Source organism: Poeciliopsis prolifica, unplaced genomic scaffold (genome assembly GCF_027474105.1).
Source record: "Poeciliopsis prolifica strain line A6 unplaced genomic scaffold, Auburn_PproV2 SCAFFOLD065, whole genome shotgun sequence".
NCBI classification, from domain to species: Eukaryota; Metazoa; Chordata; class Actinopteri; order Cyprinodontiformes; family Poeciliidae; genus Poeciliopsis; species Poeciliopsis prolifica.
The window spans coordinates 554,849-623,827 of NW_026562440.1; the positions used below are offsets into that span (position 1 = coordinate 554,849).

Sequence of the window (68,979 nt, forward strand, 5' to 3'; positions counted from 1 at the left end):
TTGTTAGTATAGAAAGTGTTCTATTTATTTTGTTCAATAAAAAGATATTAAAAATAAGCACCTTTTTATTACACATTTGCATAAAAGTAGGCCTCCATGCTAAAACTGTAGGCTATATGCAGATAAGTCGCCCCATTGACGGTGTGACTCATTTGCCCGCCTAAAGACAGACAGAAGGGACATGGACATGTGAGGGGTCTCCTTTGTTCCGCGTTTAGTCTCCTCCGTGGCCCCTGGAAAACCATTAAACGAGTAGGACTTCTCCCAGGAGCCCGGCATTCCTCGGATTCCTCGTGTCTGATGTCACAGCAGAGAGGACGGGGCTCCAGTGGCGTCTGGAGTCACGGATGCGTTCACGGACAGCGAATAGGACACGAGACCTGAGCTTCCCATGTGGGATTTTTCAGACACATTGTATGGTGATTTAAAAAGAATACGTAAAAGTTACAGTAAATTCATTAATAATTTCTTTGTTACGTTTTAATCCATCCATCCATCCATCCATCCATCCATCCATCCATCCATCCATCCATCCATCCATCCATCCATCATCCATCCATCCATCCATCCATCCATCCATCCATCCATCCATCCATCCATCCATCCATCCATCCATCCATCCATCCATCCATCCATCCATCAGAGTAGTATCATCAAATACGTTGGCACTGATTTTCACGTCTATAGCGTGTAAGTATTATAATTCCGATTTTGTTTTCAGCCGCTGAACGCAACGCGTGCTCTCTCTCCGCCCGTCTGAGCGCCTCCATTGGGACAGAGGGGCCAGTACTACAAACATACCGAGAATCCCACCGAGAGGCTACGTGAGACCACGTCGTTTTTACGCAAGTGGGAGAAGTTTTGCAGATGATTTCAAACTTTTCCGTCGTTCTCACCAACAAACGGGTCGCAGCAGTTTCGGGACTCCCTGTTGCTTCTCCGACGCGCTTTTTGTTCCCAATGTTGCTTTCTCCGTATGAAACGATGAAAAGACTTTCAGGTTTTCGGGACTGAAGTCGCCCAGTTGGGTGTATGCTGGACTATCTGCAGCGAAGAGACATTTCTTCCACTGGAAGTAAAAAAAAAAACAGGATGTAGCGCAGGATAAAAGGTGAGTTTTTTTTATTTTTACTTTGGAAAACTGCTTCTCTGCTCTTAAAAAGTTGAAGCAATAGTTTGGGTAAACTCGGACTTTCCTGCATCACGTAGGCCAAATAAATGGCTTTGGCTCGGAGCAAATCTGAAATATTTTTATGCTAGAAAAAGACAAAAAAATAACAACAAAACAACTCTCCACCCCTTTTCGCATCAGATAACACTGCATTAAAACTGAACTTTCAAAGTGAATTAAGTTTATGTTTAATTTGCCTGTAGAAATCAGATGTTTTTGTCATCAGGAGTGAAAGATGTGATCACTGCGCTCTCGGGAGAACTTGACTTTGTCAACTGGAGATGCTGTTGAATTTTGTCAGGACTTGTAGTGTGGATCCTGACAAAACGTCTTGACAAATGGATTCATTCTTTCAGTCCACGCATGTGATCAACAGTGCGTGGAACCGTTCACGTGAGCTTGCCTGGGGGGTTTACAATATCTGATGCAAAACACCCTCACACCGTGCAAGAGGAGTTTTGAGTGGAGAAGGATGTGTTTGGACACGCAACATTGTGGACTGCAAGCAGCAGAGAGCTCTGCAACCGAGAACATAGTTGCTGCAGGCGTCGGCTCCACACACACACACACACACACACACACATCTGGGTATCTTTAAAAGCTCAGAGGCCTGCTGTGTAAATTACATGGTGCAAGTGACTTGGGAGTACACCCTGGTGGGGAATTTAAAGCACCAGGACTTATTAGAGCTGTAGCCTTCACCCATGCTTCCTGTTTTAGAGGTATTTTTTGTCAGGTTGTAAGAAAGGAAAGTTCCAGATATTTGTGGAGTCCCAGAGGCATGTTTTTGTTGAAGGTCAGCCTGGTGAGACTATAATAGGTGTTTACCACATAATGTGTGCTTGCATTCAGAGAGAAAAGTGGCTATTGTTTGCACTGCCAGTGGTCATTTGAGCCTAAAGGCCATTTGATTGCTATATGGGGGAAAACACACCTGTAATTTTGGTCAAGTGCTGCTTGCTGTAGCCCACCACAGGAAAAGAGAGCGGGAAAAATGAAAATAGGCTGCTCTGGTCATTGTTGTTATTTTTACACTTTTCAAATGTGAGCCAAATATAAAAAATACATGTAACATCTGATTTTTTATGAAGAATCATTTAGATATATGTTTACTGTCCAAATAAAAATACAAAGACATTCTGATGTCCTTCAGCAAGTCAATGCAGTCAATCAAATTGAAAAACATGAAAAATTCAGCATAACACTACCACCACGCATCACGGTTAGTCCAGTCTTTCTCACAAATATTTCTCTCGGCATCGCAGCTTGTCTGACTATAGAGCCGTTCTCTGCAAAGGATTTGGCTCTTCTTGGTCAACAGAGCTGTGACTCACTTTGATGCTGAATCATTTCCATCAGGACAGTGGCGATGGCGTCCCACCACCTTCCAGGTGTAGATGGGCTTGGTGGCTCCTTGGTTGTTCTAAAACATGTTGACCTATTTTGTTTTACTTGCGATGACATGTTGGGTTGGATTTTAAATTTGGACACAGTTGAGCGTAGCAGTGGGACGGCAATCCCAAACACACATCAGAACTGATTTTTTTTTTTTTTTTTTTGGTATTACTTGTTTTGTATTACAGCATTACTTTTTTGTAAGTAATGCTGACTAACATCAAGCTTATTGGAATAGCTTCAACTTCAGCCTTGGGTGAAGCTGGGTGGTGCCTCTCCTGCATCAAAAAATTATGCCTCAGGCATATAAGGACTGCAGTTTCTTGTTCATTTTCATTATCTTTTGAGGATGTCTAATTACTAATGTCAACTTAAAAAAATATTGTTTTTGCATAATTTTAAAGCCCCAAATGACCAATGCCATGTGTGTAAACCTCTGACTTGCCTTCTGTGTAATAAAGGTGGCACAATGCAGGCTGATTTTAATTAGATGCTTGGAGTGGGGTGTTACACAGGGATGCTTTTGTTGCCGCTCTGTAAGTTGTGTGCCGTCGTGCAGCCTGGTGAACAACAACATGGCTGAGAGCGTGCAGCGACCTGCCCAAATCTCCCACACTCCACCAGGTGTTTCGTGCGAGTTGTCAGTCACAGCTGCTGGGCCTGACTCCCTCCGCAGATCAGACCTCCACTCACTATCAGGATGGGGCCAACATGTGGTATTTTATGGGAGTTCGCGCATCAAGAAAGAAATATCTTTCCATTTGATCCCCTGTTTAGGAAAGAGTGTGACTTTTTCTGGTCTTTGTAGTGCAGCCGGATGTAGACGGCAGCAGAACTGCTGCCTTCACAGACCTTTAAAATCAGAGCTGGTGCTTGAGGACTCTGCTGTAAGAACTTACTGTGTGTAGGGAGTAAAGTCGGGCGAGTGCAGTTCCAAAGAGGGGGGGCGGAGTAGTGGGGATGGAAAATGTGAAGAGCAATGTGGTTTGGCAGCGGAGAGCCTGATGACTGCCATGCTGATGGTCCGAGGTTTCTGCTCCTATCTGTGTGACGCTCCGTGTTTACTCTCCGCTCTCCTCACCAACTGCACCAACACGATAAGGGCACTGTTACATCCTTTCTGCTTCCAGCTTATCGAAATGCTTTTTCTTTTCTCACCAAGGTGCTGGGAATCACTGATGCTTTACATTTACACGCCACCCACTCTTGTTGTATCTCTTGCCCTTATCGTAATTGTACAATCCTAATTTGGAAAATCAGTTTCTGGCATTTATTCTACTCTCCCTTTGCCTGTCGAAAGCTCTTACCATTACCATTCGGTTCCCGCCATGCTTCTTCTGGTTGGAATATGAATTCAGTACGTCACTTATAGAGTTTGATTATGTACTTGTATGACTCAATTTGAATTTCTGTTGACTTTAAATTGCAAGTATTTTTTTCTGAGTGTAGCATATATTATGACTTTGTAGTAGTCCAAACAGAGTTCGAACTTGAGTGAGATGGAGCGTCTAGGGAGGAGTCTAAACAAAATATCACACGTTTAGTGTTATTGCATTATTCCTTTATGCAATACACAATTCCTTAGACCGCAATATGTATGAGCTCAGTCTTTAATTACCATGCATTCAGATGACACTTGTTTAGTTCAGACTCAAAGGTTTTAGAAGGTAAATAGATGATAAAGTGGTTTAGTCATTAGGGCAACACAACTAATGAGTTTATTTGCAACAAAGTAGCAGATTGTTGGAGTGTGAGAAAGACAAAGATAACAAAATTAATTCATTTTAATTGTGTGTTTAATTATACAGTAATTTGTTTATCCTGACAATCTCTCATATTGCATGATACCTTTCAAAATAAAATCACCAAATGCTAGCGGAAGCATTCAAATAGCTGGTCAGAATTCATAAGAACAGTTTTATTGCTGTAATGCCAATAATTTTTTTTCCCCAAATTATTTAAAAGAGCCAAAGTAATTTTTATGAAAACATTATTTTTTGAAAATGTAAATGAAAACAGGTATTTCTTTTAATTTATTATTCTTTGCACTGTTTTATTTTCTTTTTAGAGATGCCTTTCTCTGTTCCTATCAGAAACAATCTTCTTGGTTGTTGACAGGAATTTTGAATTTAAATCTTCAAGGCGTATGAATAACTTTGGGCTTATTGATTAATAGCTGGTGCAATGTTTCCAAAAGAAAAAAAAAAAAAAAAAAAAAAAAAAACGCTTCCCAGTTTCTTTTTTCGCAGTGTAAGCTTGTTTGCTCTTATTCCGTTCAAGAGTTATTTGTACCTTTTGTGCAAAGGAGCAATTTGTCATGTTTGTTGTGTTAATATACAGAGATACAGAGGAAAATATTGTTTTGCCTCCATTAATAACTCCTAACATGCTACACAAGGTATTTTGTTCAACATAGCCTTTCAGGAAGTAGTTAATTAGAAAAACATTTTGGAAAAGCAAAAGTAAGGGAGTTGAGCGTTTTTTTTTGTTTTGTTTTTTTTTTCCGATGAGAATAAATTAGCAACAGTCATTAATATTGCTGGACGTGCAGTTTTCAGCTGGACCTGCTATGAACTAGTCTACAACAGCCAGCTTGTAGTAGTTAAAATCCAAGATGGGCCTACAAGCAAACATGTGGTATGTCTCCTTTTTTCAGTCATGATGTAAGTTTTAGATGTAACCTCATCATATATTTCTACCACCTCATTTTGCGCTATGTATTCAGAATTTCCAAGTCAGCAAACTTACCCAGCAAGTTTAATTCAAACATGGAAGGTTGATGGTTCCTCCACACAACCCTCTGTTCAACATCCGCTATGGCTGCCATGTGCACAAAACTTAGGCGAAAACACTGTTTATTTGCTCTTCTTATGGTTTGACAAACCTTTGTCACATATAGTATTGTTCAATCTTTATTCATGAGCATTCCTTAAGTCTATAAATATAATGGAGAAAAGGATGATTTATGGGCTTGTATTGCTGGTAGTCGTTTGCAACAAAGCAATTAGCAAATTCCCTGATTTCAGGTGTGATGACATCCTTATTGCAGAGACTCTTCAGACAACTGGAATGCAGCAATGGTTCGCTTTGCAAACCCAAAAATGCAAGAGGCCCGCTAAACGCTCAACGTAAAAAAAAAACAAACATGTCGTCTATTTGTGAGAAACTGCAAGTGCTGCTGAACCAGAAACATTAACTTATTGTGATTGTTGTTGATTTCCCTTGAAGAAATTAGGAAAAAAAAATTCTTCTTTTTTGTTCCAGGAAAAAAAAAAAATCAGAACGTCTTTAAGTTCTTCTTGATGGACTATTCAGTTAGAGGGGCTGTGGATAGCTTGCTTAGTGAGAATGCTGAACTATGCTTTGTATTTGCACAGTAAACATAAATGTAAATGATTTGAAATAGAAACTTTTATTTCCAATACATATATTCACTGAGTTCAAGTCTCTCAGATGAGATTTCAGGACACTTAGCATGAATTTGTGGACGGTACAGAGTATCATCTTACAGTGAACCTCAGTAAAAGCAGTTTCAAAACAGGATTCGATTGAAGTTGTGTGTGGTGGAGGTTCTTTTTTCTCTGAACAAACTTATATTTTAAGGATAAGTCTGTGAAATGAACTCGTATCGGTGGGAATCTGGTCTGCGAGTGCATTTTGCATAAAGCTGCCGACATGGCCCTCCCCAACTGTCTGGACATCACTTCTGTGTGAACGCTGTGCGTTCGTCACTGTCCCTGCATTCTCACGTAGCAGAGAGAATGTTCTGTGTGTGTGTGTGTCTTTGTCCCAGAGTCGGAGCTGCAGAGGGGGGGAGAAAAAGGGCCGCAAAGTGAGAAAGCAGATGCGCTTGTTAGAAGCACACTGTCTGGTCGCCTGGCTCCACCATCTGTTTGCAGCTGCTCATGCTTGCGTGTGCCAGACAGTAGGGATATATGTGTCTGTGTACAACACGTGGTAGAGTGCATATCTGTCTTTATAACTGTGTTCACACACTCAAATGCATCTCCAAAGCTTTCACACTAACACTTGCTGCTACTGATTTTGGTTTATTCAAGTTTTTTCTTTAAGGACCACAATAAAATAAGATCAAATAATATCATTAAACATGTTTTTTTTTGTCTTGTTGCTGTAAGCAGCCGTAAATCATTTTTTTTTATTGGGTGAAGATTAAATTAAACAGTGTGATGTAGGAGCAATTGCCGTAAAACGGGTTTTTACTGTACTGTAACAAGGAGAAAATGATTATTTAGCTAATGTGTTATATTAGGAAATCCAAGGTTATTAAAAAGCTCCAAGCATTTCCAAATCTGACAGGTTCCACGACTTGCAGAGGTTGAATGCTGGAAAAGATAAGAGCTCCTGAGCTGTACTCTGTTTATCCTTCCTGTTATCTGCTAACTGCCTTGATCTCGCCAGTATTTTGAAGCCTGAATGAACCAAAATCTTATTTGATATTTTGTAGAAAATACAGCTTCCTTCCAAATGGCTCTTTATGCCTTTTGTGCCTCCTCTGATTTAATCTCCATCATCAGCACTGCACTGATGCTGACAAAAAGGTCTTCTACACTAGATAACAGCAACCGCACTGACGAATTGTTTTGGCAGATCACACTATTATAATGCAGTCTTAAAATTACATAACCTATGTTTTAACAATGTTTTTACAACGGTTCGAGAACATCAAATAAAAATCTGCCTGCAAAGGTTAGTGCTAATTCTATTGTTTCACCTTCGTTTGGAGGGACGTCTTGTTCCACAAAAAACTGGTGATTAAGTTTAAATCTGAGATAAATTTAAAGTCTAATTAGCTGAGAAGTCAGGAAATCAGAGCTGCTTTGGGCTCCCATTTCTTAAGTGTTAGATTTTTGAGGAAAAAAACTCAATTTGCATAACCGACCCGAACCTTCTTCAGCCGCATCCTCTAAATGCTGCCTGATATGCAGACCTGACATTCGATCCAGGTCTAGTTTGGGTTCAAACTGTAAAAAGAGTGCGCCAAAGGAAGCACAGTTATGAGCTGTGAAGCATTCTGGCCATTCGTTTTGCTACATTGCTCATGTATGACCGAGGGTGAAGGGGAGAGCGGAGGGCGGGATGAGACGGTGTTGGTATTTGAGACATAGCAGCGCAACAGAGATCAGATTGATTGAGTTACGCACGCTACACTTGCCTCCTCTGCTCTCTGTGGCCTTCCTCTAATGGATTTGGCGGTAGGTGACAAAGTGCGGTTTTGTTCCCACTATTGTGTGGGACTGAATGGGGCTGCCCTGCACCAGCAGCAGAGACAAATCAGCAGCCCTGGTTCTGAGCAGATGCTGGAGTGAGTAATAAATTGCTTTGTTTTTGTTTTTTTTTTTGTTTTGTTTTCAATCAAATGCTTTTTGGTAATAGCTGCTGAGAACTTTTCCAATCAATCATATTTAAGGTTAGTAATTTAATATTACTTACAAGTACGCTATCACACTTTATGCACAATTTGTTTTGGTTGCATAATACCACCTGGTTGGTTGTAGTGCTTATCTTTGCAAGTTTGAGTTTGTGATATCATCAGGTGGCTCTTGGGGAGGGGAACACCGGATTTCGTACAAAGGTTGTTAGCGGAAAAAGTATTTTCCTTGAGGGGAGAAACCTGTATCAACATTGTTTATTAGCTCATTTTATAACTTTGTTTGTCAGCTACTGACACATTAATTCTAATCCCCCTTTTACATAGTTGATGCTGGACACCTGCCAGACTGTCTCTTCCAGAATATGGTGCATTACCAATAGGAAATCAGTTAATCAATCAATCAATCAAATTTTATTTGTACAGCACATTTCAGCAACAAGGCATTTCAAAGTGCTTTACCTCATAAAAACACAAAAATACAATATCAATCAGTTGCAAGGTTGACAGAAAATACGACACAATTTCTATGTTGCTTTGGGAACAATGATCCAGCTTCAGTTTTAATTAATTCAGTGAAAATATAAAACGTTCCATGGAAAACTGACTTTCATTGACCACTTTGAATTATCCGTAATGATGAAGGTCAAAACTTTCCCACAATGCATCTGTAAACTGTTATGAAAGAAAGATCCTGTATAATTGTGGATGGTCTTAGCGGTTTAAGCACACAGAGAGAAAAGAAGTGGTTTGCCCTTTGTCGTATCACTTTGGAGAGGACAAAGAGAAGAAAAAAAAAACTGGTTTCACGTATATTTAGACAAAGCTCACTCCCCCTTAAAAATACAAGCAAACTCTGTTCACTCAGTTTTCTCCCTCGGTTTTGCCACGCCACAAAATTACAACGTGCAAATTTCTAAGCGTATGGGGCCGTTTTTGGAAATAAACACGATGGCAGGGATTTTGCAGCAACATTCTTTCTCTTTATTTATTTATTTCTTCGCATCAAGGAGTTGGTTTGATCCCAACCTATTGTCCGTCGCTCTGTCTGCATTACCCCACCACACACACCCAAACCGCTCCACTGATTACTGGCTTAGGGTAGCACCAAGCGCTGTCTAGTCTTTGGGCTAACCTCCGAGGAACTTGGTGTGTGTGTGTGTGTGTGTTTGTGTGAGAGATCATTTGTATGTGTTTGTGGTGTGCCCTGTTCATGCATGTCTTCGTTTGTACACTGCAGTGAAAGTATGTCTGTATGTTTATCTAGGTCTGTGTAATTGCTGACAGTGATTTTGCAGATTTGTGTTCTTGGGAACCTTTTTTGAGACGATGTGGGAAGGTTTTACTGTAATGATGTCACTTTCCCTTAAGCCAGAGCCGGATGGGGTGAAGGCGACCGTTGGGGTCACGACAGCCACATATCTCAAAGCTTCGCTGGTTTAGCCACCAAATATAACCCATCGATGGCTTTCTCGCCGAGTGTGCAAACGAACGCCTCCCAAAAGTGTACAAATAAGATGATAACTTGTTGTGCGCAACCTGCAGTTGAATTCAGAGGCCAGGAATGTGCTGTGCTGTGGCTTCCAGAAGAGTTACTGCTGTTGCAACAGGCAAGAGTGAAGCAAAGTGTGGCTCACGTTGAAGCAATCAACACGGATGTTTTTAGGTTCTTGACAGCTTTCAATCAAGCTACCGCTGCGGTGCATGGATTTTTTTTATTGTATTTTATTTTTTATTCCTTCCTGCTCACTCAGCCACATCAGACACACAAACACTCGCACTCTGCTCCTTCTTGTGGTGTATGCTCGTGTCAGGTGTGCTCTGTTTTCCCTCGTCAGGGCAGAAAGGAATCTGGGCCGGGATCCAAGCTGACTATTAGGAGGAGTGCATTGCCAGAACCCGGGACAAGAAGCAACACATCCACTCCTCCTCCTCCTCTCTCTTCCTTTCTGCTGCTCATCTCTTTCTCGCAGGGGATTTTTTATTTTTTTTGTGTGCGTGTGTCAAATTTTAACATCTGCTTAGTTTCTCTCATGCATTTCTTTATCTTTCAAATATTTACATTAGAAATTAAAATCAAATATTTTAAAGTCGCTGCAGAGTTTTAAGGACTGAAATTGCAGGTTTTTGAATTTTTCATTTTACGATTTCTATGTATGCTGTGAACAAACTCCACGCTCCTCACATGATGCTTGTTAGTATCCTGAGCAATGCCAGTTTTTGATATCAGCCATATGGGTACTTATACAGGGTGACATTAAAAAGGGGATCACATGGTCGCCAGGTAAAGAAACAGCTAATCTGCCAATTTCACCCTGAACAAGTTTTCTTTCACTCTTATTGATGTAGCTTTTTAATTTGTTCTAGATGCAGCTGCTGACCATAGATTCACACCACTGCCTCTGTCTATCATGTCTGCCTGATCTGGTCTGATCAGAGCTCAGCTGTGTCAGACTTCAGGATTAAACTGTAGGATTAATCCATGTGAAGCTTTTATGTTCAACGTAATACTACTTCCGCTGCCATCGCAAAATCATACAAATAGAAAGAATTAGCAGAATACTAGTTCTTTGTATTTGTATGATTCTGTTTCTTTATGAGATGAAGACAAGACAATATCACTGGAAAACTTGATGTGGGAAGTTTTGATAAGAAATTTATTTACTGGAAGGAGCCCAGGGTTATTGCTCCTTCTATCTAGGTTCGGAGAGTCATAATAAGGTTCAAAGACGTTTGGTAAAATATGAGGCATTTTTACGATGTTGTTATTGACTTTGATTTCTGTGTTTTATCTATATTTACAGCATCTGCTCATCCTCCTCATCCTAACCCTCCTCGTTCTCCTCCTCTCTGGACATCTTTGGGAATGGGCCAGCGCCTTGCCTGGGTGCATCTCTCTGCCCGGTGGTGTGGCTGGCGTCGCGCGCGAGTGAGGAGGGCGACGGGCAGGTCATAGAGCCTCCCCTCTCCTCTTCGTCACTCGCTTTGCCCTCGAGTGACTTTTGGCCTTTGACTGAGCCGCGACCCCCGCCTTGACCAGCCATGCCCTTCGGGCTGAAGCTGCGGCGCACACGGCGCTACAATGTCCTGAGCAAGAACTACTTTGTAACGAGAATCCGGCTGCTGGACAACAATGTGATTGAATGCACCCTGTCAGTGGAGAGTACGGGACAGGAATGTTTGGAGGCAGTGGCCCAGAGGCTGGAGCTGCGGGAGGTTAGTGCCTTACTTTCTGATGCTACATAAAAACGCAAAATTATATGTCAGAATATAATCTGTGAAATCTACTGGGGTTTAATTAAAGTCCTACATAATGTGGCATTAGTTAGAGACAGTGTCGTCATATTGTCTTTGTTTGTCTGATTGTCACACTTTGCTCCTGACACCCAGTGTGTGTCTCCTTGCCCTCTTCTGTCGCTGTTGTTTGTCTCTAACGAAGCGTGGCCACCTCCATCCTCTTGTCAGGACAGAAGAAAGCAATAGTGCTCATCACCTCGTCACAATTAACCTCCCCTTCGCCTTTCTGTGCTCCTCTCTTCCTCCTCCTCTGTAGTTCTCAGTTTTAAACCTTCATTGTTTCTGTCCTGAGTTTTTGTGTTTTCCTCATCTGTACTGTGTCAGAAGTGCGAATTCTTGGAAAAATGTCCATATCTTTTGAAATGTGCTTCGACACGTGGAGGTAAGCATTTTTACGACTAGAAACCTGGAACGTCTCACTTTGTGAAGGTTCCTTTGTGTTCAGTCCGTTTACTTAAAATCCCCAAAATAAAATTCAGTGCAGATTAGTGAATCTATCCAATCACTGGTTTATCATTGTGCAATTTTTGTTGTTATGACTATAGATGTTTTAGGACTCAGAGGTTTGTTTGTAGAGCCGCACAATCGACATCTTAAAACAAACATTTACAATGTTGCTGTAGCAACAAACTGCTTGGATGTAATCTTTTGATAGTGATTTTTCTCAACATTAAATGCTTAACTTTCGTGGCTGGAATGCTAAAACTCTGAAAATGTAATGCTGCAAACTAAAGAAGATATTTAGAAAATTGTGAATCAATAGCAATTTATATTATTGCAATATTTAGCAACAGTATTACATGTCCTCCTGTCGGCTTGTTGCATGTCTTTTAAAAACGGGGGAAAAAAAATAAATTAACAATTGTACTATAAAGACCAAGGAACACGCCAGAGTGACTGGGGATGAAACTGTAGAGAAAGCTACATATGGCACGACACCCTGAACGCACCATTTGTAAAGCGTCACATGGTAGTGGGAGAATCATGCTATAAGGATGTGTATTTGCCTGAACCATGATGGAGACTGATGAATGTGTGTGTGTGTTTGAGTGGGTCTCTGATGTGTGGTGTGATGCACACTCACATAGTGTTGTAATATTTGCCAGGTGTTAGCGATGCCATGAATAAAGGGCCGTAACACCACAACTTTAGCACCCATCTGCCTCCTTTGTGCACTTTATCTCAGGACGTTGTGTGGGTTTGTCGCTTCATCTCTTACCGTCAGTATACATAAGATTGACTTTGTTATGCGACTACTGTATGCAGCAGCTGATGCCTCCAGCTGGAGCAATTTTATTAAAGGAAAGTTAAGCAACACAGAGGAAACAGATGTTTATCTTGCTGTGGTACCAGTGACTAACGGATGATAACACACACACACACACACATGCACACATAAATGTCAACACTTCTCAGTAAATGACACAAAATTATTTTAAAACTGGTGAACAAAGTTTAAAATTAGTAATACGAATCAGGTCGCTGTTTTATAAGCGACACAAACAATAATATTTAATGCTCATGAGTTGTTGCAGTTAAAACAAAGTATTTGTAAAATTAAATTTGGAAAAGTCTATAGATAAATGTTTATATTTTTTAATGCTTGATCAACAGTGTTGGTTTTAAATCCTATAGCAAAAATATTTTGCTCCTAGAAAAATAAAATAAAATAAAAAAAAATATTAAAAAAATTATATTACATTTGAAGACGGTAGGAGTAAAAAAGATTTTGTCAGATAAAATTTAGTCACTCTTTTGGGACAGAAAATAACTAAGTTGACTAGTTTTGTGAAAATCACAGAGAAGAGTACAAAACCTTTTGGTGTATCTAATCTTTTTTTTTTTTTGTCTCCCACATTGTTAGATACAGAACTACATTTATTGTAGACTGAAATTAACAATTGCGATGGCCCCAAAATGATAATCTTAGTCTTATTTTCTATTAGTTGGCATAACTGTGAAGTGCCACAACAATGGGAAGCTTCATTGTGTTGAAAAAGGCCATACAAACAGGTGTGGAGATAATACATTTTAGCCAGTAAGGCCCGTGTAATCTCTTGTGAACTCCAAGAGGCGGCTGATTGGTTATTTCACAGACATGACATTTTATTCCACCTAATGACCTTCTATTTTTTTCTCTTTTCGGTTTATAGACCCATTACTTCGGACTGTGGTTCCAAGGAAAGACCCAGACACCAGCGCAGCGCTGGGTAGAACTCGAAAAGCCCCTCAAGAAACAGCTGGACAAGTTTGGGAATGAGCCTCAGCTGTTTTTTGGAGTCATGTTCTATGTTCCTAATGTTTCCCGTCTGGAACAAGAAGCCACCAGGTAAAAAGTCTTAAATAAATCTCTTGTTTATGGGCAAAGAGAATGTGACTTTAAATGAGGCTGTTTGGTGTACAATGGCGGCAGATGGTTCAAATGTTGAAAGTTTACATTTTGCAATTTTGTTGTTTGTTATTGTGGGTTAAAACATCTGCATCTGTGCGAGGAATATGTTGCGATATGTTCCTCATCACATTTCCAACATCTTGCAAAAGTATTAAAATCCTGTGAGTTTTAATTCAACAAGTAGTTTTTGATATTCCACAAATCTTTGGCAATTGATGCCTAATGTTGTTGGATTTAATCAATGTGTTTTAAAAGCACTTTGTGACAGGGTTTACATTTCATCTGCAAGCAAAAACAGTATGCGACTTCTGTTGCGTCGTTTGAAGTCCCCCCACTGGAAACATCTTAGTTCCTGAAAAGGTTCCTGCACTGAAAATGCACCTTATTTTATTTCAATTCTCTCATTTAAATAATTACCCCCATATTTTTAGTGATATTTTAGCAGGTTGAAAAATTAGGTTTTTCTTAGACTGAGCAACTTTGTTCTTTGAATTTGTCATCTTTTCTTATCGATAGCAAGAGTATAGAACAAAAATAGCTTTCAAGTAATCAATCATTGCCATTATTTCCTTTTGCCACTGTGTATAGTCTGGGAGTGTGTTCGCAGGGTTGTGAATGAACATGTTAGGTAGCTGTGAAGAGTGCATGCAGGGGTCAGTGTGCAGCGGACAGTCTGGCATGTCAGACTGATTTACGCGGAGAAACACACGGCTGCTCGTATTCTGCAGCTCTTCCTCGCGGAGAGCCGATGAATTTGTGGCCTCTGCCCCACTGGATGTGGGATAGGTCGATGGCAGGTCGCAGCTTGACGGCTTGACACAAGAGTGAATTCGAAGGTGTGTGTCTGTTTATTAACTATTTCTTGCGCTGAATGTCCTCAGTTTTTCTAGAAAGGCAGGATAGGACATGAACTGATGTGGCTTCAGTGGAAGAATGAGCTGTTTTTGAGCAACTTGTGCTTCAGACAGTGGATGAAAGTGGGTGTTTACACTTGTGTTACACAGAAACCAGGAGTTAGTCAGGTTAAAGGTTGGTATTCCAGGAATCCCCTGTAGGGTTTTATGATGTGTGTGCATAGGGGTTGTGGAGATTATGATGGGGGCTTGAGGACGATTTAGGAAACAATAGTTTCTCTTTTTTTTAAGCCCACCTTCTCTTTGTTGCCAACCCTGAACATGATGTCACCTTTGCTCCTTTTTGAGAGCAGAACTGCCCAAGTTGAGGGCCAATAGTTCTGTCATTTTCTCAGTGTCCCTTCATCGTCCTTCTTGTTCCTCCCCCTCTTTTTCTTCTTCTGTTTGTCAGGAATGCTGGCACAGCCGTCCAGCGTAGGAGGCGGACCACACATTCCTCACAGCAGAAGTGCTGGGGATAAAAGGGGGAGGGGACGTCTGGTTTACTAAAAACACACACACTCCTCTCACACTGCCCTAAGAGGCCAGCTGCAGCCCTGTCAGAAGCGTTAGCTATAATACACCGCAGTGTAAGATCATACATTCTCCCTGGGAGTTTTTGTGCATTTTAAAATTGAGAATACTAACCGCTTTCAAGAAATTTGAAAAATGTTAGGGCAATTAACCTTTTTTATGCATCTGCAGATTTTTTTGTAGAATTCACAAGACCGAACACTGTCTTCTCTAAAAGTGCAATTCTTTCACATAATTTGCAATTTGAAGGTTGACTTGGATCAGATGCTTTAAAATGGACCACTTCTAGATACCTGGTTCAGGGAAAGGGGGAGGCTTTAGCTTTCAGGCACAAGTGGAGACAGAGAGAGTAAAAGTTTGGCTGCAAACTTTGGCTTTAGACAGTGAGAATTGTATGTTCTGATCTTTTTCTGGATTTATGGTCTACTTTATTAAATAACCGCTGGCAAATGAGAAAAACATTCTTTAAACTTTATTAGTGGATCACACACACACAAAAATCAAAACATTTTTGCCTAAAAAAGCAAAGTGTTGAGTGTCTTTGTGTAAATTTGCTGAGTGTAATGTGACTTGTTTTGATGTGGTCAGGTCTTTGAAGTGCAGGATTTGACTGATATGTAACCTGAAACTAGATCTCACTCTCTTCCTTTCTCCATGCAGCTGCACAAATGAATCACAGCACTGTTTAAATCTCTGGACACTTTAAAAAAAAAATATCCACATGAACTTTAATGTGTAGTTGTTGTTTAACACAATGTTAGTTTACAGTTCACCTGGAATAGATTATTTTGTACTTTTCTTTCATTGTTTTTTTAATTGGCAAACTGGATTTCTGCCAGGATGTTCTAAAAATAATATTTGCTCTCCAGGTAATTCGGAGTTAACAACAAACATTTACTTTATACTAGCATTGGTTGAAAAGCAATAGCTAAAGCAGGAAAGGTAACAGTCCCAGTTATACCATTTTATCTTTGCAACCAATCATCATTAATTTTTTTTTCAAATATCCATTTCCACCATGTAAGCTGATTGAATGATATCTATATGTTTTTTAGAATAGATTTACACACACTTCAACATTTGCTGTCACTCCTGGTAAAGATGTTCAAAACTCATTGAAATAAACAAGTATTACGTTGCCTCCAAACTAATTTAAATGAGAAAAAAAATCTGAGAACATTTATTTTCTTTGGCAAAAGTCTTTTAATAGTGATGGTGTCACAATTATGCACACGTCTATCTACTCCTAGACTGAAAATGTAATTGATGCAAGTTTTCAGTTTATATTTTACTGTTTAAGCAGGGAACCTGTCTAGGAATCTTTAATTATTAATCCACAACTTCCTGCTTCACTGGAGATGAATATGATGAGACAGAGGTCAATTTCTCTAAGATACTCTTTAATTGACAATAGTTCAAAAAACAAAGAAGATTTTTTTACACAGTGTGGCACAGTAAACTGCTCAGTCAGAAATGGTGTTCACGTAAAACTGTTTGGTATAAGACGCCAAGCTGATAAGGTCAAATGTTTCCGTATCAGTCAGACTGCCACTTTGTGCCACATTGACAGGTGTCAACGGCAAGATGCTTAACTAGCTCATCAAAATCAGTATTATCCATTCAGATTGTGGGACGTGAAGGAATTTGTCACAAGAAATGTAGGCAATCGGCACAATTGATTGTGAAATGTCAGCTTTCCGTAGACAAGAGTGTGCAGAGTCTGAGTGGCTCACAGCATGCGCAAGGCATGTCAAAGTATGCTTTTAGTTTAATGTTTTTGTTTTTGCTTAATGTCAGGAAGCAACTCTTCCTTCAAATGAAATATCCACTTCACATTCATCCAGTGTTCAGTGTTAAGGGCCTGAAATACAAGATCTCATTGAAGATGTTAAGAAGTGTTCAAAGAATCAAAAACCTTACAGAATCAAATTTAGATTACAGGAAATTAGCCAGTTGGTTTATACCAACCATTTTGTTTGAAAGAAGAGGAAAGCTGTTTCCTGATTTAAGTGATGCTGTAGTTGAATATTTGGTCACCTCTGTTGTTTCTGCTCAGTATCTCTGTCTGAACCACTTTTTGTGTCTGGCATATACAAAAAAAAAAACCAACAACCAAGAAACAACAACAACAAAAAAAACTAATTCTTTTCATCCTGGCTTCAAAGGCTGCAATAAAAAAAATACCAGAACTTTGTTGTAATAGAAAATCAGTTCAATACTGACTTTCTCCTCTGTTGAAAGATTAACAGCTTTATTCCTTAATACTCCAACACATTTTACGACCAGGTTTGCAATTAGATATGCTGAGGCTCTTTTCTCAGAAGATCTCTTTCAGAGAGCGAGTTGCAGTCGGTGTGTGGTCAAATCTTCTGTTCCCTGATATGAAGGGGAGGAAAAGTGTCTCCCAGAGAGTGAAGACCGTAAACGAGAGTTGTTGACCGGAGCGAGGCCAGCTGGCCCCAGCGGCCCCCGAGGCCACCATCAGCAGCAGCCTTGAAATTGAAGCTTTGTTCAGCTAGTTTTCACCAACACATGCACACACACTTACACACACAAGCAGCTGTACTCGGTTGCGCCTCTTGCTGATTCAACACATTTCAAAGTGAAATTCTCCTGCCACCCACACAAAACCCTCACAGGGCTGAGGGGTGCTCAGGGTGATACCCATGCAGAGGTGGAGGGAGTGAAGGAGTTGGGGCCCAGGGGATCTCCACCATATGTGCACGCATACTGACATCCAGTCATGCATGCACACATGCTTACAGGACTGTTGTCCAAGCCACTCGGACATCTGGTTGCATGTCTTTTACTACCGGGGCTTGGACATGCGTGGGTGTATGAAAGGCTCTTTGTGCCTGTTACAGTGCCTGGACGTCCAGCAGAATATTCTGCTTTGAGGAAGAACCTCCCAGAAGGAAAGCTCCAGCTCATATATAAGTATGAAGATTCACCAGCTGTTGCAGCAGCATGAAGTTTGAGATTCCAAAAGGACTTCAATGTAAACAAGAGTGTGCAATAATGCTTCTGCATGTTTTTGGGTCATTAGGCAAATACTGATGAGTTAGCTCCTCGATTGTCAGACGATAACTGATGTAACAAAAATTACATTCAGCCTGTGTTGATTTGGTCATATCAGGCCAAATGCATAGATCGGAAATTTTAACACGATGTGCCACAATGATGCTACACACAGGAAAGTACACTGGATTTGGAGTTTGGTCCTCAAAAAAAAGATAGATAAGAAATACAAAGTGTTCTAGTGTTTTCTCACTAAAAGATTTTTTTTGTTAAAAGTTCCTGGCATTTTGAAGGTGTTCAGGTACATGGTTTTTTTTCCACATATTTATCCTTTGCTTTATGACAGGCTAAACTAGAGTGTTGCCAAAAGATTCAACCGACTCCTCTGTTCAGAGCACACACTTCCAATTAAAGTACCAAACTCACAGAATAATCTATCGAATGGCAGGACAGAAAAGGTTTCTCCAGGAGACCTGGGAGATTGTTCTGCTATTTACAGTAGAGAACCTAAGCTTATTATCATTTTCTATTATGCTATAAAAAGAGCTCAAGTTGACATGTTCCACTGTCTTGAAGATGGGTAAATGGAACTAGTAGTTTTTGACCAAGACCTGATCAAGTTGCAAGTCTTTGAGTGGCAAGTTCAGGTCAAGTCTTTAGTCATTCAAAGACCTTAAGACTTTGGTCTGATTAGTTCTAACCTTCACTATGGATGAATTTGTGTTTAAATTTTTTTTTTTTACTGTTAACTCAGTGACTTCCTTTGTTAACTATCATAGTTTCTTTAGATTATAAAAAGACCTAACTGAGATAACAATCTCAATTTTTACCTTCTGGTAAAAAGGTGACAGCACTTTTTTTTTCCTTTGGACACTCCATGTGGAGCCTTTTTTTTTTTTTTTATTATTTTTTATTTTTGTAACCACATCTTTACTTTCACAGCTATTTCAACAGTTTGTCATCTAATTCATCTGGCCTCAGCCATGAGTAAACACTATCATGTTGCTTCCCATCCAACCTCAGAAAGGAACTGACCGCTGCCAACTTTAACATCCCCTGAGCGCCGTACCGAGACTGCAGGGAAAACATGGAGGGGTTTTGAAAAACAAAGTCCACAATCATTTGAAAGGTTTTGTGTTCTGAAAGGCTCCTCCCCCTTCCTGACCACATCAAGCCCCGCCCCCCGTTTGCTCCAGCCTCCTCTGTGGTTGGGGTTGGCTTAATTAGAGGGTTGCCACGGGAACAGAATGGCATCTTAGCCAATGGGTGTAATGACAGGGTGAGGGGAAGAGGGCGGGGTCAGATTATAGGTCTGTGAGTATGCCTAGAGGAGCTTGAAAAAGAAAAGAAACACAAAGAAACAGCAGAGAGAATGTGACAGTATATGAACTCTGAGCTATGTGAAGTGGGAAATGAAAAGTCTTACCAAAAAAAAAAAAAATCCTGGATTTAGTGTATTTTTGGTCATGTGAGGGAGTGACCAAACATGCGACTGAGTGGTTTCTAAATAGTCTTGGTTGCTCTCTGTGTATTAACTTGTGTGTGAACATGTGTCAGAGAAGGTGGCTCACAGCCCACATGAGGAAGGCGCAGCCTGTGTGCCATGACAGCACAATGGGAAACACTGTGGGAGTTTTCATGCAGCTGAGCCGGGTCACCCCAACAGTCCTTCCTGTCCTCCTGTGTGGCCACTTTCATTCTTCAAAATACAAACATCCCGCAGGATGATGACTAAAAGTGGACAGAAAGCAGCTTGGAACGTTAGATTTGTTTATTCCAGCCCTTTGGGGCTTTTTTTCTCTCTTTCTTTTGGTGAATTTTGCAACTTTTTCTGATACCAGAGCATGGGTTTAACAGTCCAAGCTCTGTTATTTTATTGGTTTACACTTGATGACACCACCGCCGTCCAAAACCACAGTGAAACTTGTCATAGTTTGCCTTAGAACAACTTTAAGTTTCCTCTCTCATGTTGTACTAAAGATTTGACTCAGTTCAACACGCTCTGTGTTCCACGAACAATTACAGAGCTACAAAATCATTTTGGTCACTTTCCACTTGGCATTCCACTAGAGTCAAAAATGAGTCAGTGGTATTTCAAACTGAGGTGATTCATTCATTCCTCACTTCTGTACCAGGCCTCTTTGGCTTTGTTCAAGAGAGCCAGAATAGTCTTGACGCACACTTTCTGTTGCACCGACCAGAAGCAGAAGAATATGTCTTCTGTGTGCTTGTCAGCATATTTGCAGGCCTTCCATCGGTAAAACACAAGCTCCGTTCTCATTCAGTGGATAAATGTGTCGCGCTTCAAGCCATCATAGTTTCCAGCACGCGACTTTTATAAGTTGGTGTTCAGAGACTGTGGCTTGGTGAAAAATCTAACATTAACTCCCAACAAAGTCTTGAGGGTTTCTGAGAGTTAATAAGTCACCACCCACCTACTCGGATTTATTTTACCCACAGTTTTTCTTTTAACGCTACTACCAATTCCAAGGTTGCTGTTCATTAACTTCATAGCTTTTCCGGTTTAAACAAAACAGGCTTTGACAAACTAAAGATTTACTAACGAGGTTTGCCTGGCTGAATGTAGCATAACCTACATCATCTTTCTAATTTATAATTTGCCAGTGAACATTTGTGCAGATGCCAGGATTAATTCTAATGAAGTGGCATGAAGAAGTTGGGTTTGTTGGTTCACACAAATAGAGAAAATTGTCTGTAATTCATATGCTGTGTTTTAAATAATTTGTAACCGTTGTGGAACTTTGATATGATGTGGCTTTAGTTTTGAATAATTTTAGCTTGACTCTATGCAGAAAAAACATTACAATTATTCTCTTTGTTTTTGGTAGATGGAATAAAAGTTTCACAAATCTGCAACTGTGTTATTAGAAAACCCTGCTCACAGCTCAGTCTAGTATAACCACACCTCAGAGGAAATGATTGCGAAATAGCTAATTATTGTCCTATATTCTCACAATTCATAAATATCCTTAGTCTGCTGCACTGTCACTTTTAAAAAAAATTTTATCTGCTACCATAAAAACTCTCCAAACTATTTTAACCGTCATATGATGGCACTCATCAACTCACAAAATACTTCCTTTCTGGTTTTAAAATAAGAGTCAAATTCCCCAAGTACTATTTAGAATGCCTTTAGTCAAAAATATTTCTTATATTATTATTTTATTTTATTTTTTTACTTAAATTGAAAGTTATGTTTTAAGTTGGCGGCCTAAAAGGTTTATAAATAGAAGAAGGGAAGGAATCATGGATATCTTAAAACATGACCTTTGGCATTTGTTAAATTGGTGTGAAAAAGACTTTTGTCTTTCCCTACTCATCCATTTTATGTAGCCAAAAACATCTGGATCTATAACATATAATTCTGCACACCAGTCATTATATGTTAACCGTATTAATTTTCAGCCTCTATGTCATAAGATTCTTTATTTTCCTCTTCTGAATTTACCCTCTTTTCTCTGTAGGTATCAGTATTATCTGCAAGTGAAGAAGGAGGTGCTGGACGGACACCTGCAGTGCACTGTGGAGCGGGGAATAAGATTAGCTGGACTAGCAGTACAAGGTAAAACGCTCTCATGGACAATAAAAAAAAATATCATGTGAATAAATTCCTAGAGAGATGGTGCAAACTCATTGTTGCTCGGGTCGTCTTGACTCTCCTACCTTATATGGCTGCATTCCACAAGGAGAATCCAGTCCTCTTGAGTTCCTGTGGTATCAATCCTAATACATACACACAAATATGCCCTTTTAGTGTTCTCTGTCTTGTTCCTGGATGCAGTCTGTGTCCCAGGGGGGAATGTAAATAGAGTGATTGCTTATCAGCAGCTCCAAGGTTAGTGTTATAGCATCAGGAAAACTCTTATCTGTAAGGAGACAAGATCCTCCACTTGGCCTCCTTTTGTTCAACAAGCAGCACTTAGTGCTGAGTACAAGTGCTATCTGAGGAATGAGGAGGACATGGAGTTATTTTGTTGCCCGGGGCTTTGATAATGTGTCGGACACATATTTTTGTAATCTTTTACAATAAGTACAAGTACAATACAAGTTGTTGAATGGCTAATCTGATCAAAAATGTTAACATAAATGTATTATTGTAAATTATTAGCATATTTTGCACCAAATTGTTGTTTATAAACTTCCACAAACATAAGCTTTTAAACAGAAAAAAACTACAGAAATATGTAATAAAGGCTAAATATTTTATAGTGGTGTCTAATTGTTTGATCTTGATAAGGTCGAAATAGGTATAACTAAAACTCACTTCTTTTCAAGGTGATAAGTCTTTTGAAATGTCAAATGTATCAAATGTTTTACTTTCTAGAACTGTTATGAACAACTTTTTTTTGAAGGAGTGTTTTCCCTTTATTTTCTGTAAATATAAGAAATATAAGTCACCTGAAGGACTCATCTCAAATGAGAAAGTCATTATTTCTGTTCTAGCCCTTCAACTGACTTGTATAAAAGAAGGCTCTTACTTTATGCCATGTATGTTTTGCCACACAGACCTATAAAGGTGTTGTTAACATGTGTCAAAATGATCACGCGTATTGCAAAGGACATTTATCAATAATTGAGACTGGATTGACTTTGACTTTGCGCTATTGTGAATTTATGGACTCTCCCTAAGTGTGGGGCACATACCTGGAAATCAATCAGGTTAAATTAGTTTTACCATTTCTGATGATCAAATTCTTCCAATATTACAATGTCAAATTGATTTTAAATTTCACAAAACAATCTAAACTCCAATAAATTAATAAAACATTAAGCTTTCCTGCTATATTCAATATCAGATCTCATACAAAATGATTTGTTAGAATGAAGTTTTATATATTAAATGTGTTGCTTTGGTCTAAATTATTCTCATTGCTTGTCTCTGATTTGAAGCTGACTTTGGAGACTTCACCCACTTCCAATCTCAGGACTTCCTCAGAGAGTATGTGCTCTTCCCAGTGGTGAGTCCTCAAACTACTACTACTTCCCAGCTAAGGATCACATGCCTTGTTCTTTCCAGGCATGCCTGAAGGCATGCATTCTTGTGTGCTGCACACTTGATTGGCAGGCTAGATTGCTACTGAAGTGGGTGATGTTGAAATCATATGAGAACTACATGCTGTTTATTAATGCAGCTGCAAAAACTATTGTTGAATCTTCACAGGCAGATTACACCGGTGTCTTCTTTTTTGAGTAGTTTTATCATTTTATCATCCTCAGCATTTTATGCTCTACTTAGCTGATATTTAGTATGTTTTTTTGTCTTATTTGCTGTTTTGTTTGTCTTCGTTTTTTCCATGTAGAACTGGCCTAATGGGGATGAAGTGCTGGAGGAGTGGACCAAGAAAGTTGCTGAAGAGCATAAGAGTCACTGGTATTCATTTCCATATTTTAATCTGTATTAACAGTTCTGATCAGAGGTTTACATAGAGTTCAATGCTTTGGGGGCATTCTTAGAGTCTCTGTGCTAGATGTGCCAAAGTTTCATCCATGTATCCCACCTAGGTAATAAACAACCAGGCCTGAAATTTATTGCATAGCTTTTCCACTGCCAGCGGAAGAGCAACAACTTCCAGTTTGAAACTTTGACAGAGTTGCATATTCCACTCGGGCAGAAATCACAAACAACTATCATGTCTTGTTTTGCAAAAATAAAATAAGAGCATGCTAACATTAAGCATTTGGATTGACTTTGACTTAGCGCTATTGTGAATTTATGGACTCTCCCTAAGTGTGGGGTACTTACCTGGAAATCAGTCAGGTTAAATTAGTTTTACCATTTCTGATGATCAAATTTATCCAATATGCAGTGAGTGACTATCATCCAATTACAATATGCATTTATGTGTCTGAGCCACATGAGAGTGGATGAAATACAGAATAGGAACAAAAAAAATCATAGTAGAGCACCACATTTTTGTTCATAAAATGCATTTAAGCTGATTGATGTTTGATAATTTCACCCCTCAGAAAAGACTGGAAATGAATATTTATTCTGTAAAAGCTTGACCTTGACTTAAATGGTGTCGAAACATGCACCAATAACAGGGATGGTCCTGTCTCATGCTTTGTTTCTACCATAAAGTGGGAGGCCACCAGCTGAAGCAGAACTTTTGTACATCAAAGAGGTGGAAAAACTGGACGGTTTTGGCCAGGAAAGTTTTCCTGCAAAGGTGGCTACAAAACAAACAAACAAAAAAAAATTATTAGAATAAATTCTTGACTGTGTCTTCATTACATTTCTTCTTTTTTCTGCAGGACAACTACACAAATGACATTTTTATCGGTATGTCTTTTGTTGGGGTATTTGTCAAACACAGAAATGGCAGATCCATCATGCTCCACAAGTTAGTGTCCCTCCTTTTTTTTTTTTTTTGCATATTTTGCACCGATTAAGAACCCGTCTTCCAGAAAGTCATGCTGCTGGTTTAAATGCAGAAAGATCCAAGTGGTAAAATGTGTTTCCCTTTCTTTCACCATTCCTTATTTTGGATGTATTTCCACGCGTGCAACAGGTGGAAGGACATCGGTACCATAGCACACAACAAGTCAGCCATCACAGTGGAGATAACAAGCAGAGACGACACCATCAATTTTCACATGGTGAGTGTTGTGTCTGCAGATGCTGTTGGTATTCATACACAAACACATCCTAGGAGGTGGAAGGTTACGTCTGCATCTGGGGAGATGATTTCCAATAAATGTGCTTCCAATGTGAATGCATGTGCTTGATGTTCTTAAAAATGTATTTTTTTTTCTTCTGTGTGTGCGTGTGCATGTGTGTATCTGCAGGAGGATATGGAAATGGCCAAGTACATTGCTCGTCTTTTCACGGCCAGACACAAATTCTACAAACAAAACAAAATCTGCACAGAGTAAGTCTCGAGGCCGAGCAAAAGGCCATAGTAGAAATGAGCGCAGGAATCTTTTGAAGGTTATGTAACGGCTAAGCATATGGTGCCAGTTAATTTTTCTTTTGCTGGCTCTGTTAAAAATCTCTATAAATCCTTAAAATGAATTGACCTTTTATTGCAGTGACATAATCTCACAGTGAGACATGTAGAAAAAAAACATTGTTTACTTTGAGAAAAGTTATCCAGCTGGGGAAAATCCAGGGAAATTTGAATTAGTAATTAATCAGTTTTCTGATGTAGAACTATATGATACATAAGCCAATATTTCTGGCTAATAGGCTGGCCAAAGACCATATTTATCTTATGACTGTACACAGTGAGCAAGGAGGTACAAATAAATCACTATAACTCGCTGTTAGAAAACTGCAACAAAACATTTCCCTAACAACCATTAAATGCTATTTTCATGCCAGCCGGCTTATTTGGGGTGATAGTTCCTGTTCTACCATCAGAAATGTTAACATTCAGTTTCCTAAGCTTTACTGGGATGAGCTGGAATGTAGTTCTTCAATCAGATGAGAATGATGCATTCTTTGGGACAAGTAATGAACATGTAGGAAAGTTCTTAAGTATGGTGGACAGTCTGTGGTTCTATGGGCCCTGAGAAACTTGCTAAAGTTCTTGGTGTCTTGAATTCTTGAAGCACTTTCTGGTGGCCTCTGCGAGAAATGTCAACCAAATCAAGTCAACAAAAATGGTGAAAAAAATGGGTGTTTTGGAAATTAAATGTTTATTTATTACGATCAAGTAAAATGTCAGAGAAAAAAAAATTATATCAAGAATTAAGAAGAAAACAACAAAAAAAGAGTTAAACATATGAACAAAATTTTCATATCCAGTTTGAAAAAATGTAGGAAGAAAATTAGTTTCAGTGTGAATTTATTCTATGGCAATGATACTAATTTATTTTTAAGTATTTCTATTTTTCTTTTCTACACTTTTTTACCATGACTGCCAATAAAAGTTTCCAGCACTTTATATTGCAGTGTTGTCAATAAATTGATTATAGAGAGGTGCTTACAAAATGCTTTAATATTATTTTTCTCATTATTATAATACTAGAGTTCATTGCTCTATTTTCTTTTTGAATGATCATTTATGTTGTTGGTTTTCTGTCCAGGCCCACCCACTCTCCTGCACCAATCAGAAGGAGACCCACATGGACTCATCGCCTATCTCTGGTATAGTCTGCAACCAGTAATTTCCATTTATTGCTAATTAATAACTGTTTATAAGTGAGAAGAGAGAGAATGAAATATTTTATTTACAAAAGGGATACACAATAAGCCGTGGCTCTTCCAGTCTCAGTTTTGAATGTGGGTTGGTCTTAAAAGTTATTAAGGGTGTTGCTCCCAGTGAGACAAAGACGGCAGTAATTTCTGCTTCCTCTTCCCAGCAGACCAGACAATGGCTTGGCTGAAATTGTCACAGAAGATGATTTTACATCTAAATCTGTCACATTCGCTTGATTCCTTATTTTTATGCTGTCATTTATTTGTATTTAAACGCATTTCTCTGTTCAGCCCCGCCCCCAGTCCTGCAACTTCCAGTCGGTGCATGAGCATTATCAGGACATGCAGAGCTCTCAAGGTAATTGTAAAACACATTCTCGCATAGACATATTTAGAGCAAGTTTCACTGCCTTTATGTTACCACTTAAACCACAGCCTGCCTAAAGATTTTTTGCCTCCCCGACAATAACTCAAACGTTTCGAGTTTGGCTAATTGTGTCTTTCCCATCAGGCGTGTGACTCATGGCCCGTTTTTTATTTTAACAGTCTCCCAACCAATGTTTTTTTGTTGATGGGAAAGGGGTAGAGCAGTGACCTCATGCGTGCTACGCTCTTTCATCGACTTGCTCACACAGTCAGACTGCCTTATAATCCAAATTGCTTTACTCACATTGGACTGACAATAAAAGCAGAGTGGAAAATCATTCAGGGTGCGAGACTGTACGTGGGTGTGGGATCATTCTGCTGGCTGATCTCAAGCGTCGCTCTTAATTTCTATTGTGCGGACCAAGATTGTGTATGTGCTTTGCTTTCAAATGAAATGACACTATTGACATTTTTCTTAGTTAACAATACCATTTTTTAAATTAAATTAGACCAAACTCTTCTTGTAGGGAAGTGAAATAGTTTTGGATAAATTTTAAGCTGCCTTTTTTTTTTATTCTGAACTTTACATACACAATTTTGTGTGTTTTTAGTAGAATCAGGGGCAACATGTTGATTTCAGAGGTGAAGGGGACAAAACAGTTAGCTTACATCTAGCGGAGGAGGGTGGGGTGAGGTTTTTAAAAAAAAGCCTGGACTTGCACTTGTTGGCCTATCAGATTATATTTACCCTATAAGCACTGTGAATTTCAAAATATGTATAGAATTAGCTTAGAGGCTTAAAGGCTATTTCTTACCATAATATGCATTTGGTCATGTTTATAAAGCCTAATTAGAAAACTGTGCTAAATGATTAATTAAATTTATCACATTGCTAATAGCCAGTGCTTCGCCTGTGAGTCTCCTATCTCTCTACTAGCATCTTTAGCATGTGAACAACTGTTTCACAATTATACTGTGGCTCAGGGGTAAAGATTGAAGCCCCTGTGAAACGCTTTTGACTCCTCTGGATTTAATAAAGAGCTATGATTTTACTATTCAATTTGTCCACCAACAAGATGGATATATAAAATCGCATTCGTAAGCCGAGGTTTTATTGTATTTTTCCCACAAACTAAATGGCATTTGTTTTAAAAAGGAGAAATATAAATGGGAACAACACAAGGTCTTCTGCCTACAACTTTCTTTGTTGATTTTCATTTTCGCTCCCTTGTAAATGGAGATTTGATACTTTTCCAAAGAGATTAGGTCATTTCTCCTTTCCTTTTGAAACAGTTGTTTTCTACATTAAATTGCTCACAATGGTGCGTTTATTACAACTCATTCAAGAAAGATGTGCCGTGTCTTTCGAAAAGGCTTTGCCTTAAAACCTGTTCACATTTTCACATCTCTGTATGGGAAGTCTGTTTTGCACAACATAGCGTTTTGCATGTTTCCCCTAAAAAGATGAAAAAGAGGCTTGTAGGAATATGAGGCCACACTTTGCAGATTTATATCTTAAAATTGTCTCTTCTGCCTTGCAGACAGCATCTTCCATGAGGACCTTTACTACAAGTCGGAGACCAGTCTTGATCTTACCTTCAGAAATGGGACTGTACCCAATGGAAGCATGTACAGCAGCCCAAGTTTGAGCTCCCTCAATCGTTCCCAGACGTTCATCCCCCCTTCGCCCATGTCGTCCAACCTCAGCATCCCGGGCAGTGAGCTCATGCGTCCGGACTACATCCCCAACCACCGCCATAGCGCCATCATCGCTCCGTCGTACAGGCCCACTCCTGAGTATGAAGCGGTCATGCGGCAGAATCGAAGGATTGTCCCCACTCATCACGACCTCCACAGCCAGTCACTGCGCAGTTTGAACATTAGCAATTCCTGTGCTTACCGTAAGCCAGAGGCTCTGGTGTACAGCCAGCCAGAAATGCGAGAGAGGGGCCCCTATCATGGCCCAGGACCCAACCCTGGACCTTACACTCCACAGGTAGAGCTAAACCCCAGATTAACTTTTTTCTTCACCGTTTTTCTAAGCCTTACCTTTTTCTAATCTGTAATAAATGTTGTTATTACAGATTAGCTACAGTAAGCCAGTGTCCCATGGACACCATTCGGGGGGCCCAGCCAACAGCCATGGTCCATGTCATTCGCCCTGCATTAACGGTGTTGGAGACAGCAGTGGAGAAGTTGGAACCTCAATCTCTCACACTGTTAGCACCCCAGAGCTTGCAAACACCAAACAGCAAGGAGCCAACATGGGAAATTATGCAGTCAATGCTAACATGCTAAGAAACCACATGTCAAGACCTCCACCACCTTATCCTTCTAGCTCTTTCCGCCCGGCGACCAGCACACCAGACCTGGCGAGCCATCGGCATCGCTGCATCGGAGGCAGCAGCCCAGAACTGGTCACCCGCATGGTGCAGCTCTCGGTCAAGACCTTCCAGCCAGACAGCTCGGCCGTGGTGCATCAGTCCCTGCAGGAAGTTAGTGAACCTTTAACTGCCGGCGCCAAGCACCGCTCTGCCCTGGACAAGAGGCATAGCATGGAGTTCATCAGCAGCATGAGGGGAGGCGGCATCGAAGGCTTGGTGATGAAGAGTATGAGCACGGCCCTTCATCGGAGGAATACTCTTAGGGAGCAAGTGATGCCATCTCAACCTCAGCCCCAACCGCAGCTGCCACCTCAGCAGCCAAAGGAGCTTCCCATGCAGAAACCTTCCCAAAATGCACCTGAGGCTGCAGTGGCGCCTCCTACCGGAGTGGCTTACCAGCATCAAAAGACTCTTTCCAATGCCACCATGCTCATACACAGCAGTGAGAGTGAGGAGGAAGAGGAAGAGGAGAGGCCTGAGCTGGATGTTCAGATTCCAGGCCTCAACGACATCAGCATCAGCGCTCAGCTCCAGGCGGCTCTTGCTAAACTGCCTAACAAACCCCCTCCAGAGTACCCAGGCCCTCCTCGAACTAATGCCAGCTCTCAGATCCGTGGGGCCAGTCACAGCGCCGCGCACCACCATAACCACGACCAGACGCCGCACTGCAATCAAGGACCTATGGACCTGACTCTGACACAAGGTGTCGGTGGACCTGTGGCTGGGAGTGGCGCTGGTGGGGGCGGGACGTTGACCAGAGGGGATCAGAGCGGGGTAAACGGAGCAGTGTTGGGGCCGTCCATTTCAGAACCAGACCTGACCAGCGTGAAGGAGAGGGTGAGGAAGGAGCCGGTGAAAGAGAGGCCGGTGTCCGAGATGTTCTCTTTGGAAGACAGCATAGTGGAAAGGGAGATTGCTCAAAGGGTAAGAACGTTTTCACTTTTTCTCACATTTCAATCACAGCTAATGTATTTCATTTGGATTTCATGTGTGAGGCAAAAACAATGTGGATCATTGTGGAGGAAATATTTTCAGTTTCCATGATTATTTGTGCATGTTTTGTGCATTTGTATTCAGCCTAATTGGGTCACTTACAGCTGTAAGGTCTGAAATCTTTGTCCATTCTGCAAAAAGTTCAAGTTTGATCAGATATGCTACAGATTCTCATTTGAATATATGGTTGGCTTATTCTAAAAGTTTTAGAATAAGCTTTTAGAATATTAGAATATTAGAATATACTTATTCTAATAAGTTTTAGAATAAACTTCTAGAATGCAGTTTTTTTTTTTGCAAAAACTGCAAAAAAACTTTTGCAGTTTTTGTGGACTGAGGAGGTCATTATTCAAGAAAGTAATGTTTTGCCTCTGTTGGGTTTTTCTATGGGTTAACTGACAGTATCATTTAGAGTTATGCTTTCAGATCCTTCATCTTCCACAAAAATGCAAATAATTTGTATTTATGTGTTATTGTGTCTCATTATATTTGCATTTCCAATTGTACTTAGTTTTTGTTATTTAGACACAGAATCGCCTTTAATTGGTCAAATGAGCCTGTCCTGGTACAGATGTTAAATGATATCATCTGTTGTTTATTTGCTGATCTCACAGCTTTTCATTAGCAGTAATGTAGGTTTCAGCACATAACAAGGCAGTACTGGCCTTTGAATCCCCGCAGGCAGCCTAAAGCCCTTACAAATCCCTTAGATTATTTTTCAAGTGGGGCGTTCTCGACACAACGCCTGAATCCTGGAATAGATTTAATCACCTGTTGGTGACAAACCATTCTCTGTACGACTGACCTGGATGCAGGTTTAGTTTGAAATTCTCTCTAAAAGGCTTTACTCCTGTCGGAAGCTGATGGCACATATATCTACCTACTGACTTATTTGATATGTAGCGGTATCCAACCCCCCCAGACCCTCAAGCTGTTGTTTTGACTGTCCCACAGAGGATGAAGGAGGCGGGGCTGCCTTGATGGCTTAACAGTGTTGCAGATTAGGCAAAGTAATCCTTGGTGGAAGGAGGGACTGAGGAATGTTGCTCAGAGTTTGACAAAAGTGGATGAGCTCCTTGTAAGAAAGGAAGCTTCAGAGGTAGGTGGATAAAATAAAGAGGAGCAGACGTTTAAAAGTGTGTTAGTAAAAATAAATATGGGCAAAAGAAAACGGAACACATGACTGTTACTGCAAGTTTCGATCCCTGGACTGGCATTAAAATCTCCATCCCCAGTTCTGTTCGTACTCATGTGGAGACTCGGGTCACTTGCCTTTGCTGCCAGTAACCATGACACCTGGATTTTCCTCTCTCTTGAAGACGCTGGAAAGACAGAAGATGTCTGTGGATTCCATGCGGAGACCGCTGATGATGGCGGCGCTAAACGGCCTTTATGTGGCGAGGATGCCCGTCGCCAAGATTCAGACTGAGGAAGGAGCCAAGTCGACGTCAGACGAACGGGTAAAATCTCTGTTTTCATCAAAACATTGTGATGCGTCTTGAAGAATTAGAATGAACTCCAACAAGATGATTGGCAGCTGATGTCACAAAACTACATTCTTGTTTTATTGTTATTACTTTGCAGGAAAACTTACTCTGCCTGTGTGCTTACCTGGGAAACCAAATATTTGTGTATTCCTTTAAAATCTCAGTCATGCAAATATTTATTTAGAAGAAATAACAAACTAACATCAAACTCATTCAGCCAATTATGGAGAGAGCCAAGCCCAATTTCAAGCATTTTCTAAATTTTTTGTAAAGCTTTAGTTCACCATGACTCTAAAATTTCAACTTGTTATTGTGTTTGCTCCATTTTTGATTTGGAGGGCTGTGAAAGCCAGTTTTTGTCCCAGGCTGTTGCCAGGCTAACGGGGGCAATCCCCTGAGTGGGCTGTGGAACGCGTGGCACGGTGCAGCTTATCGTCTCTGGGCTGGCTGCTATGTAAAGAATGTGACCCGGCAGAGTGTGAGCAAGAAAAAAAGAAAGAAAAGATTTTCTGTTCTCGCAGACATGACCAGCCTAATAAACAAATAGGCTAAGATAGGCTACTAATGAACGCTGTAGACTTCTACTTTGATTTCAGCAGTGGCAATGCACAGTGTTTGAAGTTCTCCCATACCAAAGGTCTTGCTCCAAAATGCTCAGGACTTAACAGCCTCTTGTTATGAATGGCTTGTAAGAGGGTAACCTGACCTCTCCCCTCTGATCATCTTCAGTGTGAAACCTTAGAACTGAAGCTGGAGGAGGACAGGGTCTTCACAGAGTATGAGCAGGTGCCCAAGAAGAGGACCGACTGCCTTCTCACCACCGCAACGCTGCCCGAAAACGCAGAGCGCAATCGATTCCGTGATGTTGTCCCGTATGAGGAGAACCGGGTCGAACTGGTACCCAACAAAGAGAACAACACGGGATACATTAATGCCTCGCATATCAAGGTGCGTTCAGTGCATCAATGGTAGATGATGGGGAAATGGTTTTACGGAAGATTGCAGCAGCCTAACCTAACCTTCATGTGACACCACCGTCACAAAAAGATTCCCCATCTGATGGAAATCCCTTATTCTCAGTGCAAAAGTAAAAAAAACAACAAAAAACATTTTCTGCAACTCAGCATAAAGTTTACTATTTCATTATTTTCACATTCTTCAAGTTTTACTTGTCTTAATTATAAAAATATAGTTTAAGCATTTATTAAGAACAAATTTTTTTTAAAATATGTTTTTGACACGTCATCTTCCATATGCTTGAGACAGGTTTTCAGATTTTTCACATTTTAAACATGTTTTTTAAAATTACATAAATGTTTTTAAAATGAAATCTAGTTTCATTTTAATTATTTATTTAATCTTAATAGTTTATCTTATTTTATTAATAATTAGTTTAATTTATCATATTGTTTTTATTTCACTTTCTGTCTGACTTTCTTATTTGTGTTTTTATCTGATTCTATTCATTGTTTATTAATTATCATACTCACATACTGCTGTAGCAGGCAAAGCCATCTGACAGAAATCAGAACTTTCCAAAAAGTTCTGAAGTGTTGAGTTGTTTCTGTGTGAGCCGTTTTGTCCTGCTTTTGCTCAGAAAGGCTGTGTGGTGGCACATTATGTGTTTGCTTTGAGAACAAGAGATCCTGCATTTGAGTTTTTTAGTTTTTGTTATAAACAAATTAACACAAATCCACAGAATAAAAATTGTGGATTTAGAAAAACAAAAATCAAGTTTATCTGTGTAACTTTTCAGATAACAAAGTCAAGCCCCTTTGCAGCACTCACATCATACGTCCTATACAAAATAAATACTAAAGTGAATTAGTTTTCTTTGATCAGTCAGGTTTTATTTAGGAGAAAAGTGTGAAAAGCAGTCATTGCTTTCAGAACTTTAATCCCTCCAAGTTCTTGGAATTACAAAAGAATGTTGTCCAAACTCCAAACATCTTAAGCGACTCATTTTTTTTCAAAGCTGAGAAAATTAAACTCAGTGTAGACAGCAAATTGTAGGACACAATCGTTTGTTTTATTTAAATATGCCTAATCAAAGGTGCGCCTTCGTAACCTCTGACCTCTCTACTCGTATAAATGATTCTATGCTAAATCACGAGGTTGCTTGAAGAATCATGCTTGTTATGCAACAGCGCTGCACGCTGGAATTTTCATAAGATTACAATTTTGCTTTTGCTTTGTGTCTCATTTTATCATCAGTAAAGGAATGAACAAGAATATAAGATAAATAAAAAAAGACCTTGCGTTTGAATTTTACCTCCTTATACTGCATATATGTTATTATATGGTACATAAGGAAACTGTCAGTACATTTCACATGTCTGCCAATTAAGGGTGTTCAATTTATTCTAATCTAAATAAAAATTTAAAGACATTGAAATGTATTAGTTTCGTTTCAACATTCTGTTGTTGTTCCCAGGTCTTGATCAGAGGGGAGGAGTGGCACTACATTGCCACGCAAGGCCCACTGGCCAACACCTGCGGTGACTTTTGGCAGATGATCTGGGAGCAGGGCGTCAACGTCATCGCTATGGTTACAGCAGAGGAGGTAAAAACCCATTAAACATTGAGTTTTTTTTTTTTTTTCTTTTTTCATTTTTCTAAAATCTTCAATATATTTTATTGGTATTTTTTGTGATAGATTGACATAAAAAATTGAACAACTGTAAAATAGAAGAAGGAGGTGATGAAGATGTTTAGTTTTACTAATTTAAATCTTAAAAATATATATATATATATATATATATATATTTTGTTGCAAATTAGCTCAAGTTGGCCAGTCAGTCATATTGGATGGAAAATACCAATTTTCAAGTCTCGACACAGATTCCCAACTGAATTTAAGGACAAGTCTAAATAAACTATTTAAGTTGTGTTTAGTCTTTATCCTGCTATAGGATGGAGTTGCTGCCCAGTAAAATCCTTTGCAGTTTTTAGCAGGTTTTTCTCGCTTTTCATTTCGTTTCATCCATTTTCATTTTGTTTTCGAAGGCATCATGATCCCTTCAAAAACATTGTTTTGAAGTGCACAACTAACAGCTGTCTTGTTGACAGATTGTCCCACATGTCTCTGCCAACCCTCCAGATTCACGTCTTTTGACTGCTGTTGTGGTCAATTTATTTATTTTAATCTAGTCTAAAATCATGTCCACTTCAAGCTTCACTTATTATTTGCCATTGACAAGAATATTATTATATTATCAATGTATTAGTTTTGTGTTTTTATTTATTCAGCATTATGTTTGTTGACTTGTGCAAGAAAAGGCTACAAATGACTGTAGTAAATAATTAATACACTATTTTTATCAATCTTTCTCCCAGGAGGGCGGCAGGTCCAAGAGTCACCGTTACTGGCCCAAACTGGGCTCCAAACACAACTCTGCCACCTACGGCAAGTTCAAGGTGACCACCAAGTTTCGCACAGAGTACAACTCCTACGCCACCACGGGTCTGAAGGTCAAACACCTGCTGTCCGGCCAGGAGAGGACGGTTTGGCACCTGCAGTACACCGACTGGCCTGAGCAGGGCTGTCCTGAATATGTTCCTGGTTTTCTCTGTGAGAGCACTTGTCTTATTGTCAATAGTTACACTAATCGATGTCTGAAGACACCACCTACCAGAACGCCCATCTTTTTCTTTCTTTTTTTCCCAGCCTACTTGGAGCAGATTCAATCTGTGAGGAGGCACACCAACACCATGCTGGATACCTCAAAGAGCCTTAATCCTCCAGTGGTGGTGCATTGCAGTGCCGGCGTGGGTCGTACCGGTGTGGTGATCCTGGCTGAGCTTATGATCAGCTGCCTGGAGCACAATGAGGTGTGTAGATGATGGCTGTAACTAAGCTGCGGTCAGGTGGAAATAAACCTGTGGTATGAGTCACCAAGGAAAACATTTAAAAATACGAGGGGCGTCAGAAAAATTAATGTGTCTTTTATGTATCTCTTTTTTATGACTAACATCCACCTCCATCGTCTTTGTTTCCTTTTAGCCAGTGGAAGTTCCCACCATGTTGTCAGAGCTGAGACATCAGAGGATGCTGATGGTGCAGACCATCTCCCAGTACAAGTTTGTCTACCAGGTGCTCATCCAGTTCCTCAAGAACTCGCGCCTGATCTGAGCTGGACTTCTCAGTGTTCAACTAGACGATAAGATCGGTACTTCCCAGTTAGATCTAGAAAGCTGATGAGTAGAAGATATTGAGCTTTCTACTAAGCAGTTTGTGTACATTTTACTGGAGTTTACAACAAACTCCTCTCAAAAAGTGTAAAAGAAAAGACCCCAAAATTAACCACTTTTCCATGTTGTATTCAGATTTAGCTCTTTGTTTTTCTCATTGCATATTAATTCTGTTGTTTTTCCTATTGACCATACATGTAAGTGCGTTGTCTCCATGTAGGTCAGGTGAACAGGCAGCTTGTTGCTGTGAGCGTGAATGTGGGAGGTTTCCTGCCTGCTACATGTTTTTACAACAATCTTAAAGCCAGTGTTAGGACCTGCAATATGCTGCATGAACAGCAGGTTGCAGCAGTATTACTGCTCTAAACTACACCTTTACTCTGGTTTGCCAAAATGAGTGTAAGTGTTCATTTGTTTTCAACACAATAATGATTAATGCAGCAATTTTTTACTTCAATATTGTAACAAGTGTTTTTATTTATTTCTATGAAAACTGTGGTCACCTTCACTTTTACCATTGGTGGACATGCTGTTCTTCTGAACTTGTCTTAACCTTTTCTTTGTTCTGCTTTTGGTGAAATTTTCATGCGATTTCTTCAATTTTCATGTGAAGATTCGCCAACTAAGACGTTTTGTGCGAGCTTAAGCAAACACAAGAACATTTCAGAAATAATATATTGTGTTATGTTACACATTTCAAACCTTTATAGTGCTTAAATTGAAGATAATTAATGGTTATACAACTGTGCCTTACTGAAATGGAATTTGTTGATTTCTTAAAAAAAGAAAATAAAATTTGATATTTAATTTGTTGCTTCAAAATTTATATCATGTTGCTTTTCTACTCTGAACAAAATGAAAGGCCAAGAGTAGAAAAATTGATACTTATGAAACCCTAAACCCATATGTTTCTGCTTTTCTGAGTTGTACCTAAGCTAACTATTATGCTGTACAAAACAGTCATGTCCAAATGTTTTATATAGTTTGCTTTTATCGACTTGGTAACTTTAAAATACCGAAACATAAACTATGCATGCATTTTTACATTTTAATGTATATATTTTAGTATGTAATCTCAGATATGTATAAGCTTTATAAAATTTTGACATTCAAGGGTTTTTTTTTTTGTTGCACTTCTTTTCTATTCAACAGTATTTTTGTCACTTCATTCCAGTTTGTTTTATATTTAATTTTTGCCCCACGTTTCGTTCTTTTGTTTTGGCAAGAAAACCTTCAAAATATGCTTCAAATTATATGTACATATGTTTCTGAATATGCATTTTCAGTGCATTAAGTTTTGTTTTCTCTCCCCAGACATGTATTGAGCTGTTGTACTTGCTTATTATGCAATAAAAGCATTATTTTCTTTAATTTCTGAGGCCCTGAATTGAACCTGCTTTCTTTGTCACATTATTTGAGTTTTATTTCTGATGAATAAAATCTGAAATATTAATCAGAAATAGTTTTTCTGATTAATATTTGATAGGGGGGGAAAAAAGAAAAGAAATGGTGAGACATTCATTCTTGGACTTGTAAACATGTACAAAGTATAAATTTGTAATTCCAGACAAAACACGATTGGTTGGTGTTTCCTTGCTTTGCACAGCAACTGCTCCATTTGTGTTTCTTTTTAAAATTACATATAAATAACTTAAAATGTATTCAATTTAACCATTACGTAAAAAGTAATAAAGAAATATCAAGAAATTTAAAATAAAGTTCAAAGGAAGAGAGAAAGTGACATTTAAATAATGTGTATTTTGCCAGGAGGTGTTCATATGTTTACTTTTACACATACTTTCACAATCTGTTCCATAATAAATTGACTTTGATTTGAAAATGTTCGGTATTTTTCAGGTCTTCAAAGGTGTATGCACCCTTCTAATATTTAGCGATTTTTTTCCAGGAGAGCATCAGTGAGGAGAGGCACTGATGTCTGAAAGTCCTGTATTGATTCATTGTCTAATTTATTGTAAAGGTGCTTGGCAGAGATCAGGAGTTTATGCTGACTACACAAAACTCACTTTTCAGTATGCACGCCCAAGTGCTTGTAGCCTTGGGAACGATTGAAACACCTCCATCGATTTAAAGTCTGAGTGAATACATGTGGAAATAGTGTCTTTGCCACTACTAATATTGATGTTAACTTCTTTTCTTTTTTTTACAGTAAAGAAATAATCACAAAAAAGTCACACCAGTAAGAGTCACTTTAGTGAAATAAATGTAGTAAAAAACAATTTCACTCCATAACATGGTATGCAACTTCACATAGCTGCATGAGACCAAATGTTCATATAGTGTTTTGGAAAAATCCTTCCTCCTTCATGAGCAAAGTAAGAAAGAAATCTCACAGTCCTGTGAAGCTCGGATCAGATCAGTCCCAATGTTGTCTTCACTTTTGTCCAATCTCTTTACGTAAGTCTTTGAGGAAAGGGTGATTTTTTCCATGAGCCACCTCCATTATAGCCATTGCCTATCCAATAAACAAAATATCTGTTTAAAGTAATTCACGTAGTTTCCACAGATGTATATTTGTGACAGCTAAAGTCAGCAAATTTCCAGCTGCATTTTCTTTGTGTCGGTGTTAATTTAGACAACAAAACATCCTTATCGCATTTCTTGTCAACAAAACCTTTTTCCCTCAAATCAAAACATTCAGGTTAAACAACACAAACACTGACATACGCTGACTGTAACCGATAAAATGAGACAAAAATACTGATGGTAAATATATCAATCAAATCTGGGACCAAATCTAAATGCCCCGACAAACTTCACACTGCTTTGTGCAAACATCGCACTTACCGGTACTATTTAACTCATTGTCTTATGAGAAGAAAACAACACAAAATGCCACTTTGTGCAGAGTTTAAATAAATCCATCTTACCTTCTTGAGAGCACTGATGCCCTCTGAGTTCCTGTCCATATTTATATAGATTCTGCCCATCTTCAGGTACATCGAGGACACATTCAGCGAGTAGGGGGGATAAAGTTTGCTGCATCAAAGAAATCATGTACACCAAATTTACTGAAATGATCAAATAAGCTAAGGGAAATCATCTTTTAGCATATTCATTAATTTAAATGATAGAAAAAAATACTCTTGTGGCCAGGTCTAAAAGAACTGGAATAAATTCTGAAGAAATATTTAAACTTGAAGCAAAAGTCTGTAATCCTTTAATTTAGATTATGAATGTTCTTAAAAAAACAACAACAAACAAACAAAAAGAAGGTCTTATACTTTAAGAGAAGTATATATTTTATGTACATTTTCTGATATACAGAAAGTATTTATTTCCTACAAGAGTAAAAAAAAAACAACTACCAAATAAGCAAAAGCACAAAACCCCTCCTCAACTCATCTTAAAATCCTACTTGTAGTCTAAAACAAAAATGTAAATGTTTAGATTATTACAATAATTTGAATTTGAGTGTAGCTAATAAAAACCAGAACACTTGAAAACTATGTTTTGTCAGATTAAAAGTAAATTCAGACTACAAAGCTTCATATATTTATTTAGTAATCCAACATAAAAGTACCTATAAGTGTGAATTCATTGGTTAAGGAAACATGCATTTCAAAGATTTTAGCCTCTAAATTTGCAAAAATGAAAGAGACTAAATTGAATTCAACAAAGAATTGCTTTGAGGTTGAACATAAACCTGGCAATGCTTTAAATTTTCAATTGTAACATTTAAAAAAAAAAACTATGCATAATTTTCCTTCCTCTTCACATTTTGAGATCAATTTGTTTTGGTTGCAGTGCAACAAAAAGCTCGAAAAGCATGGATACTTTTTCAAGACAGTCCAAAAAAAAGTACCCCTGCAGGTAAATGGTTTAATTGAATGATTGTAATGTTAATTTAATCATTCACATTTTTAAACAAGAAAACAAAATAGTTCAAACAAAACTGTACCAATCAGCACAGCGTATTATCACCTCTACACTGTGTGTATTTTGGCACCTGTAAGGTTTGAGGATCTTCTCGCCGAATCTGATTGCTCCATCTGCGTCCTGCATGTAAATACAAACCCCCATGGCCTGGTACATCATGTGGAGCATGTAGACGTTGGAGTCATCAAAGACCGCTCCCATTTTCTCCAGGCTCTGCTCACACATGTCCAACAACTCACTAGGAGGTGCTACTGAGTCAAGGATGCATACATGCAAGAGTTTTTGAAAGGTTTTGTTTAGCCATTTTAAAGGAAGACGTCCATTACTCATTTGTGAATATTATCAAGGATAACATTAGCTATTAATTCAGGTGGTAAGCTTTTAAGATGCATGGCAATGGAAATTGATATATTTATTATTTAAAAGATAATAATGCTTCTTTGCTGAAAAGATATTTTTGACATGTTTTAGGGCCCTGAATTCCCTGACAGTGTTCCTGGCGTAGCGGATCATGTTGTTGACCACATGTGGCTCAAATGGTTCTCTCTGCTTGCAAATTTTCAACTTTGCCTTATCCTGTGGATGAAACATGTCAGAAAAACATCATATAATTAACAAGGCACAAACGACATCCATCTATGGTGCTCTTCACATTGTTAGTTAATACTTGGTAAATATATTATGAGTATTTTAACAAATCATTACCAGAGGTACCAATAAACGTGGAGGGGGCTGAAATTTTACTTTGCATTTACTTTTCCTAGTGTCTTACTTTGGACTTGGTTTTGCATTCCAAGCAGTCACAGGTGAAGTAATAGCATTCCCTCAGCCTGTTGTTTCGATCATCTGTTGGATAAAGGAGGTCTATGTAGCTGATGAGAACCTAGTGGAGATTTAACACACACATTTACCACAGAGCATGTTCTCTGTCCTTGAAATTATACTCATTATTTGCTGCCCTCTTTGCACCTACAAATATAACATTATGAACTGAAACATACAAGACTTTCATCCTGCTGCCTTGAAAAACTTGTGAGTGAATTTCTACATACCTGGCTGGATATTGTCTGGAACATAAGTTTTTTTTTTTTTTTTTAAAGATATGACTAAAATTCTGCTCCACCACTTCTTAGACATATTGTACATCTAAATGCTAAATCATTAACCACATTAAGGTTAATGATTTAATTATTTGTCAATTATTGTAAGAAAGTAGCAGAAAGAAACTTTTAAAGTCATTGTCATCATTGGATTTTCCTGGAAACGTTCCAGTTGATCAGCTCAAACTCTTTCACTCAACTTAAGTCTATAACATGGTTCATACTACAAGCCATTAAAAAAACAAGCATTCCCCACACACTTGATGCAAAACTAGAACTGGATGTGACCTCCTTTAGTGGCATTCACGCCTTTTCCTCACTTCATCTCCAGGTTTCATGTCCTGCACCGCCCGGACTTCCGCCGACGTGCCGTTATATGTTACTATGACGCTGGGAAGACAGCTGTGGTTTATAAGTGCCACACTGTGGGAGGAAAAACAGGTTGTTAATAACAGCTTTAATTTGAATAAAACATATTTATTTAACATTGATCACTGTAATAACATGATTAATTGATAAGATCTATTGTTTTAACTCTGTAGAGAGGTTCTTGACTGGGAAGAAGCACACAAATGCCTCCAAACTACATTCATAAGTCACTCAGAGACAAAAAAAAAAGTCTGTGAGTTCTAATGCATAATGTAACAGATGGAAAAGAATCCCTGTGTTGTATATATGGATGAGAAGAAAAGAGTGAGCATGGGTCCAAAGGGCTTTTGGAGAATTAATAGTTAATTTCAATAGTCATTGTGACTTCTAATTGCACTTATTGCTGCAGTGACGTGTAGTGATGTTCATCCCTTTATGACGCTGATAAGCTTGTGAGACATGCATGGTGTTTTCTCCTCCTCAAGGAGGCTGAACAACTGTAGCTCTAAGAGTACATTACAGTCATGTTTTGGTTGATGCTAAAATTAGATTTTTACAGATTTCAAGGCAGTAATGTTGATGTTTTTCTGAAGATACTGGAGTGGAAAAAATGTTGTTGTTTTTCTGAAGATACTGGAGTGGTTTTCCACCATGTAACAAGCACAAGACCAACAAACCTAATTCAGCAATAGTCTCTCCAGTTTTGCCATTGTATTTTTTCACAGGTATACTATGTTACAACTGCATTTCATGCTCATTAGCATGCATATGAGGCATTCTTCTTACTCTGGATAGACTGCAGTACCAATGTCATCATCAGTTCATCATCTTCTATTGTAAAACCATTACAGGCGACCTGTTAAATACAGACGGTTGGAATAAATGAAAAATTAGAAAAACGCAATCTGCTCGCCTAAACCAGTAAAACATAAGAAATAAGTCTTTGTGGTACCTGGGAGTAGAGCGTAAGCAGGTCTTTGTGGTCAGGCAACTCCAAATGTTTAGGGTAAAACCGATGGAGGGCAGCAATGTCAGTGTCGGTTGTCTCTCTTTTTTCATTATCTTCATCCTCTAAATCTGTTGCAGTAAGGTCAATATTTCAATGTTTTCATTTTGTCACCGTTTAACTATACACGTACTCATACTGTGTATTATAAAGTCTTGGTACCCCTTGAACTTTGCCACATTGCGGCATATTTGTAAAGTAAATTTTTGTCCTTCTTTTCAAAATATTTCAACCTCTGCCATGTTAGATAATAGAAGTAAAAGTCTAGCTGCAATAAAAAGCCTTTAACCTCTTTATAAGTATGTCATAAAAGTTTTTACTCACGCGACTGCAGCTCTTCAATGAGCAACATCTTCTCTGAAACACTTCGCTCTTGCATCATTTTCTGATTTGGAATAAGCACATTTGACACAATGTTACTGAAAAAAAAGTACTTGGTTGAAACAATTCAAAAATACTTATTTATTTTCATGTTGAGTCCAACCTTCTTAGCAAGAATTCGGGCAACCAGGCGGGTCATGTCTGACGGGCACCAGTTCTCTCCAAATGCATTCATAGCTGAACACTCCAGCTTGTGCATGGCCCAGTCTCCTTTCTTCACATAAAAGCACATAAAATACCATGTACTTTATGTATAATCAGTCAACAATGAAAACGTTTCAGCAGGTTTAACTATTTTAGAGTTTGCATCAGACTTTGGCATCATTGATGAAACTCTCTCTTTTGATTCTTGTGTTAACCAACATTTAAACAAATTCAAACCGAAGCCCAATTTCTTTGTAGAAACTGATTTTGTTGCTGCCAGTTTGATACCAGTCCTTGATTGTGCAGACATCATTTACAGGAATGCTTCTGCCAGCTGTCCCGCACAGAGACACAGTCTTTCAAAGTGCTTCAATATTAATTACAGGAAGGAATCCTCTTACCCATCATAGCATTTTGCAATCTTTGGGCAATTGGACATCACAGTCCAAATAGAAACATTTCTTTGGAGTAACTTAATGTATAAATCAATACTTAGACTGTTTCTGTTATTCTTTTTATATCTTGTTAATGGTGCAATCTGCACTCTCAGGATTTACAACCCTCTATTTTCCATCTGTCCCATCAGATCTGGGTAAAATGGTCACTGAATATCCTGACCCCTCAGCAGCAACACCTAAAACTCTGTCGCTTATTCACTCTCTTTAAATTTCTTCTGAAGGCTGTTTCAGTGACAGCTGCTGGAGGTTTGATTATGTCAGCAACTACACATACAATAGAGGAAATCATGATCTGACATAAATTTGTTCTAGAAGTATTACTGATTAAACTTTAGCTTTATTAAGATGAAGCCATGTAATTTTTAAAGTTTAATCAGTAATACTTTTAGAACAAATTTATGTCAGATCATGATTTCTTGGTTAATGACAAGTTGTCATAACAAAGACATTTTGAATCATGTCAATTTGGTATTAAAAATGACATGATTTAGATTTATGACAACAGTCATAAATATTCATGAAGACTTACTCATGTTCATGACAGGTGTCAAATAAAGTATTACCAAGGTTTTCAAAATCACAACTGAGAAATAAAAGTAACCTATTTCTCCTTATTGAAGTTGTCATCAGGTTTTACGGGAGGTCTTAAATAAATTTTAGTAAGCATGTTTAAATCTATTTTCCCTGAGTTTACACACAACACACACAGCATCATCTGTAACCTCTGTGATGTCTTTGCATGTGTAGCCTGGATATGTTGCTTCAACCATCTGGTGATAATTTCTTGTCACCAAGAATACATTTAAATCATATTTAAAATGAAAGTTGTTGACATGTTCAATATGTATTTTACCCACTGTGTCCTAATGTTGCCTACCTGGCACTTTGCATTGCAGTAAAAAGCTTTCTTGCACTTTCCGCATCGTGCCAAGGCTTCTTTTCTATAACAGAAAGGTTTATTAGAGTGTGGAAGGTGTCCAGTAGAGACAATTAAACACTATCAAACTTCCAAAGAAATAGATTGGTTGATCTATTATTAAATTGCACATTATATGTCATTTGTTGACAGTTTTTTGGCTGTTAATCACTTAAAACTAATCAATGAACCCGTATTTAAGTATTTATTTGATTGCATCTGATTTTTACACTATATCAGGCTGCAATGAGTGTTTTGTATCACACTATTTTAAAAGTCCTGCCTCATGGACAAGAGCAAGCTGTTGCTGGTGGCCTGCAAAAGAGTTTTCAAGCATTCTGTTGTATTAATAGATCTGGCCTCAAGTCGGACCAGTTGTCTCCGTGACATAGAAACAGCAAAGCATTCCAAATCGCTGAGACATTTTTAGTGAATTAACTAGTCTGTGGACATGCAATACATAATGTAGTATCATGAATTACCAGGTTAGAAAACATTTGATAATGCTTAGCAAACTGACTGCTGTGGACTTTTAATGAAACAACAATAAATGCAGATCACATTCTCATAATCTGTTTCAGCAACGAAATTACCATCGAAGTAACGGATTTGACATTATTTAGAAGGTAATTAGGAAGATAAGAAGGCTATATATTCATGCCACAGAAAGAAGAAGCACAAGCAGAACTAAAATAGATTTTATGCTGTGACTGTTTTGTGGCTCTGGTAGATCTAGAGTTACTGAGATAAGATTCCGGTTTGAAGAGACATTTCCAGTTGTATTAATTAATTAATTAATTAATTAATTCAATCATTCATAGTAGTAAATAAACACATTGGGCTTTTTTACCTTGTGAAGCAGAACTCACAGTAGTTGCCTCTCTCTTCGACCGACAGCACATAGGAGTATGGTGGGCTGGAAAACAGGAGCTCTCCGACCTTAAAGGCCTTGGTAACCCGGAGTCCTCGTCCCTTCCCAGGACTGTCGAACTTCTCGATTCCCTCAATGAGACCGGTCATTGCTCTGTAACTCTGGCAGCTTCAACTACTTTCAGTGTGAGCCTGGGCTTTGTCAAGAGGAGTGGGGTGTGGCAGACAAACTGCTGTTAAGTGCTGGTATGTCACCCTACGCTGCCAATTTTAGCCTTCGGTAGTGGCTCTGACTGTTCCCCCTAGTGTTGGATCCAAATTTGCACATTATTCAGGGAAGATAATTTGACAATTCTGAGTTACTTTATCATGCATTTGGCTAAATCCAAGCCAAATCAAAGCATGATTTGGCTTGGATTACCACATCAATTTGGTAATTGATTTGGATTACCAAATCAATAATCTCATTAAAATACATAAATCTCAATAAGAAAGAGAGGAACATAAAAAAGAGAGAAAAGACAGAAAAATAACAGAAAGAAGGAGAAAGGAATGACAAAAGACACTTTATGCTACACTTGTAATCTCCTTTTATTTCTTAGCTTATGAGGTTCTCATTCTCTGTCCTTTCTGCATTTTACTTGCAAAAGTCTTGCAAAATGTAGTCAATGAGTTTAAACTTGTGGTGAGATTCTGTCTTCATGGTTGAGTCTAGACTATGTTCTAGCTTATCTGAGGGCCAAACTGGGTTTGCAACTTATCAGCATATGCTGGCTTTTTCATGGGTAGAAATGTCAGGGGAGGTGCTTGGTCCTTAATAAGCAATTTGTCAGGCTAATTTACTGTAGACATCAAGGACATAACACAGTCTATGACCCTTTAAATAAGAGGAGCAGTGCACCACCAGGAAGTGGGCGTTCTGCCCTATGAATGTAATCAGTGGCATGGGAACCAAGTGAGTCCAGTTAACAGAATCAGGGCCAGTTGCAAGGACTAAAATGATGAGCAATTGCCAGAATGAAAGTACAAGATTTATATGAAGTGGAAAAAAAAATGTGTGAAAGTCTACAACACAAATCACAAAATAAACTGAACTAAATATGAAACAACATAAGTCACAACACAACCAAATAATCACAACACAAAATTAGGCATGCAAGGTGTGCTAAACTAAAATCTCCTTAATTAATTAGCAAATAAGTTAAATCAAGGTATCAAAAATTAGGTTTCTTCACTCATGCAGGTGAATGTTTGTGTTTTTTTTTCTTCCATAAGTCAAACACCCAGAAACGATTGGATAGAGTGGGTAGTGAAAACAATGGGCAATTTACTGTGGCAGAAAAACAAAAACAAAATTCAAAGAATAATAATAATATAATGAACTACAACAATTAAACAGTTCCTCAAACGTTTTTCTGTGACAACATAAGTACAATAATGACCTATAATTTAAAAAAATAAAATAAATAAAAATAAAATGATTTTACAGAAATAAGCCGATACCTAGAGGAATTTTTAAAAAAAAATCTTCGCTCACAGTACTGATTTTCAACCTAAATGAATGAGTTAAGAAGATGATCACTATCAAGGACCACACCACAAACATATTCTAGTGATGAAGGGATGAGGGATGAAGGGATGAGGGATGAAAGGATGAAGGGATGAAGGGAAGGAAAGCTTGGGGGTGGCCCTGCTCCTGAATTTAAGTTTACACATTAACCATTAATTACAAAAGAAAACGTCGCACTATTTAACTATGTAGCACCATCTGGTGGTCAATGTCTATACTGCAATACCAATTTAATCATCATATAATTACATACCTTAAATGTTAATTATATCTAGGTTAATATGTCAACATCACAGTTTTTGATGATATATGCATAATAATGAGATTTTTATAAATCACAGTCAGTAAGAAAGGTCAGCAAAGTACAGAGAGCCTTGTGGTTCCATCCAGGTGTCCACTTTTGTCGCATTGTGCCATCATGTGGCTGTTTTTTGTAAGTGCACATAACATTTAATTTAGATCAAGGGATCACGAAGTCTAAAAGAAAATAGATCTCAGTTTTGCTAAGTGAGTTCTGATGCACCCCCTCCAATCCTCCAACAAATGTAGACAGGGAGGGCTGAGGTCAGGGACTGGATCTTGAGTGAATTGAAATATTTTGTAATCAACCAAAGCAGACACATTACAGTGCATGCCTGTGCACTCTCTCAAACTCACACACACAAACACATAGTGAAGATTTGTCCCTCATCTGTATCTGAAGGCTTTATCCAACCTTGCCCCAGATTTCTGCGATTTATTATAATTCCATTTTTTTGGTCTTTCAATCTAAAGATTTGTTCCTCCCTGTTTTTAATAACATGCAAGCAAGGGAGACATGTCCCAGGGAGATTATACTGTCGTCTCTGGCGTCTCGTCTTGATTACATCAGAGGAACCGGATTTGATTTGGAAGAAACCCCCTTGTTTCAGTGCCCGATCTCTTTAGACCTCCCTGTTGTGCCGGATTCTTGCTTTTCCACAGACGAGGGGGATGATCTTGATGAATATGATCTGAACTAGAGGGAGGTCGAAGGATTAGGCAAAAGGATTATAATTTCCAGTGATGAGAAATAATAAGAAAACAATAAATCCTAAGTAGATTTGGTTCTCAAGAAAACCCTGTTAGGGTAAATCAAGAGAATAGGAGACAGGGACAGAGAAATTAAATGGATCCTGAATCTGGTCTGGGAGAAGATCAGTCCCTCGTTTTATCTTGCAAGCCATAATATGATTGAAGTTCAACTCAAATACTTTGTTGATTTAATTTACTTGAGAATTATTAATATCAGTTCAATAGATTTTTTACTTCACTTATGTTGAGGTGATTGTGTGAAAAAAAAATAGAACGACATTGAAATTAAACAGCGAAAAACTTTTGTTCTGATGTTCTGTTATTAAAACTTTTCTGCGTGTTAATGCTAACTTTCACAACTTTAGAAAGACAACCTGCAACCAGACATTAGGTTAAATTCTCTTGGTCTTGTGAAAAAGACAGGTCCTTAACATTTCTGCTGCTAGGGTAAGGAAAACAAAACCTAAAGGCACCAGTCAGTCTCGTTTATAATTGATAGATGGGGCAAACAACGTGAAAACAAATTGGGGCCTCATCTGCAGCAATTCTTGATTTAGATTTGAAGAACTTTGGAAATAATCCACATTTCATCATGACAGGTAAAGATTCATCATATATAGATGAACCTATAAATTAAGAGTTTCACTGCTTGCCACAACTCTTTCTGAACCAGAGATGAGGAAACTATTCTATGAACATGTGATGACCAGATAGAGCTTAAAACTTGTAAACCCTTTTTAATTAATTGTCCTCAAATCCACAGCAAGGACAAGAACCACACTACTTCTTCAGAATTTGAGGTTTTATAATTGAATCTCTTACGACATAAAGAAAGCTTTCCCTCTAAAACTGAGAAGAGTGATCCCTCAGTAGTTTGAACAAACTCTTGGTCCCCTTTCTTAGAAACTGGGTCCGCTGCCTTGCTCTCCGGTGCTCCACAAAACATTAAAGAAGCAATCAATGACATAACTTTAGTAGACTACATTTTCAATATTAATCTTTATGTGTAAGAAATATAGAAGACAGGCTCTTTAACCCTCTTGATAAAAACCAAACTAAAAATAAAAGCCTTCAACAAATTGGTCTTATATCTTCCTTCTTTTTCTACTGTCCATCTGAGTACAGAGGCTGTCAGTAAGAAACACTATGTAAATGTATAGCTCACAGCCTAACTGTTGATGGATTGATACAGAGCACTACCACATTGGGGACCTCATAAAACAGCTGCTGCTAATTCCTCTTTGCCACTGGGTCATAGATGAGGGTTGAGTGTGAAGTCCAGAGTGGTTAAAGATCTCTGCTTTTGACCTCAGACCTCTCCACTTAATGTTGGTGCTAACCAGAGGTCAGGAGCAGGGCAGCTCTACAGAGTTGGACGGTACTGTGCGTTTCCATTAAGTGGAGAAAGTAGAGACAGTGTAATTGATAAGGCTGAGTTGTTTTTATGAGTGGACACATGTCAAGACTGCATGCAATTGTGTCTGCATTCCTCCAAGACGAGCCAAAGCCTTGCACACATTCCACATTCTTCTTGATGAACTCATTGACTCTACTGAGACAATGTCTAGCTTTTCTGCTCGGCCCTTGTTGGCTGGTTAGGGAGCCAAGCCTTAAGCCTTAACCCCTCTGTCTCCACTCCTAGCTGGGGGGAGAGCGACGCTGGAGAGCGACGCCGCACGGCCGTCTTGGCCCTGTGGGCTTTGCAGGCACGGAGTCGCATCTCCCACTGTTTATCCATGTGTCTTTGCTTTGGCTTTGGCCCTGTGCTGTAGGCCACCATGGTCTGAGTGGGGTCCTTGCCCTGTGTCACCCACCTAAGCTCTGCTTTCACTGGAGGGCTTAGCGCCTTACCCTTCGGCTGTTTTATGAGCAGACAGCTGGGCTAATCTATCTCCCTCTTCTGTCTTCCCCTGTCTTTTTTTTTCTTGGGTCTTGCTTTGTTTCTTCTTTTAGCTCCTCTCTGTTTTTGTCTTGTCTAGTCATAGATTTTCTTTTAGCACTATGTCTCTGTGTCAACAGAGACATAGTCATAATTCACTCTAATTATTAGATTTTAATAAATCAGCATTCCTGCACTGATTCAAAAGACATTGTAAACATTGAGAATGATCTATTTATTATTCTTATAGTTGTACTATACATCTGACGGGGAGAAAAAAGATCAAAACTGTGAATTGAAAACAATGAAGAGGTCTACGTGAGACCTTTGATGCATGTTTCTACATCTTGGTTCAACTTAAAAATTTAATCCAGAGAGCAAACAAAGGGTCATTTTTTTGGTTTACTGTTTTAGTGTGTTGTTTTTATTTTAAGGACGTTAAGCCATGCATCTAAAATATTAAAATATAAGCCTAGGGCTGCACCAATTGCAGTTTTCTGGCCAATGGCCGATTACTAATCTTTTTTACCTGCTGATTCCGATTTTGACCAATACAATTTTTTTGTGTGTGAAATGTTCAATATATTAAGAAAGTTGCTGAATTGGCAACAGTGGTGTTACTATTGTTAACTAAACATGCAAACATAACCGAGTGGGCTGATTTGTCAGTCAAATCTTTCTCATGGGAGAGCAGAGGTTGGTGGCTGACCTTTAGACCTTTGCTGTGGTAGCTAAGACAGGTGGATAAGATTGGCTTTCCATGTAAAATTCGGCTGATCAGCTCCAAAAATTAAGGAAATCAGCCCCGATAAATTGGCTGGCTGATAAATCATAGCACCTCAATATGAGTCAGTTTGTTCTCCTTGATGTCTTATCCACATCTTACATTCATGAGACATATATCAGAATAATTAGGGTAATGAGAATTGATTAAATTTGTGAGTGGGCCTCTTGCTAATATTTTGAAGTTTGCCAAAAATCAGATGTTTTGCTGCATCATTCTCTCCTCCTCTTCTCCCTCCTCCTCTTCTCCTTTAAACTCTTTTCCTACTCTTCAGCACTCAGCTAAACTTAGATGTGACAACAGTTGCAGGGTGACGGCAGTGGCTAAATGTGACCAGAACAATAGCTTCCTCCTTCTCCTCCTCTTCCCCCTTTAATAGACTGCCATTGTTTCCCCCACTATTGCTGTTTCAGGGAGTTAGTTAGCTATGCTAATGAAGGTTGGGCTTGTGTGGGTTTAGTGGGATGGGATTTGATGCTCTTTAACTGGGCACTTCTAGAAAAGAGAGGCGATCATAAATGTGGCCAGGCAGCTATTTGCCACCAGTCAAATGTCACCAGCGTGTTGATGTAACACAACAGTGGAAGCATGTAGAGATCTGCAGCATTTCATAAACACTTGCCTGTATTATGATTTTTCATGTGCAAAACAATAAATCTCTTTCTTCCACGCTGCACCGAATGCATCCCCAGGCAAAACCCTTGGAGAGAATAAGTTGAGTAAGACAAGATGCAAAGACGACGGTTAAGTATAGTGCAGTCGGTCATCCAATCAGTCAGTAAGTCTGTAAATAGCCAAACCGATGGCTCCTTTGAGCTTTCCTCTAAGAGGAATTCTCTTTCTCCTTGGTGTATTAATAGCGCCTGTGCATTGTTTCCTACAGCAGCACTCCTCCAATCAAAGGAAGTTGGCCTGCCAAGTATACAGTTATTTTCCTTTGTCCCTATGTTTAGCAGGCACGTAAGAGTCAGATATGTGTGTGAGAGATACTGGATGGATGAAGGTACTTTGGGGCTTTATGAGTAAGTGTGTGCATGCTGGTGGGGATTATCTCAGGATGTCTGTTTATTTATGCCTGTTATCATATATGTACAGTGATACATCCTTAAGTTGTTTGGATATGTCTCTCACTCTGTGTCTTTTGGGTAAAGGGTGGTGATTTGGAAGAATTGTTTCACACACTGCATATGGGAATAACAAATAGATTTTACAATGATTGGAGTGAGATGTTTAAATGTTAAATAAAGCAGTCATTTCACTGTTCTGCACAGTGCCCTGACAGAATATGATGATAAGCCATTTTCTAAGTGGAACAGGCTTCTGAGGTATTTAGATTGTAAATATGTCAAAACCTTAACCTACAGACTGACAGGGGACTCAAGCATTCAGACACCTTCACTTTCCACAGTTGGCAACAATCAACACCAGTTTACTCTTTAGCTACTCTTGGAACACCTCCTGAGTGAATCCAACAGGAATTGTTGGATATAGTTTAGGTAAACTGTATATTCAGTGGAAAAGTTCAGAATTTCTCTGCTAAACAAACAAAACAAAACAAAACAAAAAAAACAATTTCTTACAAAAGACATTACAGAAGTTAATTTATCTCAAAGTATTCGCATTTTCTGACATGGAGAATGTTCAAAACCAAACCCAGGAGGTGAAAAAATGAGGAGGACACTCAGAAATTAATACAAGTATCCTATCTTTAAAAATTGGGTGTCTTCTGAGGGTAGTCGCTTTTTCTAAGTCTTTTTTAAGGGTGTCACAGTTCCACTTTCTAAACTTAAATTCACACTTTTATTTTTAGATTTTTGTATTTAAACAAAAGAATTTTTTAAATCAAAAACCACAATTTTGTCCTGGTTGGTGTTACTATGCAAAAAAAAAAATCTCTGACATTTTGAAATTGTAGCGAAACAAAATGTGGAAAAGTTGAAGAGTAAAGAATACTGTGTGCATATCCAAGCGCATACCCATACAGACATTAAAATACTCTAATAAGTCACCCAACACACACACTCAGTCACATTCAATGTAAAACACAGTCGGTGACACGCCGGGTGAGACGAGCCGGTCATCAGGTGGCCAAGTGGTGGCGTTAAGGCATCATCAGTCACTTGGAGTTGGACAGTGACTCACCAAGGACACAATGGTATTAGTGAGATTCTCTGCAATGTGACAGCTTGCTCTGGCTAAATGGTGTAATAATCTACCCCTCCTCTCACAAACCTCCAGCACACACACATACACATACACTTATGCATTTGCCTGCTCCTCCTGCTTGTTTGCCCTCCCCATACCAACTGGCACACACAACGTTGTCTTAAGCTATAAAAAAAAGATTTTTTTCCTCCCCCGCCCTCCATTGCGGTAATTATTGAATTAATGCAGATGGAGAGAGACATCTGCATATTAAAGTGTTGGCCTCTCTCTTATGCACAGCAGATGTTCCCCTGTCATTTGCTCAAATTACGCCACGTGGATACAGGACAGAGAGCGAGGGGAATTCAGGAGGGAGAGAAAGTTACTCGCCAAGGCGACATTGTCTTGCAGTACTCCAAAATATCTACTACAAAATTGTCTTTGCAACCGTGTTTTAAGACAACCCCTCTACTTAAACATTACTTTAGGAGAGCTGTGTTGCTCGTTAATGGTTTCATTATGAAGACAAGCTGAACTGAACACTTTCCACATTTTAAAAAGCCGAAAAATGCAGGTTTTGCACTTCAAGCGTCTTGAAACCTAATGCAATATTTAGTAATTAACAAAAAACAAACAAAACAATGATGTAGTATTACTTATATAGGTTATCGATTTCACCTATCAACAAGGTGAGGTTTTTTTTAACCCCAAATAATTTGGCTAAGTTAACAAATGAGTAAGAGAAAGGCTCACAAAGAGTGGGATAACAAAAAATTCACATAATCTAGGTTACCAAAGAGGTAATTTTAACCCATTAACTGTCATGATGACACCGCTGTTCTTATGAATCGCATGTAATCATTTGAGGGGGATTGTTAGGAGGCTAATGAAACAAAACAAAAATCCTACTATATTTATGATACATTGTCAGATGTATCCATATTTAGCATACAAACTAATCTCAGGTCAAATTGTTTAAACCACCTTGCACAAACAATTTATCCGACAAAATAGTTACAAGTGTGAATATCTAAAAAAAATTATTCTGCATGTCCTAAATCAAAGCCTTCAGAGCCTGATGGACAAAAAACAATCAAAAAAGAACACACACAGGTAATGGATGAATTCAATTCAGCTTTAAATAACTTAATAACTTATCTTGGATATGAAATGCTGCACATATTTCATGTCAGAAATGTTGTATGAATGTACGTATTCTTAGTCATAGTTAAACCCAGCAGCTGACCGCTTGATCTTGACTGCAGAGGAGGACATTATAATAAAGATGAGGCTGACATGACAATATCCTCTTGAAGATTATCTGCCGATTATTTGAAGCAATACTTGAAAAGAGGCTGTGTGTGAGTGAGTCTCCGTGAATGCAGAGGGTGTGTGCCCGTGATGAAAGATAACCAGGGGACCTTCTCCTTGGGATTATATTCCAGGTTGGTTCAGCCTCATCTCCCTGGATTATGTTGATAAAAACATTCTTGTATTATATTTCTGTGCTTATTGTATTAATACTCTCAGGCAGTTCCCTGAAAAAGCTCCGTCCCACGCCTGCTCTAAGGTAATCTTCTTCCACTTGAGCTTTTAAAATGTTTGGAGGGGGGTGCTGTCTTTGTAATACCTATTCTCTTCACTCTCAAGGTTATATTTGTTATTTCTTGATGTTTGCTGTAAATTCTACATCTTTTTGCTAAAAATATTGACAGGAGGTGAAAAACACTACTGTTTTTCACTGAAGAAAAACAGCAATGCCTTACAAATATGTTTGGCAGACTTGTGTGATTTAGTCATACATGGCTTTCAATGTGCCAACATATGTTGTAAGGAACTGGAGAAGATCAAACATTGGGCAAAATTCCTTGAAAATTATAAAAAAACCTGGAAAGTAAGTCATGTTCTTCAGAGTCCTCTCTGGGTTGCGCTAGAACCTCCTGATAATGGCACTTTCTCATTCCACTCAACTTTCTGTTACACAGTCAGGTCCTGTAAAGCTGAAGTTGGTAATTACTTCCTTACTTGTAGGACAAACATGTCACGTCACTGTGAACTTGTAGAATCTGCAATGTATGTTGTTGTTGGGGCAGCAGTCTAAGCAGAGAGACATACTTTCCTCTCCCAGGTCACTTGAGCCAGCTCCTCTGAGGAATCCCAAGGCATTCCCAGGAAGTCCCTCTATCATGTCCTGGGTCTTCCTCTGGGTGTCCTCCTGGTGGTACATGCCTGGAACACCTCAACAGGAAGGCATCCAATAGATGTCTTACACCAGATGGCTCCTCTGGATGTGGAGCAGCCTTGATTCCACTCTGTGTCCCTTCAGGATGACCCAGCTTCTTACCCTTTCCCTCAGGGAAAGTCCAGACACTCAGTGACGTAAACACATTTCAGCTTCTTGTTTACTTTCAGTCACTACCCAAAGATCGTGACCATAGATGAGAGGAAGAACATAGATTGACACATTTTCCTTTCGGCCCCGGGTTCTCTTCACCATGACAGGCATGGCCAGCACTTGTCTAATTAATCTACAGTATATATTTTCAGTATATGAATTTGATCATTGAAATAAATTGACTTTTCCATAAAGTCAATTAATTTACAATACTTACCAATTCAAAAGCTTTGTGATCTGAAAATATAATTTTCTTGTACGTATTGCAAGTTTGAGCTTTGAAAATTTCAACCAGCACAATAGTTTATTGTATAAAATATGAGTAAAGAAGTTTTTTTTTTTACTCTGTTTAAGCATAAATAGTGGAATACATTTACTTTCACATGCAACTTTCAGTATTATGTTTTCCCTCAAAAGCATGGGATGAATCAGCCCTTCCTCACACACATATACACACATGCAGTCCCTAACTCCCAAAGCCCAACAATCCAGTGGGGTCTGAACAACTTTCTTCTGTTCTCAAACCAAAAGCCGTAAGCCAACAGATGCTTTTTTGCTATCAATGCCAGTTATTACTCTTAGCCGCCTCTGATAAGACTTTACTTTCTGACCCAGATGTTAAGGAGTTCAATTTATCAGATGCACCAGAAGAGCTGATGGGGGAGGTAAAGGGATGAGTGAGCCTCAAAAATACCCTACGGCCTGAGAGACGAGACGTAATATACCGCTTTTTTTTTTTTTCCCCTTTCTGGCTGGTGTTGTTTCTGGAGCGGCGTTAGTGCAGTAAGGAGCTCAGCATCTAAAGAGGCTTTGGTATAGACGGAAAGATGGGCCATATTACAGTGAGGCTAGAACCCTGCTTGATTAATGGGCCTGGATAATCACCTCATCAAATCACTCTCACTTATTAAATCTTGTTTAATATCGTAATGAGAGCCCTCCTGAGCTGCTTTGGTAAATTCCCCACTTTCTGCGGCTCTCCAGTGCTCTTGCTTTTCCTCTTCGGTCTTTCCGCTCTAACAGGAAGACTGATTATGCCAAGTTCCTCTCTGCCCTTGTCTATCTCTCTTCCTTTTGTTGTCTTTTATTTCCTCACTCTCTTCCTTTGCCTTCATTCTGCTCCTTAGCTTACAGGAAATATAGAGGGACTGGTGTCTCCTCTGTCCCACATGACCCCGGAAATTGTGTCTTGGCTTTTAGACCACCAAGAAACATTGTACAAATTCTCAGAGGTTAAACTGCTGTATACATCGCCTCTGTTAATTTAATGTTTCTTATTTATGATGGATGATATGCTGGATTCTAACAGCATAAATCAGTGTATGTTGGGGGTTAGGACCTGCTTGAAGAGTGATGGTGCTTCCCAAGGCTTTAGTATGCGGGGAGTTTATGGAAACACTTCAGGTGAAGTAATATCTCTCCTGTCTCCTTCTGCGTGATTTGTGATCTCAATCTGCACTATCACCACATTGCCTTGGTTACTCCTGCATGTGCATTTTTGTGTGCAAGAGAACAGGCTTGCATCTCCTTTACTTGACCTCCAGGCTCACAGATATGCCTTAGAAAAAAACAGCGTGCCATTGTCTTATTTACGGTCTTCAGCGTGTCACTGTACAATCTTGGTTGCACAGCTGTCACTGTGCGCTTCCTCCAAGGAAAGAAAAAAAATATTTCTCTTTCCCTTATTTGCTCTCTCCTTTTGTCTTTCAACAGTCCCCTTTCCCAACCCCGCTTTGACTGATCTCATCTCAAAGTTGGACTCAATCCTTTGTCGTCTCGGAAAGTAAGCAAGGCAACAACTGGCTCAAGGTGACCAGTTTAGGCTTGAGAGAGGTTACGGCTGCATCTTCCCCCTGAGTGCCTTCCATTTTTTGCCTTTATTGTTGGGGAGCAGCTGTCGTATACCTGGACCCCATGAGTGGCGCCTATGCTGGGTATCTTGGCAGCCAGGCTCCCTAGGCTTTGGATACCAGAGTGAATCAATTCTTAAAGATGACTGTCTGTGTGCCGTGTCACATGGACAGGCCTAGAGTGAAGGGCTTAGGGGGCTCTGGAGCTGGAATGCTCTTTGATGGAAGGGCTGGAGAATGAGGAGGGAGGGGAGGAAAGGAAAATATGGGGAGGGGGTGGGGGGATATAGTCCTATTGTTGTGCCAAGGAATGCCCTTGACGGAGATAGAGAGGTATTGTTTATATGTCCATGAACTCTTTTGGACGTGGAGACTTATTGTTGAAGGACCTTTGAACATTCTAGCATCTCTACTGATTTCATTAGTGCCAGGAGAAACAGAGCAGTGAGCGACATTTTGTTCAACATCCACAAGTGATGTTACTTTCCTGAAGAAATGTAAGAATGTTAGCATCAAAGTACCTGTGTAAAGGTTACCGAGTTACTTAGTGGATCTGACTTAATATCCAGACCCCTTCACTGATTACGGGCAAAGATTTCCATCCACTGTTGCCAGGAGCCTCTTATAGGAATCAATGCATACGGTGATCTTAAAATGATACGTTTAAAATCGCCCAATAAACCATAGTTCAACGTTTTTTTCAAGATTTCATAGAAATTGCTTGATGAATCACAGCCATTTTCTAGCTCTCATAAGGATTCAATGCAGCACCTCTTCAGCTTGTTGCTCTGACCTGCTGGTCAGCTGGGTAAATAAAACTCCAATATTTTTCCTTAAATAATAATAAAAAAAGATATATTGAGCTTTTGGGGAATATTTTTGGTTGCAGAACATCTACATTTTCATAGCATGTAAATTAAGCAAGCTTTACTCAACACTCATACCAAAGTAAGTCTCTATTCATGCTACAATGGGCCACATCTAACCTTTTCAATACTGGTTGAACATTAAAAATGGGTGTAACGAGAAATATTGTCTCACCTTTCAAAGCAATGACTTTGTTGCATCAATTTTTTGCTACCTTTCATTCTCGATGGTCTGTTAATAGATCAGAAGAAAGAGTGTTGTTGCATAAGGGGGTTAAGGATGGAGAAACATTACAGTCACAGCAGTTACAGCAGCAGCAGTGTGTTTTTGTGAAAAAAATAAAGCCTAATAGTTAATTTATAATCATATCCATTTCATGACAAATGAAATACCACAGTGAGTGACCCATGCCAGAGATAATAGCTTGTTTGGCTGACTTGAGGATGTGCTGGTGAAGCTGTGTGTATGTATGTGGTGAAGAGTGTTTGGTACCAAGACAGCCTTCCAAACCCTGCAGCTGTCCCGTTTGTCACTCCTTGTCTTAAGGCTCACTCCTGGCTAATCGCTCCAGCCCCATGGATCAAGGGCCTCTGTGTACGTGCGTGCATCTCAAACTCCAGAACAATACTGCGGATGAAATTCGTTGCATGATGGAAAAACAAAACAAGGCACCAGACACAAAAGGCAAGTTGGACGGTGTTAAGACCCCTTCAGTGTGGCGCGACCCCAGGCATGAGGTCATCATTCTTACATTAGCCACCTTTGTCCTGCTGCCTGATTGACAGGAAGGGTGGCTATTAAAGACAATCACGGGATCAGTCACAACTGTGACCAGAACGTCACTCCGTATACAGCTGATATTGATTTTAAAAAAAACAACAACATGTTCTTACTCTACTGTAGAACTGCAGGTTTTCCAAAGCGGAGTGTGGTATGTTGAAGGAAGGCACAATTCATTACACAGATAGACTGGGCCAGTCAAGCTCGGTAATGATTTTGCACCTCCAGTCTGTGCCTCACCTTAATATAGTTTGTGAATCTTTTAATCTGTGCTGATAACAGGTGATAAACTTTAACACACAGCTAATATTCCATGAGGAAGCCTGTGTGTGTGTGTGTGTGTGTGTGTGTGTGTGTGTGTGTGGGCGTCTGTGCGCATGTGTTTGTGTGTGCACTGCAAAGAAAACAAATCTCACCCTCCTTCTCGCTCTCTCCCCCCTTATGTCTCGGAGATTAGCCTTTGCTCAAACACCTCCTGTTCATCTAAGTAATTAAAACATTAGAATTACTGGATTATAAACTGCTTTTCGTTTAATCCAGAACTCAATGCTCCCATCATCTCGCCAAATGGGTCAAAAGGAAATATAATGGGCCTCTGTGATTTTTGACTCGGGAATCTGGAAGAGGCAAAGGATGCCAATAATGGCTATTAAAAGATGTGTATTCATGTTTGTGTGCGTTTGTGAAAGCGAGGGAGCCCAAAGTGGCTTTGCCCTCACAGCCATCTGTCTTGGACCCACTAGACCCAGTTTACACTGGAAGAAGCCAAACTAGTTCAGTTTTTTTATCTCTATCCCAATGTACAGTTATGCCTGCACACACAAAGGCTGATGAACTCACATTCACAATAATATATTTCTTTTATGCAGGGGGAAAAAAAAAAAACACTTAGAAAAATAAATGTAACCTGACGCTCTGTCACTCCAATGTGAAATATTTTTAAAGTTTGTTCTTGGTATGTAGAGCTCAAGAAATATGATTTTATTTGCTAAAATAGCTTTGTGATGTCTAAAGTTGTGTTTCTATCTTTCAAGTTGTAATTTTGCTTTAGGTGTTTGGTGATGTAAAAAGCATTTATTATGTAAATCCATTAGAAATCCTTATGTAATGGATTTCTGAAGACACTACAGACTTCAGAGTCTGAAATCATGTTTTATCGTGATTTCATGGGATTGGCCAACTTTAAACTTTTTCATACATGAATTAAAAAAATATATGTCTTGCAGATGTATTTAGGCTACTTTAAACTAACATCCCTAAAAATCAAAAAAAGCACATAGCCCCTGAACATAGCCTCTCCATGGCGAACCGTGGTGGGGACATTCTGTGTGGACGTGTTTCTTTAGGAGGCGAGAGAAGCTGGTCAGATGTAATGGGAAGATGGACTCAGCTGAATACAGAGTAATGCTGAAAAATACAAACAAAAGAGGAAAATCTGTTTTCTCATGAACCAGTTTTGTCCAGTCAGGTGTGCCGAAAAAACTTTAGAGATTTTTGACAAGAGAAACAGACATTTAACCATTGGAGACAAAGAGACCATCATTTCAAATGATCAAATCAACTGAACACACAACTGGCAATTAAAAGTGAGAGAAACAAATCAATCATGGTTTAAATTAAATTATATACATTACAAAAAGTCCAAAGGTATTCAAGATCTGAAAACTGATGCTCACTCATACTCTTCATTTAATTTAAACAATTCTGTAAAGAGAAATTGGAAACTCATTGCAGTGAAATCTGCTTTCAGAAAGTAATGACTCAGGACAGCTGAATGGCTCCAGATTATGTGAAAAATACATAAATAAACCAATTGCAACATTAAATCATGTGTTCAACGTGAAAATACTCTTGCATTCTGTGTGTTTGTGAAAAATCTGTTCAAAGATACCAGGATTGTATTTTTGGGGTCTCTTTGGTTTATAAAAAAGTTATTCTCCCTCAGAGTCCAGACTTCACCTGTAAGGCATCAACAAATGGTCTGATATAGTATAAATACTTCTTGAATTGTCTACCTTCAGCACTCAATCTCATAGGTGTATAGATTCCCCAACCTTCACTTTGCTTCTTTTTTAAGTTTACTTACTCCCGCCTCAGTTTGCCCCCCTCTGACTCTTCTTGGCAGTCAACGGGAAGGTTTGCTTTGGGAATTCACAGCTGCTGTCCTCTCACCTTTACTGTCTAGAATAATTTGGAGAATCAGCACGTGTTTGGCATGTTGTCTCTGTGTGTACGTGCGTTTCTGGGTTGACAAAACAGGCTGAAAGTTTTTAGAAGTACCAAAGTTTACATCTTTATCTCATTAGCACATATTTCTTCACAAAGACAAGGCAAGAATATGTATTTTTAATTATTTTATTCAGTAAAGAAATAAAAGACAAAAGTACCCTATTTTGATTTTGAACATACTTGATTTGGCTCAAGTATGTTTGGCAGGAATTTGAAATCTTCTTGGGAGTAATTGTGTAAAATTAACACTCCTCTTGTTTGGAGGTTCTTCCCTCTGATATATAAATATATGCACAAATAATAAACAGTTCATTCTCTGATGTACTCATAATTCACTTTGAAATTTTATCAATGAGATGTGCAACAGGACAATGATCCAAGGCCAAACAGGAAGTACACATCCGAATGTCTCAAAAACAATACAACGGTGACAAAAAGGTTTTGAAGTGGCCTAGTCAAAGTCTTGTCCTAAATCTGCTGCTGTGCAATCTTCATGCTCAAATCTGATCATTCGTGCTGAAATTCCATCAAACTCTTGATGTCAGTTGTTGCTGGTTGTCGGTTTAGGGAGTAATTACTTTTCATTTAGGGCCAGACTGGTTTTGAACACTTTTGTCCTCAATAAATGAAATTATCATTTGTTTTGGTGAATATGAAAGAATGTGAGCATGCTGTCCTCTGCAGTATGATTTCCGTCTCTGGGTGTGTGTTCTGTGTGTGTGTGTGCTCTTTCTGGTTTGTGTTCCTCAAAACAAGGGGGTCCAAGTTGACACAGTGACAGTTCCTCGCGGAGCAACAGAGGGGCCCTGCTCTCCAACAACAGAGGCTTTGTTGCACTTCTCCTCTTGGCTTGTTCTGGACTTCCTTCTCCCTCTCTTTCTCTCGCTTTTTTCCTCTCCTTTTTTAGTGAGCCCATTTTCTTGTCTGAAGTCTTAATTTGGGGCGCTGGCCAGTGGAGAGAGGGAAGTGAAGGGGGACCGAGGGAGGGAAGAACGGGGAAAAGGGAGAGGAGGCGCGGAGTGGTGATTGCTGCAGACGGACGGCCCTTTGTTCCTTCTTTCCCAGGCTCCTCTCTTGAGCCTCTGAGGCTCCAATTGCGCTGAAGCCTTCCAGCGAGAGTGGCAGAGGGAGGGAAGAAAAAGAGGGCACAATGATCTGTCCAACTGGAATCCTCTATTAACAAATATATGAATATATATATATCTATATATACATATATATATATATATATATATACGCACACACACACAAAAAACAGATGAAGATCAGGGGCAAGAAAGAAGCACCGATAAGAAGAACTAACAGAAGAGGTAAACGTGGAAACAAGATGAGAAAAGGTTGAGGGACAGTCAAAAATGTTGTCAAGGTACACATAGTGACCACTAGGTGTCTCCAACACTGGCGTCACAAACGGGTGAGCCAGAATTAACACCCTACTGTACCAGGAAAACAACAACAAAAACTTTTCAAGATCTTTAATTAAAACTGGATCAGTTTGTGCAAAAAATGGGATTTTTTTCCCTAGAATTTCACATAAAATAAAAATGGAGCAACGATGTATGTAAACATTTTTCTCATGGTGCACTGCACACACACCCACACTCAAACCCAAGAGTAGGTGATAAAAAGCTTAAAATGTCACACAGAAAGGGAATAAAGCCTTTACTAGGGACGACCCAAGGGTGTGTTAGGCCCTAAAGAGAGGTTTATGTGAGGCTCTCACTTTTGCTGAAGCTCATCTCAGTTATCATCAACTTGTGAATCTTAGTTTAATCTTTCCTTTACAAGCAACAACTGGGGAAAAAAAAATACTCTCTGTTGGTCTGATTTATAATATGCACTACATGTAACACATGCTGCAGAAATTATTACATTAGCAATCAAACATTATTTTATCTTTCAAATAGTGAACAACGTCCTTAATACATATATATAAGGGTTGCAGTGACTGATCATCTTTGTGTCATAATGTCAACATCATTCTGTTATAAACTTTTAAAATGACTTAAACTGAGCCCCTGTTGGAGTGTACAGGAGTTTAGATCATGCAGGTATTGAGATAAACTCAAATTAAGTGTAAGGCTTCTTGCTTTACGGCAGCACCATACGCATCAAGCTTATAAATAATAAATACAGGTGATAAAAACGATTCATACCATATTTCATATGAAAATTCTTTATTATATATGTAATAAAACTTTGCATGAGATAATTGATTACTTTCCATCTGGTTCTTTTTCTTTTTATTTTAGAGAAATATGTGAATATTGACATTCACATCTTGTAGAATATCCAGGATGTTTTCTGCTTATTTATGCAAAATAATATCTGTTGTGCTAGAGTTGGCTGTTCTCTTTTTATTTAATATGCAAAAAAAAAAAAAAAAAAGATGCTACATGTTGAAAACAGTGGTTACCAAATATGACACCCATTTTCTGTATTAATTCAAGTGCTCCTTGGGGCCCCCAGACCAGCAATGGGCCGTAAACAGTTGAAAAGTTTGCTTATAGTTCCAGCTTTGAATTTTAGTATCCTCCCTGCCACAAAATAATTTCTGAACAGAAGATCTGGCATCTGTTACGAACTAGCTGCATTGAAACGTTGAAGCACATCTAACTTGGGGGAAAAAAAGGCCTTTTAAGGATAAACGCTCTTGAACCCGTGCGTGCGATAAAGAGCGACCACGGAGGGAGGAGGGGCGCGCCGAGGGACCTTGGGGAGCCGTGTCAACGTTTTGTGTGCCGGAGCAGGGACAAACTTTGGGCAAACATTGGGAAAGGCTGGCAGACCTTTTGAGATAGTGGGCCGTTGATCTGAAGACTGGGAAGCTGAAGTCCGCTATCTCCTGTCTGATACGGCAGCCAAGGTCTTGCTGACTCACAGAACAAACATGGATACCTGAAGACAATGACCTTTGAACCACTAGGTGAACGAGATGGAGGGAAAAACAGGAAGTGGTGAAAGTGACTCTGGTGACTTCCACCCTGCAGGCCAAGAATGAACCTGGTGTAATGATTGTAAGTACATGGGTCACTGTACATAAAAAGCTCACTCACACACACCTTACAAAACACAGATGTGGTGTGTGTGCGTGTGCATGTGTGTGTGTGAGATGCAGGAAGCGAGAAAGTGAGTCTTCAGATGTAGCGACAGATGGTATTTGATTACAGAGCAGACGGTCGGTGTTGTACAAAGATGCTGTCTCAGCCCAACCTAAGGAGCTGTAGCCTCCGGTTAAGGCGAGCGGAGGGAGGCGGGCGGAGGACGAGAGGGAAAAGGAACATAGGAGCAAAGGAGGGGGGAGTAAAAAAAGAATAAAAGCGAGCAAGAAAGACACAAAAGAGGCAACTCCAAAAAATGAGCATCAAAGCAAAAGAGAGAGAAAAGCAAGTCAGGCGAGAACAAAGGGAAAAAAAAGGAACAGAGCGATGGGCTGGGATGCTGGAAAGTACAGAGGAGGTCACGATAAGAAAACAGCGAAATGACGCAGAGAGAACAACACCATACTTTTTTTTTTTTAAATAGCCTTTTTAAACAATTCCCAAACTACTAACAGAACAACCCCCCCAAAAAAGGTTAAGACTGTAGGCAAATCTTGTTCTCTTTTAGTAACTTTAAAACAATTTAATTTCTGGACAGCTATCATTGAAGGATCATTATTTATTTTATTACAACTTTTTCTGGAGTTGATAAACAGATCAAACCAAAATATAGTTATTGTCACTGCAAATAAAATGCAATTAATAAGTCTTTGGAAAAAAAAAACATAAAACAATAATTGTCTATGTATCTATTAATGGAGAGATGATTTGTATGATCATAGTTTTTCACTCTATTATACCTTCAACAATTTTAGGCGACTTGGCATCGACAATGGAATAAAAATAATTTTCTCTCTTTGCAGTAAATAAGTATCAGTGTCATGTCAAACAGACATGGAAATGCCATATCAATCTGTTTTGCTAATATGTGAATAATTATATATTATAATAAAAAAATTCTTGAAGTCCATCATTGCAGTCCTACAGCTGTTAATTCAAGGACCAAAACTTATTTCATCAGAAAAAACCAAACAAAACAAAAACTTTTTTCAACTCTTATTTGCCACATCATAGAGGCATTTTCTCCACAATAATAGAGGGCATGGGTAATTAATTAAATGCATGGGAACATTCAATGCAGGAGGAACAAGTTTGGAGACTTCAGGATGATGAAATGATTTTCAAAGTTCGGTTTCTGATCTGGATCTGGACTAAACTCCCAGTCAGTCTGGACCCAGTCAACAGGTGTTGACTGTGGCCAGACAGTGTACAAAGTGTATGCTAAGTTGAAGTTCATTATCAGCGTTATGCTGCTATGATAACACAAAAAATGAAGCATTTATTTACGGTACAGGGAAAGTTAAGAGGCAGAATTTGCAATGTGCACATATCTCAGGAGGAGAAAGATGAATCTTTGCAAAGTATTTTATCAGAGAGTCTGAGAAATAAATTGCAAAGTCATGTGCATTTTTGGTGAGTTTGGAGTTCAAATACTCCAGTTAAAACACAGATGATTGCTGTCAAAACAAAGTAAATCATCATCTTCAATCATCACCAAAGCATCCTGGAAATTCTTATTGCAGAATGAGTAAGCAAGAGCACAATCACACTGCACTTCAAAACATTTAGCAAAAATAACATATTATATAACTGAGATGATTGCTTAAGATTGTTAAAAACCACAGGAGTAGCCCCACAAAATGTGGGTTCTTTTACTTTGTGAAACAAATTTGAAAACTCTGATAAAATAGTAGGTTTAAGCAACTGAAGACAAACAGACTCATATTTTAATCCTGAGTTTCTGTGTGATCTGTCTGGGAATCTGTAATCTGTTTGGTGTGACAGTGTCTTGTTGCACTTACATTTGTTTTGTGCAACAAAAATATGTGGTATTGTCTGTAAATTATTATGAACGATTATTTAAAAATCATTCTTATGACAATTTTTTTTAACTCATTCATAATAATTTGGGTAAAGGTGACAGATCATTAAACACAACACTTGTATGATGAAAGTGAATGTATTGACATGAAATTATTTCCAAGTGATGTGGATATCTAATTTTTTCCCCTAGGAATTAGATTGAGACCTTTTAAATATTTAGAACTCATGGTGTAAAATATGGTTTTATGATTGAAATGAAGAATTATTTTTCAGTGCCAGTCTTTACAATCTTGCAGATGCTTTAAAAAAGATAATAAACAAGCCACATGCCGTTGACATTTTCCACTCTCATTTTTTATTTTTATTTATCTTTTTCTGCATTTAGCACAAGCTTGCATATATACTGCACATACATTCAGTTCATAGAGGGTGAAGGCACAAAAGGCAATTTGACTACTGGTTCTTTGTTGGGCTGGGCCAAAACAACACAGGGGGAAAAAAATAAAACATCTCAAGAGAAGAAAAAAGTCTTTAAACTAGTTTCAAGCTTTCTAACTCCACCCTCTACCCAGTCAAACCCATTATCTATCCAGTTCCATTAAGCTGCCTGATCTTCATTCAGCATTTCTGTCAATTACATTACAAATTTTGAAATTCACTTTTAAATAAAAAAGGCTGAAATCTTTTAAATTGATTCAGCTTGTTTCAATGCAGTGCAGCTTTCGCTGGAAGGAAGGAAATCAAAATAGAACAACATGAAATAAATTAGGATAAATTAAACCAATAAATTACACAAAATCTGCAGAGACAAATAGACACCAGTAACCGGAGAAAGAAGTACAGCAGCCACGTTATGAGTTTCATTTTACAACCTGTGTCACTATTCAGACTGTAGAAAAACATGGCTGTTCCAGTTGGAATTACTGCACTAATAATGTCATAGAAAAAGCAAGAACACTATTTACATAAACATATTGCTAAGTTATACAGAGGCTGTATTTATCAATGTAAGTCCACGTCATTATTATTTACAATAAAAGAGGAGCAGTGTAATAATAATAATAATAATAATAATAATAATAATAATAATAATAATAATGATTTAAAGAAAGGATTTACCACAGAAAACCTTAAATCAAAATCCTCTTTCAAACAGGTCAGAAAACAGATCAGAAGAAATTATCAAAACACACACATACGCATACATAGGCACCCACACACATACACACACACCCACGCACACACACACACACACACACACACACACACACACACACACACACACACACACACACACACCAAAACACATGTTGCCAATGCTTAATGAGAATCGTTTACATGTCAGGATGGTAGTCCCAGGGGTGGGGGAGGGCACACAGTGTTGAGAATTGTGTCACTCGGTGGTTCACAGGTTCTCATAATCGGCCTTTTCTTTCACACAGACGCAAACACTTGTATACAGTACATGTCGGAAACAAACGTACGGATGAGCACAGAGAAAATCCACAATTATTTACCAAGCAATAAAACAAATGCCCCTATATGAATTTTACGTCTGCCTCTCGCCTCTTTAATCAAAGCATATATGTACACATTTCCTTTCCATGGCAAATCTGATTACAAGATCCTGTCTATTTCCCGGATTCGGTCTCAGTCTATGTTGGCGACCGTCTGTGCCATTATGGCCCCACCGCACGGTAAAAGAAACCACAACACTGGTGCAACTTCAAGAGTACTGCCGATGGGAGATGGGAGATGGACTCCCGCTAAAGGCCTGGCAGGGGTGTGCGTGGGTGGGGGACTCAATGGGGCTGGCTGTTTTTGTATGTTTTTTAGATTTATCCCCACTCCCCCACCCCCCGAACTCAGTCTTTTAATCACTCATTCCTCTCTAGCACTCTTACCGATCATGTAAAAAATCTGTACAAGTATTTTGTTTCATCCTGACATATTGACATTTGCCACAATAGTTCATACTCTTGAAACGTGCTTAAAATTTCTAAACACATTTCTTTCTCAACAAGATATTAATTCAACACGAAGCAAGAAAAACAAAGACACATAAAAAAAAAAACTTGCCATAAAAATGTAAAAACCTACCCCTATTCCTCCTAGTTGAGACATTTCCAAGTATTAAATTCAATAAAATTGTCACCTTAATTACCCTCAATAGCTGCTTTATTAAACCTTTTCTTTCAAAGAGCCTTCAGAAACTGTAGATATTTTCATAAATTACCAAAAAAATGCTAGAACGGAACTTCAATATTCTTTTTTTTTCATCATAAATATCAAATGACAACTGAAAATAAAAACTTGACAAAAATATTTTTGTTTCACAATTTTTAGGCATAGAAACAGTATTACATCAGAGTGGAGTTTCAGGAAGGGCAGGGCAGGGAGCGATAATCATCTGCGTATCAGATAAAAGTCTTTCCTTTCTCCCTTTTGTGTGTGACGCTTTAGAGCCCTTGGCTGGTGCTTTGAGACTCAGGCATCCTTCAGTGCGAAAAGTGTCCAGGTCGTTTTCTCAGGGCTCCCAATCTTAAGAACTGTCCAGGGAGGAGAAGGAGAGGGGGACATAATTAAGGGAGTAGCTCTAAGTCTTTTGCTGTTGCCTTTTGTCAGGTGCTTTGTCTCGTTTAGACGAGTCAGCAGGTCAAGCAACCTGGTCCTTTTGATCTTTTGTGAAACACAAAGACATCCTATAAGATAATGACTCCAAGGTGAGCTCAACAGCTAGCTTGCACGCACTTTCAAGTCAACTTTTTCCTTCGCTTTTATTCAGCCTGAGAGAGGGTGGATGAAAGCACACAGTCACACACACATGAATAACTCTAAAAATATGTGCAGTTAAGGAGGGGGAAAAAAAATCTGGGTTATATTATCACAGGTAAAATTCTGTGGACCGCCATTTAGCAATCTGGGCACTGTGGCTTTCAAGCAAATTACACTTTGGGTCTGAAAACGAAGCCGCTTTGAGACAGCGGGGCAGAGCGGCGAGCTCCAGGTGTGCGTTGTACAACGCTCTGCTCCTTTGTCCCTGATCTTTGTAGTGCTGAGAACTTCTTCATCTACCCTCAGGGTGAGTGCTCACCTTCGACCTTGAACTGTTGCTTTGTAGGAAAAAGCTAGATCACTCACAGGCAGATGAACATGGAAGAAAGATGCCACTGCCGCATGTGTCTATGTGTCAGAAATAATGAAAGGGTTGGTTTTCGCCCGTTGGATCATTTGTACCCCTGGAAGTTTTTGGCTTAAAGTAATTATCATTCAACCAAGAAGTTTGTTTATGATAGGCAGAGTCTCACTCAAAAGAGAATAAAATGATTTTAAAAAAGCACCTAATTAAAACAAATAGGTAGACATCTTTGTTTGTATTACATCACACAAACCCTTTTTATAATTGCTGACCAGTTGTCATCGGATTCCATTGGTATTTGATAATATATCTTTGGTGGTGATCAACTCTGTGTCTATAGGAGAGGAAGGCCTTTTAGTGATCACCCTAATTTTTAGACGTCTTCACAGGTTCTCAATGGAATTCAGGTTTTGCCTAAATCTAATTGTTTAACATTACCTCCAGTCATAAGAAACATGTTGGTAAAAGATTATTTAAAACCAGGAATATGGATAATTTTGACTGCTTACACCACTAAACAGTTGGTCAAATTGTTATGGTTGAGTTGT

The 68,979-nt window shown here is 38.9% G+C and overlaps 2 protein-coding genes across 2 annotated transcripts; one reads left to right on the forward strand and one right to left on the reverse strand.

Moving 5' to 3' along the window:
- Nucleotides 1-782: 782 nt before the first annotated feature.
- On the forward strand, nucleotides 783-37,045 carry LOC129351181 (tyrosine-protein phosphatase non-receptor type 14-like). The gene is made up of 20 exons (XM_055020030.1): nucleotides 783-1,111; nucleotides 10,760-11,171; nucleotides 13,406-13,581; nucleotides 21,575-21,672; nucleotides 23,001-23,068; nucleotides 23,411-23,481; nucleotides 24,193-24,280; nucleotides 24,366-24,454; nucleotides 24,623-24,710; nucleotides 24,900-24,982; nucleotides 26,142-26,202; nucleotides 26,545-26,611; nucleotides 28,161-28,615; nucleotides 28,704-29,927; nucleotides 31,316-31,456; nucleotides 32,213-32,431; nucleotides 33,918-34,046; nucleotides 34,820-35,054; nucleotides 35,151-35,314; nucleotides 35,487-37,045. The coding sequence occupies exons 2-20, from the start codon at nucleotides 10,998-11,000 to the stop codon at nucleotides 35,613-35,615; spliced, it is 3,759 nt and encodes a 1,252-aa protein (XP_054876005.1). The 5' UTR covers nucleotides 783-1,111; nucleotides 10,760-10,997; the 3' UTR covers nucleotides 35,616-37,045.
- An 821-nt stretch (nucleotides 37,046-37,866) lies between these two features.
- Nucleotides 37,867-45,063, reverse strand: LOC129351251 (N-lysine methyltransferase SMYD2-like). Its single transcript, XM_055020149.1, is given in 13 exon segments — nucleotides 37,867-38,147; nucleotides 38,563-38,671; nucleotides 39,642-39,816; nucleotides 40,027-40,147; nucleotides 40,344-40,454; nucleotides 40,992-41,094; nucleotides 41,827-41,855; nucleotides 41,858-41,896; nucleotides 41,993-42,117; nucleotides 42,371-42,431; nucleotides 42,531-42,641; nucleotides 43,907-43,970; nucleotides 44,796-45,063. Coding segments are annotated over 13 exon segments (1,299 nt in total). The 5' UTR covers nucleotides 44,966-45,063; the 3' UTR covers nucleotides 37,867-38,066.
- Nucleotides 45,064-68,979: the final 23,916 nt, after the last annotated feature.

Excerpts from the sequence above, each read along its gene's own strand:
- LOC129351181 (XM_055020030.1), top strand. The coding sequence starts at position 10,998 with ATGCCCTTCGGGCTGAAGCTGCGGCGCACACGGCGCTACAATGTCCTG. Across the intron at positions 24,281-24,365 it reads AGGAAAGTTTTCCTGCAAAG|GACAACTACACAAATGACAT; the intron begins GTGGCTACAAAA and ends TTTTTTCTGCAG. Across the intron at positions 26,612-28,160 it reads GGACATGCAGAGCTCTCAAG|ACAGCATCTTCCATGAGGAC; the intron begins GTAATTGTAAAA and ends TCTGCCTTGCAG.